Source organism: Gymnogyps californianus, chromosome 1 (genome assembly GCF_018139145.2).
Source record: "Gymnogyps californianus isolate 813 chromosome 1, ASM1813914v2, whole genome shotgun sequence".
In the NCBI taxonomy this organism is placed as follows: Eukaryota; Metazoa; Chordata; class Aves; order Accipitriformes; family Cathartidae; genus Gymnogyps; species Gymnogyps californianus.
The window spans coordinates 12054576-12126664 of NC_059471.1; the positions used below are offsets into that span (position 1 = coordinate 12054576).

The 72089-nt window shown below is 43.6% G+C and overlaps 1 protein-coding gene across 1 annotated transcript; it reads right to left on the reverse strand.

Moving 5' to 3' along the window:
* Positions 1–6203: 6203 nt before the first annotated feature.
* SESN3 (sestrin 3) lies at positions 6204–43711 on the reverse strand. Its single transcript, XM_050897758.1, has 10 exons — positions 43634–43711; positions 19890–19955; positions 16679–16876; positions 15734–15916; positions 15091–15327; positions 13465–13612; positions 11119–11234; positions 8518–8708; positions 7957–8101; positions 6204–7115 (listed from the first exon to the last, which is right to left on the reverse strand). The coding sequence occupies exons 3-10, from the start codon at positions 16871–16873 to the stop codon at positions 7029–7031; spliced, it is 1302 nt and encodes a 433-aa protein (XP_050753715.1). The 5' UTR covers positions 16874–16876; positions 19890–19955; positions 43634–43711; the 3' UTR covers positions 6204–7028.
* Positions 43712–72089: the final 28378 nt, after the last annotated feature.

Genomic DNA, 72089 nt, shown 5'->3' on the forward strand with positions numbered 1-72089 from the left:
GCTTTTCGGCTGCAGAAACACCGTGCCCATGTTTTTGGTCCAGCGGCTGGTCCGTCCATCCCCCCGCGCTCGCAAGGCTCACGTTTCGCCCCCGTGCACCGGGGAGCAGACCGCGGGGGGCAGCCAGCGGCAGGCTTCTGGGCACAGGGGTGCTGAAGCACACGCCAGACCCCAGCCTTCCCGGCGTTTGGGTCCAAACGTGGCCAAATGCAGGGCGGCCGTGCAGCTTGGACCGTGCTTTTTGCAGAGAGGGGCTCGGCTCACCCACGGTCGAGAGAGGTCTGCCGGTGTGCCTCCCTGGATCTACAGTGGTATTTTATCTACAGCAGGGTCTGTTTAGCAAGAGCAGTTTAAAGTGGCTATGTTTATCAAGTTTGCTACTTTATGAATTAAAAAAAAACCAAAACAAAAAACCAAATCCCAACAACTATAAATACAAAGACTCTCACACACCAGACACTTGCAGCCTGCGTGACTCATAAACCGCATCAATATTCTGTCAAAAAGCTTATTCTACTTAAAACTATACATAGTACAAGAGACCGAAAAGTGGCAGTCGTGTACGGGCACGCTGCCTGCCCCAGGGTGGCCCACAGTCAGGTGCTTCCTAAAAAATCAAGGAGTTACAGTAACACGGCACAGGACTGCAAAGCCGATCACAGCTTCTGCTTACACTGCATACGAAGTACCAAGGGGAACACAAAAAAGAACTGGTGTTAATACTGATGGATTAAAGAGTAACTATAAAGATCAAAACAGACGTTCACAGCATGCTACATATATTGCTCACAAACTTTTCTTTTTTTAAAAAAAAAAAGGCTAATACAAAACAAGGAGTTGGCAGTCTGATTTTCAGTTATGTCGGATAGAAAGATAAAGCATATACATTCATCGTGTGGCTTTCCAGCAAAAGGAGAAAAGGGTAAAACCGAGATATTTCAAGTTTACAAAATTCCTGTTTTTTTTAAGCTACAGTTTATATCCAGTTCTGGTCACAGTCGTGAAAAGATTTCTGACTGTGTTGCCTCGCAGAGTCCAAGGGCTGTAGCCTAATTATTATTATTATTTTTCCCCTAAAAGCGGCCGCATCTCCCACCACCCCGAGCGGGCGGCTCCTGCAGCCGCTCGGGCATGTGGCAGCCAGGCTGGAGGGAAGAGGTTTGGGTCCGGTGGCACGACATGAGCGTGAAGTGGGGAATGAGAAACAGTTTTGGACCATGCGTGTTTGGACCTGCTGCTGTCGCTGCCCCCCAGACTCCTCAGCTGGAGACACAACGCTTGGCGATTCACCCATTTTGTCTGAAAACTCCCTTCAAAGGGCTGATGGGGGCAAGAAAATGTAATTCAACAGCCGCACGTTTTTCTTGGGCAGAAGTGAACGGTTCCCTTCCCCTGCTCCATCCGTGGAGTAAGGAAAGGGTCCCAGCTCTTGTCCTACAGAAGCCCTCTGGACACCTCGGAAGGAGGCATGTCCCACTGTCTCCCCTACACACAGACATACACAAGAACCTCTCGGACACATCGGTGAAATTTCTTCAACTGACCAACATGTCACCTCCTCCTGTGCTGGCTGTGTCCCCTTGAGAGCGCCTGTGGTCCGTCCCTTCTGATGCTGACAGCGTGGCTTGCTCCCCACAATTTGTATATTAATTGGCATCTTCAATACCACCTCTAACTACTCTCGGCAACAAGAGCAGAATTCAGATTTCTATTTTCCACAAGCCCTGATGATACTCAGTACCCGTAGGAACACCCAAGCCTGTCTACGTCTCCAGCAGCCACTCCACGGCGTGCATTTGGATTTATCCCGTAGATAAGCAAAAAACCCAAATCCACTTGTTCCAGAGGCTGGCCGCGGTCTGCCCGGCTGCAAGGCACCCGAGGAACTGCCGACCCAGCGGCCCTGTAAGCCTGCCTGGCACAAGAGGACCTCAAATCCCCCATTAGATGTCCCTCAAAGAAACCCGCACGGCTGAACAGCTCAAGCACGGGGAGTTCTGCCAAAGAAAGCATTTCCTTAATGGATCCACTGGATTATTACTGTAACTCCAGAGATGGAATCTGACACGCTACTGGCAAATGCTACCTAAATATTTTAAGCAAGTACTGAGTGTCATCCTTTCGAACCAGACTTAGAATTTTCCTGTCCAGAAATAACCTAATACGGCAATTAAGCGTTTCTGGACATGAGAAAGACGCTCTGAACTCAACAGCAAACGGTGATATAGGAACCTAGCATTGTTTTAGAAGGTTAAGGCTAGGAAGTTGTCCCTGCGTGACCGCGAAGGGTTGTGAGTTGGGAAGACAGGAAGCACTTGATGCAGGGTGGTGGTGGCGGCAGGTTGGAAAATGACAATTTTGCCCCTGGTGAGCAGCAGCAGGATTAAATGTCTCCAAGAGAGACCTGATGTGTGTGGGGGGAGCAGCAGCATGACCACATGCCAGGAAATGTGCTCTAAGGGATAAATTAACACTGATCAAGATGCTCCTAAAGTTTCCTCATACTACTGTGCTCTCTCCATCTCCCTACCTGTGATGAAATGCTAAATTAATTTTGATTTGGAAATAAAAATTTTCATTTACAATTCCCAAATGTGGAAAAGCTGGTGGATGCATCTCTTCAGACAAACATAGTGCTGGGGGACATGAGGGAGAATAGATCTGAAATTCAGGTAGTGAAAACTGACATTTTTGTCCAGCTCTTGGAATGATCGCTAGCAGCAAACCAATTCTTACAGCTTCATATTCAGATCAGCTCTGGGAAAGTTCACTTACAATGAATCCATTCCCCTCTCCCTCCATTTTGTGCAACATCACCCCTTATTTATGGGAGAAGGATCCAAACCTCTAAGGAAAGTAACTGAAATAACATCACTTGAAATCAAGAAGATTTGGAGTATTTCTTTCTGGCCAAAACTTTTTAGTCCGGGCACAAGCTACCCACTTGCTACCGCCAATAAATCTTTTCTGCAAGTAGAAGTTAAATAATCCAGCTCTTCTAAAAGGGAGTCCAAACTCTGGAACATGAGCCTGAAATGCATGCCTATGTTCATGGAAAACACACATGCATGAGAAACATCGAGAACCTGTTCTGCAAGAGCAGCAGCTTACAGTTTAACTGCTTTGGGAAAGATTTCTCTAAGCCTATATTAAGTCCCCAAAACAACCCATTTCATTAACAATTGCTGCAAATCACATGGATCTGCTACACATTATTCCTTTAATCTCTATGGAAACTGATTTTATTCTATTGAACTTAGGTGACTAAGTATCTGTAAAAATCTGACTCAAAAATGCAAGTGGGCACCTTGTAGGATTTTGCTAAGTGCCTAGGTGCTTAAATTCCCATTGAAATTTAGGCAACTAGCTGCTTTTTCCAAATCCCAGGAAAACATCAGCATCACTAGGAACAAAAATACTTTTGAAGAATCTGGTGCTTTGACCTTCTGCACTCAAGTAACAGAGAAGCAAAATGTTTTCCTTTTTGTTCTGTTCTGATCTGTTCTAAATTTAGAGACCTACATTTATAATTGTTTACAATCATTGATTTTCCTGTCCTTAAAGTTTTTTTAATACATAGAAAGAGCTGATAGTGGCAATTCTTTAACTCTTAAAGCTGAAAGTATATCCTTTTCATTTTAATGAAGGCTTTAGGACAAAGAATATGTGTTTCAGTTTAGTCTTGACAAAAATAAATCGATGTATAGCTCACCAAACTTCTCACAGGATACCACAACACTAGCTTTAGTAGCTATCTGCATAAACTGTACCTAGTTTAAAATGGTTTCTGTTCCTGTACGATGGCACTCTTGTGATGTTCGGCTGCAGGCAGAGTGTTCTGGGAAATGCAAATGCTTTCTCCAATCGGCACCTTTTTCACTTCTCTTCACTACCAAAAAAAATGGAGCAATTTCAGCAAGAATGTACTCTATCGCAACACACATTTTGAAGTGATTCTCCAATGATAAGAAGCTGTCCATGCTCAAAAGCTCTGTTTCCTACTTACAGCATTCCCTGTGCTAGCTGGTTAATTTGTACCTACCAAGCTTTCTCTTCAGTAGACAGGAGACTGTACAGTTTGTTTTTATGTTGGTCACGGCTGGGATTTAGTGGACTAACATTAATGCTGGCAAAGATCAATTCCAATAAGGGAACACAGAGGGAGAGTATCTACACTTCCAATGATTACGGTACTCTAAGAATAATATTAATGAACAAAGTGTGAAGATTCACATTCATGAGTGCTTTAAAAATGCAAAAAAATCCAAGAACATTTGCACATTAAAATTTGGCACAGTGTGAGCCTAAAGCGTGCGTAAAGTGTATGGTAGAGTTGTCTGACTTTAAACACCTATTCTGAACAAACATCTATTAAAAATCATAAATTTGAGTATAAAAACTAGGCTACAAATTGTTACACTGTAAATGCAATACTTTGAAAAAAAATGCCACATGGAAAACGTTTCCAGAAGTTTCAAGTTTGCATTTAATATTAAAAAAAAAGAGAAATAGCAAACTAGTTGTACAATGACATTTCCTACGGTGGAATGTCTTGCAGGCCATATGTGACTTGATATGGCACCTTAAAAAAAAAAAAAGAAATCACTGTTTTACTACAAATTTTATGAACCAATCCATTTATGGTTTCTATATTTCAAATCTGCTCATGTACTTTGCTCAGAAGGCATTTGAGCTGGCAAGTATATTTCACAAGGAAAGAAGTAAAGGCACTCATGTTTCCAAACGTAAAACTCAGCCTACTCTAAGAGTCTTTGCATTTCTGAAGGGAAACTAAGCTGTTGTATTAGTTGCCCAAATCTAGTTTCACCTCCTTTCCAGAGCTCAACTGTGCTTCTTGAGAACTACTTGACTTTTCAAAGCAAAGGAATTTCAAGTAGTACTGTATAGTTCCCATCACTTGAAAAAAAGCGAAAGTATTGCATGAAAACTTCTCTCAGCAGAACTGTTTTATGCACAAAAGCCATGAGGTATGGCCACTACAGTCACAAGAGGGAGGAAAAAGGATCATAACAACTTAGAAAGTTAATCTAAGTTCATACATATGAGCATCTCAACACTTCTGAGAAATCTTTGCAGTTAGCTATACAAGATAAATAAATCTGATGTTTTACCCAATGCTCTCTCTAAGAGAGTCCGATGCTGTCTATTGGGTAGTTTTCTAAACAGCCAACATTACATTAAAAAAAAAAAAAATTACTGATTTCTTCCTCAAAAGGTTTTCACATGCAGAGTCTGCAGTCTGAAAGTGCAGAAAAGTGTACAATCATTTAGCTTTCCAATCTGGAACGGATAGATAAAGCGAAAAAACCAACATGCGAAGTCACAGCAAGGTATCAGGAAAAGGGAAGAAAAGAGAAAACTAACTTTAGTAGCGTACTGGTCCATGATTTTGTCAATGAAAAGTGTTAAAATAGGACTGATAGTATTTTTTTAAACTATTCTGCAATCACCAATGGAAAAAAATCCTGTATTAACTTCTACAATCCAATGGAACATTAAAAATAAACCTATCCTGTTAGTTTTGAATGTATGCAACAGAAATAAAGGTCACCCTCCTCAAAGAAATATGAAAAGTCCAAACCAACAGACAAAAGTTGAAGCAGTGACAACTTGCATCCTACTGGGTAAGTTTAAGCATCTCTTTAGGCACTTCACTGGTTCATTAAATGCAATACAAAATAAAGCTATAAATATCAACATTTTGTGCTCTTAAAAATTAGTCAAAAGCAACAGAAACCAGCACAAAAGTGTGACATTTTTGGCAGCTTATTTCTTCCCTTCCCCAATATTACCGGTTGTCCAAGAATGCTTTGTTTTGGGGATGCTTTGGCATCTCAGTATCAGGTTGTCTTAAGCCGTAAAAGCTAAAACAAAACTGCTAGGCCTTAGACAATAAAGAAATTTGGTTTTAAAATTTCTTTATGGCTATGTAAGAAGGACACTTTAGCAGTGGCATGATAGGGAAAAAAGCTTGCTTTCTTTTTAAATATTGCACTTTTCTTTTGTTCACTCACACTAATGCATAGAAACTTTTTAAACTTTGAATATTAAAATTCCATGCTATGAAAAAGTTATGGGAAATAAATTTCTATACATCCAATATGAAAGAACAGATATGCTAGCCTTCCTTTACTTTCCTTAGTTAAAACATTGAGAAAGAAGAGAGTGCAAAAAACCCCACAACTCTATTTTTGGTCAGCCTGTGTATTAAATTTATAGGTGCCAACTAAACAAACTGCAACATGTGATGAGCATGGATATTGTAAGGACAACTGAGGGTGACTGTCAGTAAAACAAGATTATGCATGATTGAAACACAGTAAGTGTGGCTGAAATGGCAAATCATGAGGCCTCTTCTCTTGGGAAGGGGCACGACAAAGCAGATGAATTTTGCACTTCAGTAGCATGCTGTAGGATTTATCATGATTAATTTCACATTAAAGTGTGCTCAATGTTTACATCCACATCTCGCATCACCTTCAATTGCTGTAGTAAGATAGTGACTGGCAAGCAGTCTCCAGGAGACAGAAGAATCCAGTGGGCAATTCAATGCAACGCAGCCCGCGCGCCTCTGTCACGAGTCATGACGTGGTGGTACGTTCTCAGGACAGGCAGAACCGATCTTCTGCTGGACTCCACTAATCTGAAAAATGATTGCTTGGAAAAAGAAGTCTCTAAGCACTTCACTCCGGTGCTTAAAGAACAAAGCGCTAGGATTAGATATAATAAAAACAGTTTCAGGATCCTGACCGCTGCGCAGAAATCCAGCTGGAAACAATGCAGAGTAGTGCTCCTCAGTGTTACTTTTGTTATCATTAGTAATGTTAAGCATCAAGAAAATAAAACACGTCATTGCACATTACAGCCGTCAAGAAGCACGGCTAAACTTTGACACTAGAGAATTGAATAACCTGATGCTACATCACAAACAGCTTCTGGTGTGTATCTATTTTGAAAGGTCTTTACATACTCAGTAAAAACTCCTTTACTCCTGCCCAGTGAATGCTTCAGGTTAAGTGACGAGTTATGGCACGAAGGGCATACAGAAGTTCAGCTTGCATACGAGCTTCCATTAGAAGTAGATTGACATGAACCTGTTAAAAATTATATCAGCCATTTAGTTTACCTCTGAATGCAACATCATTTATTCATTTAGGCTAAAATTTCTAACCTTCAGTAAAGTATCGCTGCAAGAAACTATGTCCTTTCTCCCTGTACCCTGCTGCAGGACTCTAGTTCCTCTTGAGACAGCTGTGTAGTATGCCAATACTAGAGAACATCCTAGGATTGCAAGGAACCAGCCTCAACTGCTGCTTTAAGCAATCTTCCATCTGAGAAGTCCCAATAAAACCATTTTTGTATCCTAATGGTATTAGTTCTTTATGAATTATATTTTGTTTTGTTTACTACCACCTGTGACTGTTATACAGGAGCAGAGAATAAGGAAGAGTTTACATGCCAGACAGGCTAGCAGGCACACAAGCACTGAACTCTTGTCAAGAAGCATTTAACTTGGATATCTGAAGACACGTTGCCATTTTTAATGATGAAAAACACCATGAAGATTTTTTTTTTATATATATATATATATATATATGAATTAAGGTCTTTTTTGATCCCCAAATCCCAAGTATTGGCATAGTTGACCACTTCTGCATTCCCAAGTTTATGCACTTTTCTTTTACAGTTGTCAATTCAATTTTATGGAGAAATCACTCAAAATAATAATAATTAAAAAAAAATCAGTATTTCCAGTACACTAAGAAGTATTTTTGTAAAATTGGTATCTAACGCTCAATGAATTAATCTCACTTGTTTTTCTCTGGTTAAAACCAGTTCATTTGACAGGTACTGCCATTTTTGGGTGCTGCCATATTTTCATTTTTAAACAGCATGGGGGTCTCTGTGAAGTCAGTTTGGCTTTGAAATACGTACCTTCTCCGAGTGCTTGAACTGACGCCAGTAACTATCATACATGCGCTTGGTAGTTCTCTCTGGGTAGCAGGTCACTGTCTTTATGTAAACCTTCAGGCTGCGTTCAAGTAACTGATTAACTTCTCCATAATCATAGTCATCATACCTAAATAACACAGGCAATCACTCTGTTGGATGTAAGTTTTTAAAAGCATGGTCTTTTGCAGCATTATGTTCTTAAGTTTGGGAATCGGAGCATTTATTATACATGCTAGAAAACCACCTGTTAACAGAGGATCTGAAAGACTTAGTACTAGGATGTTGTCTTTTCTGAACAAAGGATACAGGCTGGCTTCAGAGAAGACATTTCTGTAATAATTTCCATCCTGATTCATAATCATTTTCTCCACTGCAAGCAAAAGTTATACTGATATGCCAGCAAAACCACTCTAACTTCCAGACTGAGGTACCATCTCCACTTTAACACCCGGAGTCTAAAATCATGCTTTTCACATGGTTCATTTTTCATTCTGTTTACACGGTTTAAAATGCACTCCTAAGCCAGGGGATTTTCGTCCATACCTGATTCCATACATACAGTGGACATAGTTAAATAAAGCTCTTCTTAGCGTAGTTGTATCAACATCTTCATGTGTTGCCATAGTGTTATACGTGAGGTTATATACCATCCGAAACTTCTCATCGAGGAGATGCCCAATATCAGAATAAAGCCTGTTTACAAGGGAAAAGCCATGATTTTCCCAAGTATAGTCCTGCAGGAAGAGAAGGAAATATATAAATCTACAAATGAAGTGAAGTCCCTATCTGATCCTCCATATAGCTCAATAGTTTTTGTTGTCTGCTAGTTATAACTTTATTCTCTTCAAAAAATTTGCATTTTGAATCCTTCATCCATATCACCTGCTCCATTCCCCCAGGCTTCCTGGCAATGAATATCATGTTGCAACACCCCACCTCCAGCTGGATATCATTAGCCTACAAGAGAAAAAAACCCAAGCTTCTCTTGAAGTGTTGAGGCAATTTTCCACTGTCTGCTGTGCCACACCGACCAGTGTCATTCTATGTGGCGTGAGCCTGTAAGTTTAAAAACTTGTTCCTCTTGGAGGCTTTGATGCTTAGCTCTGAGCAGAGATGGAGTATTTACTTCCAGCCAGGATGTACACTCATTGGGTAAAGTGCTGAACCATCCTTGAACAAACTAATAAAATCCAGGCTGCTTTGGTCTTAGAGAAGCACCTGGATTGCAAGGATAAAAGCTTGCCTGCTCATATCAGGGATGGGAAATCTTTGCAGAGTGGTGGCATGGCATCAGCAGCGGAGAACGACCCTGCTTCAGAGCAGCGTGCAACCACTCTCCACACTGCAGTTACACAGAACATGTTAGTTTGCCCACATCCTTGGCACGTGTTCAATCATTCAATCACTGATGCCATCTTTACAATCGAGGGCATCATCTCCATGTCCTTCCTGTGTCTGTCTTTTTTCAAAAGGTACTGCTGGGCAAGGGTCCTCACCCAGGCGCTTTAGAGCACGTCTACTGGACTGGCCCCCTGATTAGGAGAGTGGGGAAGAGTATGTAGGACAATATTCAGCTGCCTAACAGAGGCATTCAGTGACATCTGAAACGCACATCATATTTGGCCTCCAGCTGCCAGTCCAAAAGACCTTAAGGCTTGTGAGAAATATGCCGTACCTAACAGCCCTGTAAAAGTGTCCAGGACACCTGGGGCATCACAAAAGCCTCTGAAAGCCAGAAGCCCCAGGAGGGGGAAAGTGCTGTTTACTAACAGCAGTTGATCCATACTAACAATGAAAAAGGAAAAAAAAAAAGTTTAAAGACATTCTGCCGTGTATGGAATACCTCTTTCTACTACTAAATTTAAACCCACAGAGATAAAGGCAGTCTTGTTTTATCAGAATAAGGATTAGATTTATTGCAGGGTTTTGGGATGCTACTGCAATTTAAATAGCATTAATAGCAGAGCATTTGGGAGGCTGTGGGTACATACATCTAACTCTTTAAGAGCAGGACATACTAATAAAGTTAAATTATCAAGGTGACTTCTTTGAATGTAGGCCAGAAGCTGTCCTGTTTATTTAAGAATAGAGATGTTTTAGTTCCAATTTCAACTTCTGTAGAGCTTTTTTCCATGGGAGCCTGCTGCTCCTAAAGTAGTTAAGCAGAATGTTTGATTTACAGGCACTGACTCTGCCTTATTCTTTTTGGCAATACCTACCTACTTTAGGCTCATATAAAGACCGCAGAGTAAATTACCCAGATCAGCAGAGACTGCTATATAGCTAAATACATTTCCTGAGAGTGATCATGGATTCTTTATTTTACAGTCTTAGACACATCTTCTGACCATGGAGTTTTCCTGCACCTACTGTTTTTTTAATTGAAGTTCTCTGATTTGGTTTAAGATTTCTTCCATTGCTTACAATTTATTACTAGACTGCTGATTAATCTACTCTATAAGCTGGAACAGAACCACCTAGAATGTCCCTCCTGTTATATATATTATGAAGTTCATGAGTCTGGTCATGGAAAAAGATGCCAATATGTAAGACAATGTACAGGTAAAATGTACATGCTGTTCTTTCAACAGTACTAAAAAAATATATTCAAATATAGCCAAAAACTTCAGTACTCATATTTAGGAATTCCTTTTCTTCCCTGACATTCAAAGTCCAGTGATTTGATGCATATATGAGAACGATACTCACCAAATTGCTCTCATAGACATATATACATCTAAGTATTGATCACCACTGGACAGAGAATACTTGATAAAATGACAGGAATAAAGAGTTGTTCCAGTGGATTTTTTTCTACAACATCTGGAGGGACGGGAAAGAAATTCTTTCTTTTCTACCTTTCACTTTTATTCCAGATTTAGTGATACGCTTTACAGTTTTCAAACATTAACTCTGGTAATAATTGGAATAAGACTGAAAGCTAAGTATTCCCTTGTCTGAGATTTACAAATAGTAAAAGACTCATCTCAGGTAGATTTATGGAAGCTTGTGAGTTATTTAATGGACCAGGACAAGAAAAGGAGCATGCAACAAACACGCCCCACTACAACTGCTTTACACTATTTGCCCTGTAATGAGATATACAAACATTCTTTGAGTGAATGTACTTTAAAGAGATGGTACCTGAGCTCTGAATGTTGGCAGATGGTCTTCTCCTCGCCTTGCAAAGTCTTTGTACCCAAACCCAGGATCTTCAATATAGCGGGAGACATCTGTAGAAACTATTTCATCATCAAATGCTGTGAATAAAACAGCAAAATGTTTTGCTTTAGGCAAGCACATGAGTTAGCGCCGACTTCCAACTACCACTCTACTACAGGACTAGAGAATGATATTAGAAGTTGTGCAAAGGAAGAGAGCAGTACAAAGGAAAGAAACATTTCAATCCCAATCTGCTTGTATGGGATCCATCCCTTTCATTGAGCCAACTAAATGTCAGCCTACACCAGACATCTAATGTACTTCTACAAAATGGGAAAAGATGGGCTAAACTTCTGTCTGCAGGTGTGCTCTTCTCTGTTGATTTCTGAGGGAGGCTAGGTATCTTAAATCTGGAAGATGAATCCCGTTAGTAAAGTCATTGTGCTAGGATAAGAAACAGAAAAATGTACCCTTGACAACAGGATTGCTACGCTGAGCATGTATGTTGTCAGGAACTACACCAGCTCTGTTCTATAACCCAGAGTATAAGCAACCAGACAGCAATGCAACACTCCACTTGTAAATATCAGTTGAAGATTATATGAAACCAAAGAGCTCTACAGTACATCAGGCTGAAATTCTGCCAGAAGCTCTAGTAACCAAGCATCTTCAAAGAGCTCCAAAACGTGTCACTAAGCAAGCGCAGGTTCTCTATCAGGAATCTATCTTTCCCTCCCGAATAAACAGGTGGCTTGATTGTGTAACTACCTCTGCAGAAGTTGACTACTGCATAGCTGACTGCATTTGACCCTGATGTTAAAATCCTGGCTTGCTTCCACATGCATTGACAGAACAGTTGCCATATGTCCCCTGTTAGCACCTTGAAAAGTCAGTTAATCTAAGAATTGCAGAAGTGCTTTATCTCCTCTTTGCCTCATTAAACAATCAAAACACAACTGCGTAGGAAGAAGTTTGCACAGCATCTGCTACAGCAAATCCTCAGCGAAGAATAAAAAACCTGCACACATACACTCCTCTCCCCTGACAAGGACTGAATTTCATGAAAGGGTAAAGGCCCAACACACACAGGGTCCTCAACTCAAACCAGTAAAAGGCAAAGAGGAAGGAAAGTCAACAAAACTATCAGCAACCCCATCAAAAAAACCCTTCTGTCCCAAACACCACCTCTTCCTTATACGCCTGAAGTTGCAGAGACTCATGGAAGTCCTGATTTGATAACGAAACTGCAATGGATGTCAGATTATCTGCACTGTTGATATTGTCTGACAAAAAAAAACACAGCAAGAATGGACAATGTCCATTTCTTAAAATCCAGCCATGATGTTGCTGGATGTATCTTCTTTCAGATATTTTGCAGGTTCCTAGAGAGCCAAAAAACAATCTCTCTGCTGATCCACAATACATTCTTCCTCCCTTTTGGGCTCAGTGCACAAAAACTTAGATACCTTCAAATACGTTTGGTCTGAAGCTACTGAGATCTAAATTCAGTGTCAGTAAAATGTGAAGCATTTTATGGGTCACTTCTTAAAAAGACACAAGCTATCATCTTCAAGTAGCCTCTAATATGAGGAAATGGTTGGAAATTCTGATTGTCTTAATAGTATTCTTTCTTTGAACGCTTTCTTTGGAAAAAAAACCCCACAGTCCTGTCTATAGGAAACAAATTTCATTGTATGGTTTGTTAGAGATGAAGGCCTCCAGAGCGTATGAAGAATACCGGAAAATAAGCTTTCAGCTCAGAATTTTGAACACTATTTAAGAATTAAAAAAATGCTAAGAATCTCTATCACAACACAGGCAGTGCAACAGCACAGCAGTATAATAACTCAGAACAGCAAGTTAGAAATGTTCTTTCCAGGTGGGCAGTAAATGGTAAAGAAGTTGAATCTCATCCCAATCTATTTCCTGAACTAAATGTCATATCTGAAGGCTACTTATGAGTGTCATTGAAGTTCTAAGCCCTGTAGAACCTAAACCTGTGAAATATCACTGAATATTTACATGAATGAATTAATTTGAAGATATAAAGCATATAAAGAAATTTACACCCAACTTTTTAAAGAAGCCTGCAGGCTTTTTTTTTTAATATACAAAAGCTAAATTTCAAGTAGCAAAAAGGATGGTGTTATTTGCCAATCAAGAAATCTTAAGCAGATGAAGCAAGTGACAGGACCACCCTTACTACACTCCTACTAGACCAAGAGCCAGAATAAAGAAATGGACAGAAAAGTTGTAGTCACTGAACTGGCCTCAAGTGTTTAGTTCTTACAAAGCACAAACAAAACGGAACTGGAAAAGCACAAATACCTCCACTAATTACTAGCAGACTCTCCTTCTTCTCCTTTTCAAAGCGAGTTGCCATTTCTTCCTGAGAGGCTTCTTCGTCCTCTTTATCTTCTTGTAGCCTCTTCATCCTTTCCATTAAGGCCTCCAGCTCACTTAAAGAATCTGCAATCTGCAAAAACACCATGACATTCTGCAAAATTAGAAGATAGACAACGTCTGTCATCTTCAGATTTCATGCTTGACAACAAACGTTCTCAAAAACAGATAGCAGCAGCAAACACAAAAACTGAAGCCAGAATGCATTTTGTCACATACAGCGTAGACAAACAGCTTTCAGACAGTCAGAAGAAGGGAGCTGCAAAGCGTTACTCTAACCTATTGCAGTAATCTACTGCAGTGGGATTAACAGCGGAAGAGGTGGTATTTGAATGTGGAAACCATAGTCGCTTATAATATATATTCCACCATGTAGACGGCTCAGGAAAAGTCATCTGTGTGCCCTACGTGTATCAGGAAACAACTTTAATATTAAGGTAACTTTTTTCAGTCTATTAGTAATGCAAAGTATGTTTCTGAAGAGATACAGTGCAACACTGCAATGCAGGAACACAACCTGAGAGAGCAAATCAGTGTTTTTCTTTTCATTATACATGATCAAAATATCCACTGTTGACCCTTTTTCTTGCTTTTGTGAGGAAAACAGGCCTCTTTTCTAGAAATACACCAAAGTTTGGGGTTCTGTGATCTGTACTTACCATTCAGATTTTTCATAAGATAAATTGTTTGGTTTTTCTTTTCCACCTTTTCCTTTTGATTCTGTTCTTCTGCCCATAGCTATAATTGTTTTCCAGCATGCTACTCACTGCTTAACAAGCAGCACAGAGTCAGCAGCAGCCCTTTGCTCACTACAAATGGGGAATAAGACGCTCCGGTGATTTGAGCTAGCATGTCTTGCAGCCCAGAAATTTAAGATACAGCAATTGAACTGACTGATCACATGTTCAGAGATATGACTCTGCTCATAATCCCAATCTTCCATCAAAGGTGATGAGGCTAATTCATCAAATGGCATTAATTCAAGGACATGTCTTCAAAGCATTATAAAGCCACTTTCAGAAAAAAATTTCCACATTTAAGTTAATTAACTAGTAATCAAAGTTCTCTCTCGGTTGATTCTCAGACATTTCCTCCCATCTACATGGAATTGTTTCATAATTGACCTGTTTTGTGATTGTAGGCCTTTAAGTCAAAATTATTATTATTATGACTTCTGGGTTTTTTCCGATTTCTTTTTTCATTCCACACGTTAGGAACATGGATGACATAATGCTCCAGTCAGCGACACTCTATCTGAAGAAACTGGGACTTTAAGCTTTCAGCTGAAAGCAAAGTTTTAGTCTTGCCCAATGGGTTGTGAGATTAACTATCAAAATCACATTGCTCTGACTACCATCCACCGTTACAATGTGGTTTTCAATAGATTACACTGAAAACTGCTAGAGCGAATGTAAGAGTTACCAGACTCAAGCACTCCAGTAAAGTAGACAAAAACTTTCCAACTACCCTGAAATTTAAACAGGAAAGAATGGAAGAAAGTTTTCTAATGCAAAACAGAGGCAAGCAAAAGAATCTTCTTGCAACACTAACCCCAAAGTTGCTACTTGTGAGGGATGCATTTTCTATGTTGTTGTCATTGGCAAGATCACAGACACAGAAGTTGTTGACTGCTATAAGTCTGACTCCATTAGATGTATCCGGATCTCTCTCTGGATTAATGCCACTACCAAATACAAAACTTGCCAAGGCATGATAATGTGCCAACAGGACAACAGCATGCACCAGTTCAGGAAGAGACCAATTATTTTCCCCAGTCTTGACAAGTTTCTGAAATGAGAATAAAAAAAGTGTAAATATAATTCTTATTTAAGTGTGTAAGTATAAAAGGTGTAATTCTTTTAGCCCCCAGCTTTTCTATAAAACACTATGTATTTAAAAAGGGATCAATTCCTTTCTTCCAATAATACCATATTCCTCTTGCACACAGACTCTCACTGGATAAAAAAAGAGACACCTAATATATTACCTCTTTTCTTTTGGGGTTATTTTAGCCAATGCTATTCCTAAAAAGTAAATCTTGTTGGCTTTGTCTCACAGAAGAATTTATTAGCTTATTCGATGATCTACTACTTCCCTGAATTTTTAAACTCAAGGTAATGAAGCCTAAGCAGACACTTAGCAGTTCTTATTGCTGGACATTTACTGCTATTACAGGGCACGACTTAACAAATACCTGAATGTGCTCTTTCGTGATTAGCCAGGGCCGGTGTGCAAGGAGTTTGTTTATTTCATTCAGATTTTTCAGTCTTTGAGGAATGTATTCTAAACCATTCAACCACTCTGCAATCCCACCAGTCTTCAAAAACTCATCAACGTGCATATTTATTAGGTAGGAACACTGATGTCTGGCAGCAGCCTGGAATAATTAAACACAGAGGGAAAAGTGCAGCACATTAGCGTGTAATCTGATTTTGCTGCAGGTGGAAGACAGGTTACTAACACAAAACAAAAATATAATTTCATTCCAAAGGGCCATGTTTTATACTGCAATGCATATCTATACAGTATGGAGGGTTCTCCAATATAAATACTGCAATTTACTCTGAATTGCAGAATCTAATTTAGGTTGGAAGAGATCTCTAGAGATCTCTAGAGGAGATCTAGCCCAACGCCCTGCTCACAGTAGGGCTGACTTAGATCAGGTTGCTCAGAGCCTTGTCCAGACACGATCTCCATCCTTGGAGATCACACAACCTCTCCTGGCCCCTGTTCCAATGTCTCAACATCCTCATGGTAAAAATTGTTTTCCTAGTGTCCACCTCGAATTTGTTGTGACTTGAGTCCACTGCACCTCATTCTACTGCAGTGCACTGATGGTTAAATATCCAGAAATAAGGTCACACAGTTTTAACTGTTCTCTGTAACACCTCACTCTTGTGGGCATGTGAGAAGTGTATTGCTGTGGGAAACAGGGAAACATGTATGTTGCCAATTCTCTCTTCTTATTGAAAACCTTCCGGCTAGGCATGCTTTATTCTGATGAAAATCAGCTACAAAAATTCACCCCCCCATCAAAATATCACACTAGTCTCTCCTTTCTAAAGTCTTCCCTTTTTCTTCTTTTTTAAATACACAAGTCAAGGTTGCAGGAGAAAACATATAGCCTGTTGATACATACCATTATAGCAATGTAGTGCCTATACGGCAAAGGAAGGGGCCCATCCATGCGCAGCATATAGAACTGGCTGCGGAGGAAAGACTCCAGGTACTGAGTATGGATACTCATGACCTGCGTGATGTTGTCCAGGCGACCAGACGTAGAGTATTCTTCCACAAGAAGATTAGTACGTTCATCCAAACCATTTGCTTGCATAACCTTAAAAATAAGATGGACAAACTTAACAGAGAAAGATTTTCTCTAGCTTTAGCCCTGAAGAGAAACATAAGGTGGTATGAAAGGTTTGCTTGTGTACAAACTTAAAGGCAATGCTGCAAATACACATGTACAGATGCTACTTGTATACTGAGAACTGAAGAGCACTTTACACTGTCCCTCTGTTATTTTAATATGTTTCTACGAAAATCAAAAACATTTTTCTGTAGATCTTTCCAAAACAGCTAAACTCACAGATGCTTAAAGTCAAACCTGTACAGAGAGCTGGAAGTAAGCAAGAGCTAAATGGAAAGTAAAGTCTTTATGGAAGCCAGCCTGTATAGACACACACCACCTGAGCATTCAGCCCTAAAACCAATTTCAAAATTAATGGAGAGGAACTGGGTTATGTAACCAAATTATAGAAACAGCCTGGCAATCTATCCCTTCTGTGCTTGTATAATTGAAGAGGAGATCAAATGCTAATTTGTCCATAACATCCAAGTATTATTTAGAATAGGAATTTAATGCTTTCTTTAAACAAAAGCTGTTCTTTAATTATTCCAACCAATCCAAACCTTGGGCACAAGATGAAATGAAACAGCAAAAGAGTAACTAGCTCTTGCATTGCAAGCCCTGACACAGTATTAGTGCTATTACTCAGTGTTTATCACCAAGAACAGCCATTCTCAGCACGTTCACCACTGAAGTTACAAGCACAAGGCTAGAATACCCAGTATTTATTCTGAAACTGCACAGTACTAAACCAGCCAACTTATTATTGCAAACACCATGAAATGAGAAAACATTTTAGCTGATTTACTGCACATGAAGACAGAAAGTGCCTAAAACCAAGACGACACAATGGTTTTGCTGAAATATTCTATTTAAAATACGTTTTCCTTCTTTATGATGGGCTGATGAATGGACTGTGTCTCAAATATTTTTCCATCAAATCTTATACAGAAGTTACATACAAAGAAACACAAACAACATACTACATTTTCACTTCTCACCACTGTACTTCCCTGTTTTAATTTGTGGGCCCAGAAAGAAAGGGAAGAAGCAGCGACGCATTTAGGCAGCTCCATCATTTTTACATGTGTAGCTCTTCACTATGGCAGCTTTTCTGTGTTTTGTACCCAAAATGATGCCTCCTCAGTTTTCCTTAAGAATGTTTTTACCATTGGAAATTTATTCATACATTAGAGATCATTTTATCTCACTTATTACTGTAAATCTCTCACTCCATTGCAAAGAGTCTCCCTTATTCTTCAGCAAGTGTATCTCCCATGTATTTAAGAGAATTTTGTCTCATTTAGTAGTTTCTTGGGGAAATCATACTTTTCTTGTCTCTGGTAAGGTTTCTAATCTTCTCCAGCCTCTCAGGAGTTTTCCTTGTAACAGTACAAGTTATGGAGAAGAAATTCTGCTGACAAAATTGAAATATAATCCTGTAGGACTGCACTGTTGCTATGTTAGACATAGCAATATGCCGCATTATTGCTTCTGAGATTTATCTCCACCTATATTACTATCCTCTTCATACTGTGTATGTACTTCCTCCTGATTTATTACCATCCATGGATCCACAAACATGTTTTTTATTCTGCTTGTAAAGCCTTACAGCACTTTAACAGGAACCGTTACAACTAAGTTGTCATTGCTCTGTCCATATTCTTTCCATTACAACAATAAAGCAGGCTTTGACACGAGCAGTGTTATTATCAAGATTTGTGAGACATTTAGTGTGTTACTAATCTCTAACTACATCCTTCCTATCCACTGTATTATTTCATGCCAACGAACAGGGGAAAAAGGTAGTTGTTTGCTTAACAAACAGTATTTAACATTTGTTCATGATACTGAATAGCTGTTTTATCCATACAGGTGGAGGCTCCCTGCTTGTACTGGGTAACCACTGGGGTTACTCCTTTCTGAGAGCTACTCAGTGATTCCTCCTGCACCATTAGCTAGCGCCTTTACCAAGTGTATCAGCTGTGAAATAAATTCATTAACAATTCTCTCAAAATACGTTATCATTTTAACTATATTTTTCTACTTTTTATACAATTATTGACTTTATGAGAAAAATTAAGTCATTACAAAGTTTGTCATCTCAATTTCATCTTGTATTTCATATGAAAGGGAAGTCCTCTTCACAAATTTGGCTGGCTGGAACTCATTCTGCTCCCCTCTTCCCAAATCTAAAACACTCGTTTTGAGCTCTCTTCCTTTTTGCTTCATTATGTTTGTTTTTAAATTCAAACCTTGCCAGTGTATAAATGGAGACAGACTCAGAGAACAGCAGCTACCTTGTCTTTCAAAATGTCTTTTGGCCCTTCTAGCATGTGAATTATCTGCCTTTAGCAACTACTTAAAAAAAAACAAAACAAAAGGTCCTGGTTTTATAGTCAGCCATCCCAAATAACTAATTGATCAACAAATAATACTCTGTGAAGACTGAGATCACAGAAGAGCACCACCACAGCAAAGTTTCTACTTACTGCAGCAAGCTGCAAATCAAGGCTTAAGTTGAACACTAAATCATGGGCAGAAATCTTGAGTTTGAAGTCAAACCATACTTTTCAACCATAAATTCTCTCAAGAGCCACAGTTACGGTGTAAGCAGTTAGTCATATTTTCAGGTTCTCTCGAACTGAAGGTCAGACCGTACTCTGAGAGCTATATAATCATACTGCTGCAATACTGGATAGGCCTCCCCTTAGGCCTGGCATTGAAGACTAGTAAGTGATCATCCCCTACGAGAAGAGCAGAGCCGGCACTCACGGCTGTCTCTGGGAGTGCTGGCAACCGAAAAGATGTCAAACGGCACCACTTGTGTGAAAGGGCAGGGTGGTTCTTAACCACTGGAGCCTGCTCCAGAGAAACCATCGCTTTTGCTTGCCAAGGAGCTCATCTGGGTACCACGGGACAAGCAGGATCGTAAAACTGTTCTTCAGTATTTCCATTTCAAAAGCTACCACCCACCTGGCCCAGCTAACCACAAACTTACTTCGTTCTCTGGTATAAAGGCACTTGGTCCTCTTGTCAATGGCGGGGAGACTTGTACTCTTTTTTCCTGCAAAACAGTCACATAATTTGGTCAGCGTCAGGAATAACATATTAACTCCCTTTATCTTGCAAGATGAGATCTTGAAGGCCTGGACTCGGTTCTCTTCCTGCGGCCACCTGGGTGTTTTACAGTCTACTGAGGAGGTAAGCCACCACACCACGTTGGTTAGATCAGCTTTGCATCCCCTGTACTTTGTGCGAATGAACGGCACCAATTTTGGCAAGGGATAAGACAGAAAAAAACCAAAAATCTGATCCCAATTGGTTTATAGACCAGCTTGAAGATACATAGACAACAGCAATAGAAAGTTTGGCACAATGCTAAAATTAGCCATTTACTGGATCGAATGGAAGTTTGGAAAGCTGAGGGGGAAAAAAGCCACACTCGGGAAATTATAAGCAAGACGCTGTTTTCTTCAATATCAGCATCTAATGAGATCCTCAGTGTTGAGAAGAGCGTAAGCACTTTGTGTGCCAAATATTGGCATGAAAAGCACAGTCCACGCAAACCAGCAAGACCCAATTAAAGACTTGTTTGAGAAGCCCAATGAAACGGCCGCCCTGCTCAGCTGCCGAGCCCGGAGGAAAACACTACACGTAGTACAAGCCTTGGTGTGCAAACCCCATCTAGAAGTCATGAAACGCCCTTTGAGCCTGATATATTTAGTACAGAACAGGCTGATAGCATAACAAGAGCCAGAGGACTTTTTTGATTTATTAGGGATAAGAAATTGAACTAAGATAAATGGCAGAGGCTTTCACAGCATGGTCGCTGACAGCCAGAGGGGTGAAGGGGACCTGGGGAGGCTTCCTGCTTCTCTAGTTCACCAGGGGCAGGACGAGCACTGTCCACGTCATTCCTGACCAACGTTGGTCCAACCTCCTCTTAAAGACCCTCCTGGAAGTTCCTCCGTCTCCCTGGGTCATTTATTTCAGTGACTAACTCCTCCGATTGTTAGAAATTTTTCCTAATGTCTAACCTGAATTTCCCTTACAGTAATTTAAAGCGGTTGCTTCTTGTTTTTTCTTCTTCTCCTCTGTATGGTTATATTCCACCTATCTGGAAACTATGGCTGCACACCTTCTCAAGTCCCTAACCGCACCGCAGCGTTGGTGACTCTTAATAAGTTATCCATCAACAGCAGTATCGGCTTTGCATACTAAATATTTTGTGCCCCTAACATAAAAGTCCAAGATTTTCCGTAACAAATGACCCTTAAATACCTCTACCAGGGGGGCTTAAGCTTAACCGCCATGTGCACAAACAGCAGCGCCGGTCCCAGAAGGAGCGTGCCACCGATTTTCACACAGCAAAATGAAGCCACTGGAGCTGCATAACTATTGTCCTGCTCCTTAAAAACATCCTGTCCTTTCGAAATTAGATCATGAAAAAACATGCAAAAATCAGCAGTAATTATTCAGGAAAGATGTTCCAAAGCAAACTCTTGCAGGACAATTAAATTTGTGACTTTGGAATAATTAGCTGCTAAAAGATGCAGAAATAAGCTGTGTGAAGCCCAGCAGGCAGGAGACAACTTACTGCAACCGCTGCCTGCTGTCACAGCCCCAAAATCCCATAAAATACTTCTTATGAATCAAATGTACTCAGTCTAAAGTAAGAAGAAAGGGTGTAGAGAGACCAGGTATCTGCACATGCAACCCCTTCCTCGCACAGCTACACAAGGCACAGGAAGACATCTTCTAGCTTTAAATACACAATCTTGCTAGCAGCCAGTCATTTCTGCTAACATTAAAAAACAGAAATGCTTTCCAAGATTACTATTAAGGTTGCATTTTACTTGTTTTATTAAGGTTATCTGGATATTAGAGTTTAAAACTTTCATTTCATACTGAATAATGTGGAGGAAGCAGCTTGCATGAGCAAGACAACTTGGATAGCTGCAAACTGTCAGCTCTTGCTGGAGCACAGGTCTAAACCACAGCTGAACCACTGCCTTCTCCATCTTGCGCTCTGACCTATACCCTGCTTCTTCAGGCTCTGCAAAGCTGGTCCTTGAGGCCAGACCAGGGCAAAAAAATGCATACGCTTCTTCTAGCGGGATCTGGGCTCTGTTCCCCCATTTCCCCATTCAATGTGACTGCTATTACCCCTCTGACCCTGCAGGTAAGCTACTGCTGAGAAGGAAAGGAGGAAACAGTACTTGGGTGGATGAATGTAGGCAAGTATCTCCAATTAATTCCTGTGAATGATGACAGAAAGCCAAGGAGATAGTCAGACATGAAAAATGAGATGTGTTAAATATACTACAAAAAGGACAAAACCCAGCTCCTTTTGGGTGGTGGCAGTTCTAAAAAACACAAGCCTGGGAAAAAAGCGACAACCAACCAAAACAAGAACAAAAAACCAAAACCCCAAACATGGTAATTCAAGTTGGTGAGTCTAATCACAGCACACTTCCAGGGAGTTGTGTTTTTTCTATATTAGAAGTGTATACGCTTCCCTTCCATCAACATGAAAGATTATTTTGCCTTCACGACAAAGATTTTATTTTATTAAAACTGGTTAAAACAAGCTTGTCAGAAGAAAAGGAGCAAACATCATCTGGTTGCACAAGTTCTCAGGATGCTATTAATAAAAACATGGGAAGTTTACAAGCATTAAGAAAGATAATGTCGGCTTTGTTGAGCTGCAGATAAGAACCACTGCTTCTGGGCATGCTTTATCTAGAGCAGTGATTTAAGGTCTACCCAAGAATCCAAACATGAAAAACTATGTATGGGAATTAGAAAGCAAAATTGCAGATATATGCTCCTTTACGGTGAAAGTTCTTGCAAAGCTTCTTGTTTCCCAAGAAAGTGGGTTCGTTTTCCTGTCCACCTAGTCTTTGCAGGTTACACCAGCTACTGCTGAGTCAGGCAGGGTCCCAAATATCTTATTTGAAATTGGATTCTTATGCTAAGTGGCTGAAGCAAGAAACAGGTTGCTCAGCAACTAAAATGCTGTACACACATATCCCAGCCATTTTCTGCTTCACGTTCCACCAGAAACACATTGCCGGAGTATGAATAAGTTATCTTAAAAGGTTTGCAACCATTTCCATTTACATTAAGACTAGCACCTTTTTGGGGGGTGCTTCTTCGGAAGGAAAAAGATGATGAAGAGCTTCAAAGACAAGCAGAGAAAACTGAGTACAGGCAGGTTACTGGGAGGGAGCCACTGCAAGCCAGAGCCTAGAAGCAGGTTTTGCAGCAGCACACTGCGACGTCAGACAGCAGAACGAGACCTCTGCAGACCACGGGAGAGCTGCTGTAGGAACTCATGAAAAATCAGGTCTGAGCAAGCTTTTTCTGTGACTTGCTTTCTGTCCTTAAGCTGCACTTGCAATGGTGTCAGGAGCTGAACATCAGGAATTTTAACGGTGACAAAGTGGAACCATTTCCCATTTGCATGTCTGTAATTTGCAAGAAACACCTTCATCCTTGGGCAAGCTCTGCCCAAACCCCCCAGAGCCAAAAGCTGCGACTTGCCATCCCACGGGTTTATTTTTAGTTGTGGCAGTGGCCGCGCACCTACCCTCCAGAGCCAAGAGGCTGCAGGCACTGGAACATGGCACCTGCATCTCAAATAGCTGCCGGGCCGCCGCGGCAAAGGAAGGGATGCCAGAGCCACTCGGCTGGCGATGCGGCCGTGAAGCCCAAGCGGGAGCAAGCATGAGCCCAGCTGGTGCTCGGACAGCACAGCAGCTTTCCTCCCAAAGCCTAAAGCAAAAGAAATAACTCTTCTTCCTCTTCGCCATCACATGAGTCACCGCGTCCTCAGGCTTTAAAGAAATGGCTATTTTTAGCAAGCTGTAAAAGGAGGCTGTTTTATTTCAGAATGGAGCCGCTAGCTGGTGGGGCTGATCGAACAGCTGCTTTAGGAAGTACTTTTGCATACCCATGAATGCAGAAAGCACAGGAAAGAAGCAAGTGGTTGCACTGATGTAGGTGTACGGGGGCTTCTCACACACGTGCTGCTTAAAAGCTAATTCATCCTGAACTCAACATCAACGTGGTCATGCTGTGACTGGGGGGGTGAGGGGGGGTGGGAATCACTGGGGAGAAACATTTTGCACCTCAAGAGGGAATTTTGCAAGCTGTGGCAAAGCTGCCACTGCTGTCCCTGAGAACTCCCAGAGCAGTGCAAGCGGGCAGGAAGCACCCACGAAGGGCCTCAGAGCCTCCACTCCGACAAAAATGGCCACCACTATAAAGATATGAGGATAATAAACAGCACTAGATCAAATATAAATCCTAAGCGCATCCCAAAATTAGCTTCTCCTGAGGAACAAACTGTTTTTCCTAAACAAGCAGGATTTTTTTGGCAGGGGGAAGGTGATGAGTATGTATTTCTTCTTTATTACACTTTTTCTTATATTATAATCTACAAGCAATTTTGCTACCATCTAGCATTTCTAAGGATCTTTGTTATTTAAATTCAGTGGTCTATGTCTTTATAATACACATTATCATCTGCGGCAATAATCTGAGTCGAGTCTGTCACTGGGACACCTGGGTGGGAGTGGAGAACTGGGTTTAGGACTCCCTATCTCGGGCTGAATCTCCCCAAAGGGATTGATTTTGTCCCAGTCTCAGATTTATCTTGCAGTTCTTCAAAATACACCAGTTCAGTCTCACGGACTTGATGCTGCAGAGCCCACTTTTGGTTTTCAGTCTGACAGACACAAATGTCTTGCATTTTAGTTCACATGGTACAGGCAGTATTATTTGCTGCTGCTGGTTAAAACCCTACCTACAAACTGGTTTCTCCTACCCCCACTATCACTCACTGAACACATTTCCACTTTCGGTTCTTGGATCCTGGAGCAGGGTCTACCTCCACTTGCTCTGATCACAGTCAAATGCTCTGGGTTTCAGTAAAGTCTAACACAATTTTACAGTCATACTGGACCATCTGTTCATTCTATCCTTGCTGAAGACAGAAGAAAGCATGAAAACAAAATAAAAAATAAAAGTTATCTGAACACTGATTGTGTCTTAGCTTCTATTATTCAAACCCTTCCTTAGGATGCGGGAAGGATTTTGTTTATTTCTACATATGCCAAGTTGCATTTTAATTTATCCATCTAACTTTGTCAGAGGAAGAGCACTTCAGAAATGTGGCAGAAGTTTAGGACGCATCCAATTCATTTTAGGTAGAAACCTTAATACTTTTCATAAATTTATAGAGGATTAATATAATATTTAAAGCTACACATAGTCTTGCTGACTAAAAGGAAAACTAAATAGTCACAGTTTACTTGCCTTCACATGTCAGTACTCCTGGGAGGTTCTGAGTGACAAGAACAAAAAAGCATATTCATCAAAGCTGTGTAATTTTGAAATTTATTGACAAACATTTATTGATGAATCATTTTTTAAAGAAAAAAATCTGTTTATAGCATCTAATGTAATAAAATCGGGAGCTTTATAGCTTCAGAATATATCTGCAATTCATCTCAAATTAAGTTTGCGTTGCAAGTTCAAAAATTTGGATACACATTAGAAGGGTAAACCTTGGTGTCCTGTTTTTCAAAACAATTTCCATAGAGAAAGAAAAGCCAGATGACAAAAAAGAAAATGTGAAGAGGAATACTTTGAATGATGCACAACACTTTATTCGCTGACAGTGCAGAACTCCTCTTTACGACTGACCCATTCCTATAATTAAACCCAGGACATATCTCTAGAAGCAGTAAAAGAGATGTTCAGAACAAACAATGCCAAAATGTTAAGAGTTCACAAAGTAAAAGTCCTAGCCTACAGTAATTTGTTAAGGGTATTTCAAGTGATTTTGCAATGGTTTCTTCCTCTTAACAGACTGCACAACTCCAAAAATGCAAACTAAGCGATAAAGATGAAAATTAGCAGAGGAAGTTCAACAGTAGGAAATCTTTTTTATGGAACAGCATTTCAAAATACTTAAAACAGTCACTTTTAACATTAAGAATCTGGCATCTTTGTGCCTAACAGCTGATGAAGTGGTGCAAGAAGCTGGGAAGAGAGCCAGTGCAGTACAATTGATGGGGAGCTTTTGCTTTGGTAACAGGTTACAGCCCTTTTGGATTTCACACAATAAAAGGAAGCCTATCCCAAGTTCCCATCCCTCTACCAGCTACTAAGAACATAATCCACACTAATTAGAAACCAAAGGGCAGCAATTTCTACCCAACCCAAGATGGATGGCCAGGCAGCAGAAGTCCAACAGTGGTTCCTCGATCTTTGAAAGATATCCGGTACACTCAGCCTACAGGAGAAAAACTCAGAAGTGAACACATAGTTACTGGCAGAAAAGCCTATCTCCTTTTTCATAAAGCAAGCCTACATCTACAGGCTTTTTAGTCCTACTTCTGTCTTATCACTCTCCCTGTCCTGGAGATAATTTCTATTAACCAAAACCAACCTTCAACTGCAACTGGGAGCAGACAGGCAAGGAGTGCAAGTCAAACGTCAGAGTAACAGGTATGCTGCAAAACAATTCTTTATTTAAGAAGCCCGAACTGTGTTTTGCGTTTTTGTCAGAATAGACCTGAATATATCAAGTAAAAGACACATCTGTAACTTAATCTTGATGTAACTGAAGTACAGAGTACGTCTAACTGAGAAAGTAAGGCTGAGGCTCCTGACTGGAAAAATGGAAAGATCTTCACGAGAAGATTTGCTCAACTAAAGGTGCTAACTCAAACCTAAACATCGATTATTAACACATGAAAAGGATGAGAGACAAACAAGTTACTTACTCTACTTCCTTGCTGCTAGAGAATCACTTCCATCTAATTTAAAACAAACCTCAAAATCTGGGTTCTTATCCATGCCCCAATCCTTATCGGATACCAAGGGTGAAACTCAACTGACCAAACACAGGCACCCAAATCAGAGTTAGCCAGCTGGATACTGGTTACAACTGAAAAAGAAAGGTAATTTCTAACTCAGGAGGGGATCAATTGTGCCGTGGAAAGGCCTGGTTTTCTTCCATAGACTAGCAGGTATCCATGGCTAACCAGGTCAAACATAGTGGTCTGAAGCTAGGCAAGACACATACCACTAGCAGACAACAAATGGTCTTCTGGCCTACTTCAGCCTTCAAAAAAAAAAGAAGGAAAAAAAAAAGCAAAACAAAGCTGCTCTCATCAGTCCATGAGTCCATGGAGAACTTCACCTCCTTCCCTCCCTGCACACCCAATGGTAACACTGGAGTTTCTGTACTCCCCAAGAAATGCCCTCAGGACAGAAGATCTCGTGATCATCAAGATGACTCAAAATCCTACGAGCATGGCAGAAGAGCATTTTCTATGTTTCAACAGCATCAGATATCAAGAGCAAAAGTTACAGTGGAAAACTTCAGTGGTTTAAGCTGGGACTTGTTTTATCTGTACCTTGGCCCATGTCCACCTTCAGATTTAGTCCAAGTCTAACGTACTGAGACAGACCAATATTACCTAGTTTGGGGAACACAGCCTTTAGCCACTAAATTGGCAAAACTGCATCGAGTTAATCTGCCTCATCATCAGCCAGGACAGCAATGCTGCTTTCTAATGAAGAGTCTCTGAAGCAGCACGGCATATCCTTTAATCCATCGCCTCCCATGCAGAGGGCTGCCTCGTCCTGCCTGAGCACAGCCCATCTAACCAAGCCTGGTTTTGCTCTGCCAGCGGGGTCCCACGTGCTTGGGAGGCTGCACGCTCAGTGTGGGTAAGGGCAGCAACCGTGGCCACGCATGTGGTCTCCGTCCTCCTACAGAGAGACCGTATCGACTTCCCCATTCGATCCACGCAGCAAACCACTGCCAACAGGTAGAATAAATGTTTGATAGAAAGTACAGATAAAACAGCAGCTGCTTTGACAGGCCTGAATTAATACCTAAATTAACTACTGATAGCAGAGCCTCTTTACAATACAGTAATTGAATGGTTAAATACTTCAATTCATAAATGCACACACATTTGATTTATTGGGCATACTGCCAATCAGAGAGGCACAACTGGTGGATATTAAAAAAAAAAGAGAGAAAGACCCCTAAGGTTATGTAAATCCGTCATGTATCTCTGGCAGAACTGCCTCCCAAGAATGCTCTACCGAATTTTTAATAGAAGTACTGTCTGAAAATACATGCCTTGTAAGCAAGCAAAATTGAATGGTATTCATCCATACCATAAATGCATAATGGCATCCTTCTACTGTGAAGAAAGTGGCTTAGGTTTTTTTTTTTAAAAAAAGGTATTTCAAAGATGCTAAATGTTCAAAATATTAGATTAATATAAGAGCAGTACACAGCAAAATACTCCAACAACATATTTTAAAGAAAACCTTTAACGGACTCCATTGCAATTCATGCTGGAACATCCTCAAGTGCTACAGTACTGCAGCAGAGATCATCATCACCAAGGATTTATAGGAAGGAAGATGCATTTAACTGCAGGTTGCTATAAAAGCAGACTGGGAGAACTGTTTAACCAGGGACTGGCATCGAGGCTGCACTCTCTCACCTCTCCTCTTTGGCACTGCCGTCGCATTCATTATGACAAGGAGCAGAGAGAGACACAATTCAGTGTGCCTTAAAACATTAAGATTTAGATTTTTACCAAGGGTAAGACTCTTAAGGTTATGTCTGCACTGCAGTCGCTAGCACAACTGCTGCTCTTCTAGAAATATTTAAAGCTAGCTTTAAAGAAGTCCTTGGCTAACACTAGTTTTAAAGAAGTGCTTGGTTAACAGTTCCTAAGTCAGGTGGGCGCATGGAGCTCAGCTGCACAACCTGCTTGAGAAACCAGACAAACATTCATTCAGCTGCTGCTTTCAGTTGAAATGATGAAGCTAGACAGTTCAGACTGAACAGTATCATAAAGAGATCTGCTCATAGCAAGTATAGAGTCCTACCTTTGCACTTTAATGGAAAAAATAATACCAATATCCTCCTCTGATTAGCATCTCAATCCCCCCCACAGTTGCAGGGGAGGAAGCTGGGCTCTGACTTCTGCACCAGCTCACTAAAATTGTTTCCTTCCCAGCTTCAACTACTTGCATGATAGGCTATCAGAAGCAACAAGGCTGCACTGGTGATCTGGTCACACAAGGTATTTTGCTGGCTGAGGTGTTAGTCAAGCAATGTTCATGACTATTGTCAAACACTACATGTTTACTAACTACCAAACACTGAAAAATCTTTACTAGCAAAGTGTGGAAATCCACTGTAGAGCTTAACTCAAGAAGGCAAAGGTTGAGGATCTATCCAATGTGAAAAGCTGTTTGACCTATAGCTACGAGATCTCAGATCATACAGTCCTGCTTCCCAGGCACTTCCACTACTTTTCACCAAATACTTCACGATGCAATGTCACTGCCTGGTTACAGCTATCGCTTCTTGTAGCTGTTCTCTTAAAATGCAGGAGGTGATGTGCTCTGCCTGCTCCCCTGAACAGCCAACTGGTGAAAACCATTGAACCAGGATGTTCCAAGTGGAAAATCTGAATTTTAGCAGAACAGCAGCACACCCGCTGCACAGGAGCATTCTGTTACCTGGAGCGTATCGCAGGTGCTTCTTTGCTGCGTCTCAAGGAAAAGGTAAAATTGCAGAAGCCCCACACTCCAGAAGTAAACTCACCACATGTCCCTGCCAACTTGATAAGTCTGTGTCCTTGTAGTGTTTTCAGCTCGATAAAAACTACTACTGAGCAAATAAACAGTGTCCCAGAATACACTGCTACAGAAACATGCTCCCAAGCACCTTTCACTTACCAGGTACTATATAAAATCAAATTCTATTCTGAGACATAGGAAAGTCAAGCAGATGGCAGAAGCATGGGTTTTGAAACTGCTTTTCCCACACATTTTATGTACAAAATGATCATAGCAGTTATTTTAAATCTGTGTGCAGGAACTATCTTAAGAGTCATGGAAGTAACCTGCCAAAATTCAGAAAAACAAATCCTCTCACCCAGATAAGAGAGGGAAATGTGCTCAGCTCAGTACTGGAGCCCCCTCAGCTAGCTTTCTGCCATATTTTTCACATAGGATTGTGAAACACAGTAGTTTGAGTCTTGGAAAGCAACTCTGAACTGCTGAGCTTGCTGTCACGAGCATGTCAAGATATTTTAATTGATTGCCTCCTGGCTGTCACAGTCCATGCATAGTGTGCTTTTACCACCTCCAATAAAAGGATTAGGAAGCAATCAGCAGGTGACAAGCTCAAGCAGAGATACTTAACCTTTTCCACAATGTGCAACCAAGCTGTGGAAATCCTTGCCATAAGACGCTGCGGACACCTGAAGTCAGTGTGTGTTTAAAAGTAAATTGTTCGAGCTCAAGGAAGAGAAATGCAAGAACGGTTATTAAATATGGAGAAACCACCTCCAGCTCAGGAAGTTTTCGAGTTGCAAATACCTGGAGACTGGGAGACAGTGCCGAAGGAGTTTCACGATGAACTTGCTCCATTTTGTGTCCTCTTCCTTAGATACCTTCCCTTGGCCACTGTCAGAGACAGGACCCTGGGTTTTGATCCGACCCACTATACCTGCTCTAATGCTGTTACATAATATATCTGCAGCAGATTGGTTCAAGAATACTACTTATTCTATGAATGCTATTAAAAAAATGAAACTTATTTTCTAATAGAGATAGGAATTGGCATTACCCAAACAAGGAGACACTTTAGCTAAACTGGACCGTTGTAGAAACAAGCATTGTGCTAATCCAGTCTAAGAGATGCAGCCCACATCAAGGAGCTCCTTAGTGCCTAGGTGAGCACATTCCTACCCTGTCTGTTCAACACAGGTGGTATCATATCATTTACTTCATAATCTTGAGTACATTACACTTCAATTATTTACTAACACTGTTTTTAGGAAGCAAATGTTATTTTTTCCCCTTTTCTGAATGCGCCTCATCAGAAGTTACATCAATTTAGATCTGAAAAAGGTGAAGAAAAAAACCCCTGAAGAGTTAAAACATGAAGACAATATAAATATGTACCCTCCCTACTCACTTGATGGGCAGATGATGTTTGTTTAGATTGATGGTATCTACCTGGAAGAATATAAGCAGACGTTGGCTATGCTACCTCACCATGAAGAACTTGAGCTAAGCTGTTCACATTAGAATTCAAGCTGACATAAAAATATTAAAACTTGAGGCTGACATTAGGTTTCTAGCTTGCAGCAAACAGAACTTGTGGCCAATGTTCCTTAAAATTTTAAAAGTTAATCCATTGAAAAGCTTTTAAAAAAATGAGAAGCTCCCTTGGTACAATTTTCTCAGACAAATGCTCATGTACAATTGACGACCACTGAGCAACTCTGTTACAGTTCAAATAACATAAGGAACACTGATGCTATTCCCACAGCTCTGCCTGGAAAGGGATAGCCCCTCTGGATGTCCAAAAGCATCAATGTCCTCCTGCTTTAAGAGAAGCACCTTTTTTTGCCATCTTTCTTTGGTCGATGACTCAATCAGAAAGAACGTGCCAGACGAAAAATAAAATCTCCCTGACTAACACGCTTTACCTCTAGCCTAAAGGTACAATTTCCAACAGCAAGCGCCTTGCTGTCTAAGCCAGGAGTTTAAGCCTTTTTTGATTAGTTGACTCATAAGCATTTTTCAGAAGGAGGTGGCATCTACACCATGCCTCTCAGTTTATGGAAATAAGTTTTCTTACACAGTATCCTTGAAAGAAGTCCAGAGAAATCTTATAGGTGCTAGGGTCACAGATGGAAAACCAAGGGTGCACCCTTTTGATTCTTCACCTGATAGGAAATCCTAAAATAGTCACCAATTAGAGTAAATTATTTCTCCAAGGAGTCTTGTTTGCAAAGGCTGGAGACTGTTTTACAATGAACAAGGAGCTGACACGCTAACTGTTTTACACCTGATTAGTCTGGGAGAGGCTTGGGCAAGAGACCGACAGAGGAAAGGCTTCATCTCGGAAGCACATTCGAAAGCCACTGACTTGGTGGAACAACCATAACAATACTTGCAGTCAGGCAGTTTCTTCCTCTTTCTTCTTTTTTTTTTAAAGAACATTTTGCATGTTAAGCTATGTCTTACCAAAGTGAGTCATTACTGAGATACAATCTCCAAAACATACTGAATTAATGTGGCTGAGCTGGTGGCAGCGAAGACCTAAGGTACAAATGTATTTTCCTGACAGAGCCTAAAAGAGATGCTGATTTTCAAAAATGAAGACTCGTAACTGTTACAGAAGATTTATTCCATGTAAATACAGAGACGTGTCCAGAGACAGATCAGCTGTTCCTGCTCTCTTCAGCCGTCCAGGCCAGCAGATTGGCAGAACTTCAGATTTGCCTCCAACCTCAGAGCTGACAGGCGCTACTGTCTCCTCAGATTACTGCGTACATTTTTACTAAGAGGACTTTCAGCTACATTTTAGTGACTTAATGACTCTACAAAAAAATCACCAGCAAGTACTACAGAAATAATAAACCCACTTATTTTATACTCTGCCTGAATAAAGACTTCTGTAGCTACGGAAGAGTGATTAACATGCATTGCCTAATGAGACCCTCCATTGCGTTCCAGTCTACTTGCCCTTTTTCTGAATGAAGTCACCAAACCCAAACTGAGACCTTTGCATCAGAGTAAGCCCAGCTCCTAAGAGACACATTCACAGCCTTTATTTGCACCCAGCTTAGCTCTGTACAGACAGAAGTTAGACCATGCAATGGGTATTCCAACTTTTCTGGGAAACAAGAACCAACACTATAGCCCTAGCTTCTCAAACAAGAAAAATTACTCATGTTGGATGGCCGGATGCTGCCTGTACGTATTCATGAGGCACAGCTTAACCCAAAGGAGTGTCCCATACAAAACAGCAACAGTACTGGATAGTCAAACTGCTTTTGCTTGTACTGCAAGTTTCTGTTGGATAAATAGGTCAAGTAACTACAGCTTTATCTAGTACCTTTTGCGTAAGTGACCTAAAGAGCAGGGGCATGGAGGGAGACCTTCCTTCCGCCTCCATTCCCATTTTGCTTTTCTAAGCCATGTGTGAAAGACGGCTCCAGCATACCCTCCCTCGGTGCAGACTGCTCTCTTTCCACTCGTCCTCTGCTCAGGTGTAACAAGCACCAAGCTCCATCTCCCCTGAAGAACTACAACGCCGGCTGCAGGCTCCTTCAGCCTTTAATTACGTTACAGTTGACCTTTTCAACCAACACACCTTTTCTTCTAACCACTTGTGAAGCACCAGCGTTGAAGCAAGACAACAAGTTTTAAACTGCTGGAATAAAAGTCACTTATCTCAAAGCAGGTTTTACCTGCATGATCCCTGATGTTACTACCTCGTCCAATCTTTTCCCAGTAATGCAAAACTTAAACTACTAATGTAATTGAACAGTTTGTTTGGGTTTTCTGGAAGGAACAGAAGATGAAAAAAATTTCTGAAGTCTCCTGAAGCGTTAATACAGCATAAACTAGTTGGAGTTCTGGTTCAACACTTCCACTGTATTTGTTTAAATGTGGAGACTGCAAGATGTAAAAATATTAAATATGGTGGAGAAACAAAATTAAAAAAACTACAAGGAAGAAGACAAAAGGCTGTATCTGATTGTAGTTCAGATGCATTAGAGCTTATCTTCTGTATTTCAGAGGAAGAAGCTAACCAGTCAAAATGAACTGCTGACTAACGAACATCATGCACCTGAAGTGTTGTTTTAATGCGTTTCCTACCACTAGGGACTGGAAGTTTCCACTGCAGCGTGTTTCCACAGCAGGATGCGAACGAAGAGTCCCGATTCAGAGTTTTCTAGCAGTAACGCTGTTGAGCAAAAACTGCTGCAACTGAGTTAAAGAGGACTTAAAACATGGGTGCTAGAACAGCTGCCACAGCACCCAATGGGTGTTTCAATCAGCCTTTGGAGGGAACAGAACAAGCCAGCTCATAATGGGGAGCAAAATGTGATGCTTTAACTTTTAATTTTCATTTATAGTGTGTTGTTATCAACTTATTACCACACAAGAACAGTGACAACTTGTGAACTTTAACAACATGCTTCTACCTCACATATACTTCATACTATGTATAATGTATGTGTGCAGCTGTTTATGGAGTTAGTAGTATGGGTGCTTCCACATAAACAGTTGCCTTAATTTTCTAACTCTAAGCTAGTTACTGCAGTAAAGCAATGAGTGCTCAGCGGAATAATCAAATCCTGATGCCGATTTCCAGGGAGGGTCAAGGTTCACACTGTCTGCTGAACAGCCAGTGGGTATTTGCACGCAGGCAGCACAGTTGATTTCAAGACACAAAACATATTGTAGTAAAGCAACATTTCAAGTGTTCTTCCACGCTGGATGAGATCCAACTGGTGTCAGGTAGAATATTTAGACAGCGTGTAGGCGCTCCATTTCATTAGAGGTCTAATCAAATTTCTAAATGCTAGAACAAATTACTATTTCCACACCTCTAATCAGCAATGAGGGTTCTTTACTGAGAAGAACGTCAATCAACTTGGAGGGAATATTTTTTATTTTTTTAGTTAATAGGGATAATTACATTAAAACAGATTTAGAACCATATGGCCAAAACCCCTCCAGATACATTTAGCCAATAATGTAACTATATTCCCTTCACCACACGCTAAAGCAGGAGATATTAAACATATTTACAAGCACATACTATTAAATTAGGTTCAACGCTGTTAAGATACTGTCTTATTAAATAGTTTTTAACTGTACAACTCATACAGAGGAGAGAACATATACTGGCTTTCAATTGTTTTGTTGGTATCAGCCAGAACAAATCCAACGCAGTAATAAATAGCCCAGAGACAGATAAAAGATGATTTTGAGTAAGCAGCTCTGTACTGCTCTAAGAATGGCTTACACCAAGACAGCTAGTACTTCTTCGCTATCATCAACATAACTCTGTTTTACTTAGGTTATGTGGAATTGCTCAGAAGCACAAATTCTTAATTCCCAAGTAACCTCCAAGTCACATTTAACGTTCATTTTTGTGTGAAAATGTTAAGCGAGGAGTCATCCTTGCAAGCATTCCTCCCTTCTAAGGAAGAATTTAACTGATCCTTTAAAGTATCAATTGACTCTAAAAGAATTTACAATTCTCTCTAGTTCCATGTCAAAACTAAGTTCAAATTTAATACACTTTAAAACAGATACACAATTACGCATTTTGATTCTGAAGTGCAGCAATTGAGACATACTGGTTGTATTTACGAGTTTATTGCTCATTCTGCATAGACGAAAACCTGATTTTAAAGTCACCTTTTACTTTTCTTCCAAATGTCTTCTGCACTTGAAGAGATAATAGAGACCTATGGTTCCACATAATTGTCAACAATGCGATTCCTCCTGGCTTTCATACATGTTAACCTAACATTTGTGTACGTTGGAAGACTTAAACCACAACCCAAAGGGTGGTCCACACACTGACCACACAATATGGAGCAAGTCCATGAGGAACTTACTTCTTGTGTGATGCAGGCTTACCACTTCAGTTCCAGCCTGCTCACAACACATGAAGCCAGGAATACTTCATATTCCTCTCCATTATTATTTTTTCCCACCTGATCCCCTGAGGAAGGGGACTGCAGGTAGCCTCACACTGTTACCAAGTTCGCTAGGTTGGGTGCTGAGCTCAGAATCCATTAGAAATCCATTGTCGGTCTAAGAAAACAAGATGCTTAGCTTGAGAGAAATATGACAGAGTCATTAACAAGAAAAAAAACAAGTGTTTAATCAGGAGGTTGTATCTGTTTATTTATCTTACTCTAATTCAGGTAACCAGGGACTTCAGGAAAGATTTAAGGTGTCTTTCTAGATTAAGAGCACTGACTTCTGTCTCTTACCCTGAGCACCATCACTTACACCCTGTTCAGCCCCCCCCAACTTCAGTCCCTGATTGCCCCAAACACTATGCCCTACAAGAAAAAAGCTCGTGCTTCAAAACACCTTGCTTTCAGTTTAAATAAGATGTGAGAATGAAGATATTTGAATAAATCAATCACTGAAACGGTCTATACCAAGAACAAAATAGTTTCTCAGCGTCCTAAACACGTAATATTAACTATCATCTACACCGATATTTTGCCCCAACTGATAGTTATCCAATGTCCGATATGCAAGAAGTATCCTATAATAAAAGTTTGAAACTAGTGGTTAAGAGAGACATTTAAAATTAATACCCCTTGATCATGACCTCCTTTATTATCAGTAACACTAGTTTGCCCAGGGTGGCATACTGAGAACCCTGTAAAATTTCTTGAACTATCCCTAATGCATTCAATGGACTGACTGATAGATAAACAGTCAGAAAAAAATTGTTTGTGGAGAATATCCCTACCTCCCTGTAATGGAATTTCACAAGATATTTGAGTCATCTGCATTACGCTCCCTACAGCTTCTACTTAAAGTGCACAGACTACCAGGCTGGGTTGCAGAGACAACAATGGGAAGGACCTCTGCATGCAAACAGGAACACCTGCAAAGAACAGAGAAATTAAACAGCATAAATTATTTCCATACAGGTTTTTCCAAAGCTGATGATGTGCAGTTTCTCATTAACTGAGGTCTCCCTCCTGACAATTCAAATTTCTTCTCTACTGAAAACGCCCCTTTTCCCCCCAGTCTATCCTGACCCACTTAGACAAAAGCCAATATTCAGCCTGGCCAAGCAAACTATGCTTGCGATCCCTTCTTACTCTCCAGCCCTGGAAATGGAAATCTGATAATAAAATCTCCAGGCCAACTCTCCCAGCTACGCAAAGCCAGGGGAGAATTATACCACTATCTTCTCTCGCTCAAATCTCCCTAGCCAGGAAAAAAGGTTCAAATAAAGAACCAAACGAGTATTAACAGCTCCTTCGCCAATGTGGGACAGAGGAAAAACCAAGGATGCTTAACGAACCATATTATTTTTTTTCAGATTTCAAAACACCACCATTTAAAGAGATGTGAAATCTGAAGCACTAATTAAGTAATATGCATAAATTTAAAGCAAATGCTCACAGAGTCCACATCTCCAAACCACAGCCTGCGATTTGGCTAATGCAACGCACCACTCCTACCAGCAGCAGTAAGCCTTAACAGAGGACAACCTCCACGCTTGGCTAACCCACTCCCAACACTAAACCTCAAAGTTTCTTTTGAAGAAAATCCTCCTCCCCACTTTCTTTCCTTTCTTGCCTCCACTCCCTCCCTGTAATTCAGGGAACATTGTGTTTTTGCTATTTTTTTTTTTAAATAAAAGTGAGTATTCTAAATGAGCATGGTTCCTACGAGGCCACCTCTTACAGCTTTTCATTGCAAAACAGCGTCCTTCACCAGAAGTTCATTTCACTCATACCACTCTCGTTACAGGTCTAATGAAAATTTAATAGTTCTGCCTTCTCATTTTCAGCACATAAGACTAGAAAGGTACAAGGAAAATTTTTTACACCAGTTTTTAAGTCAAAAGTGGAAGAACCCAGGAACCCTCAAAACCAGCATACATGTGCAAAGAGCAATAGTGCCCTCCGATTCCAGGCAACCAAGCCAAAAAATAATTACGCAGGGGGGTGGGCAAACAATTATTTAAAAGGGTCAGACTCTGAAAAGATACAAATTACTGCAAGACTCGTGAGGATGGGGAAGGAGAGAAACCACAGTCATCTCTGAATTTTCCCTGCATTTATTTCACAGGAAAGAATCCTGTTCTTTAAGTTGTTTTTTTTTAACCAAATCTTTTTAGAAAAAGTAAGAACAAATGATGAGGGTGAGGGGCCTGTTGCTGACAACCTTAACTGCCCTAAAAGGCTGGGTTTGTTGCTCTTGGTTTATAGCTTTACATTTTGGACCCTCAAACACCCATCTTCTCCCCCTAGCTGTGCACGCAGGATTAGTAGTGGAGTGACCTGAGCTGGTTTCACCATGGCAGTGCTCCAGGGGACTGGAAGACACAAACACCGAAGGCAGACACCATGTTTTACACAACAGAAAGTTGCTAAAATTAGAACCAATACAAACAGAGTTGGGTTTTCATGACAGACTTCGCAAATCACTTTGAGAACTCCTTTAGGAAGAGGCACATCAGAGATTTAAAGCCACCTAGGCAACCGTAAATGAAGACAACTACAGTGCGACGAGACTATTATTAAGAGTGGTCAAACTATGGAAGACATCATTTGATTTTACAAAATAAGATTCTCTGTGACAGCCAAGTTTGTTGATCAGATTTCCAAAGCTAACTACACTATGCAACTCAACAAAAAAAAAGATGCTGCATTGTGGAAAACCCAGGGTGTTTTCCAAGCAAAGGCACAGCAACCTTCATTTGCCTATGTTCAGAATAGATTGAACCAGGTTGACTTTTCTCAAAATAGTTGAGACGTCCTCAAAGTCCTCTTGAGTTCTACAGAACAGGTAACAGCATCTCCATGCACCTTCATGACTCATGGTAACACGTATTTTAGCTTACATGGGCTTATGAGACCTGACATTAGACTATTTTTGGTTCACTTTTGGGCTACTTTCTTGCTCACCCACACAGAACAATAAAGTGAATGAAAGTATGTCTTTTTTTTTTGGATATGACCTCAACTCCCTGAGCCTAGGCTAGTGCTATTGTAAGCACCACATCATTTAATGACGTTCACACATTTTTCTGTCTTAAAAGTAGGTGCTTTTTTTAACAGCACCAGACCTCGAACAAACTCTTCCAGAACCTCACACCTCTGGACACTTTAATTTTCCAGCCTAAATGTATTTATGACCATTTTACATCCATCTACTCTTGAGCTAATTTCTCCTCACTGGCTCTTACCATCGGATGTATTTATAGACACGGATCATATCCCCTCTCAGCCTTTGTTTCTGCTGGATTAAAAAAGCAAACTCTTTTAGTCTCCTTCTGCAAAATCAGTACTCTCTTTCTCCCAGCACCCAGACAGCTCACCTCTGCGCCTGCTTAATTAGGGTCCATCCTTCCCGGCTTCCCTCCTCCCCAACAACACTGCCCTGCAGGGTGACAGTAGGCTGCTGGTCCTCCTGCACACCAACATCCTTCTCCTTGCTCCTTCCAAGGAGCTGCTCTTACTAAAAGTTATGAGTAACAAATAGCCAAACCTATAACTCTTACATTTCATACCACTGGATTTCACCTCACTTCTAACTACACCAGCGCTCAAGGTCTTGCAGCTTTCTGTGAAATGTTCCACTCTTTCCCTGGACCTACAACATTTACCACTTCTGCTGCGTGTACATCTTTTAGAAACAGTCACGGTCTCATCGCGATTCGGTACAGTGTTAAACCAGATTAGTTTCAAGTGATCCTTTGAAAACCCACTGGTAGTCTCCTCTCAGCACAGTGACTTCTCCTTTCAGCATGGCCCACCACCATCCCCACTCCCATCAGTTCCAAATCACTCCTCTGTAATTAACAGGAACAGAAAAATAGACAAAATGTGTCAGATCAAAGGTCCCTATTGCCCAGTAACTTGTCACTGCCAGGGGGCAATAGCAGACATGTAACAGCCAGGAAAGCATACAGAAACTATACTGGACAGTGTTGCCATTTCCTATTTACAGGTCTCATTTAATTTTTCTGTTATGAATTTGCCCAAATACTTTTGAAACCCACTTAAACTTTTCGGTATTTAGAACATTTTGTGTTAGTAAATCCCAAAGTTTAATTTGAGCTGACTTGCTAGTGCAGCAAGGAGTTCAACCTTCGATGTTACTTCAGATGTTTAATGAATGAAGTCTAGGTTTAGTCCATCCAAAGCTTTCGGAAGAGGACACTCTAGCAGATGTCTTATCAACAGAAGACTACTACATTAGTTTAGCGTGACCTACTTTTGGTGGTATCATGTCATACTTTTTTTTTCATATATCTGTATGCTTTTCCATCAAAATTTGCTTTAGTAACTTGCATAGTATTGAGACTTGTGCTAAAGGAGGAGACTGGCATGGGGGGATGAGGAGCACTGAAAATTATGTCCATAATATTGATGGCTATTTCCCTCTCACAGGATCACCTTGATTGGGCAGGTCTACAAAAAACAGGAACAGATCCTGGATTTCATACACCTTTATCCAGGACTCCAGCACAGAGACTGGCTCAAGCCAGGACGGTCAGCTAAGCCGGGTTCACTTCCCCCTTGCCAACAGTGATGGATGCTTATAAACCGCACTCCCTTATCACCCGTTTTGCTGTTGCCCTTGTATCTCCCTCACTGAAATCTAACACAAAACAAATATTTAATCCTGGAACCACATTTATACTGATTTTCTTTTCTATCCTACCAACTTGTATGTACATGTAAAAGAACCTTTTACTTCACATGCTTTGCAACTTGCAACTAAGCTTGAACAGTTGGCAAACTCTCACTGTTCCTACATTTCCTGACATATCAGGATTTTTCCATCCCCTGAAGACTTTTTGCTTATTCCTAAAAGCCTTCCTGAAGCAGTTATTTGTCCAAAGAAATACTGAGCCCTTCCTATATATTCTCTTCTTGCTTGCTTGGGCTATTGATTTTCTTTAGGCAGGAGAACCTTGGGTTTCCATCAAGCTCCAGACCCCCTCCAGATTTACACCCCACAGCTCCCCTGCCCAGGGACTCCCTGACACGTTGGATTTTCAAATGTGAGAGCTGGAGGCTGTCCTGGTTACTGCAATGGCAGCAACTCTCAGCCACCTCTAGGAAAGACTTGGCTACAGCACTCGTATGCCATTTTAAGCACTCTTCCCTACTGATATGTCACAGTTTTGTTACAAAGCCTGCCCATCAATCCCACGAACCGGAGCTACTCACCTCATTTTGCTCATTCTTCCATTTTTTTTAAGCTGAGTCAAAGCATTAGCCTCAGTTGTCTGTTCAACAAGCTCACTCGCCAAATCCAAACCAGCATCACCTATTATTGCTTGTCATTTTTTTTTCCTAAATCAAATAATGACATAGCTGTCATATCTATGACTGTCTAAACCCTTATGATTAGCAGCAATTGTTCTGCAAGTAGATCTGGCTATTTAAAGTGTCCTGTAACAATAAACCCAACCAGAAATTATATCTTGTTAATATGAAAAACCTTCCTCATAGGCAAATTTAACCTATGGATCCTTAGCAAGTTTCTAGCGTTACCCTAACAGAACTTTCCGTAATAAAACATAACTTTGATTAATTTGAAATTAGCTGAAACCTAAAGCACTGCATCTAGCTTTTCCTGTTTCCCTGTTGAAAGATAAACTTACCTTCACCCATGAGAATCCAAAACCTGCTGGACTATTTCAAATTTCATTATATGCCACTGAGTAGAAAGCTTGCTTTGCCCCTTGTAATTTTGATAACAGCACTACCTAACCTGCGAGTGTTCAAGTGGCTTCAAATAAAGACTTAAGACTGAGGAGGGCAGAAGAGATTCAATATCTTTTAAGGCCAATCATTTTTCCAGTATATTATCACATGAGCATTAAAACAAAAACCAACACCGTCAAAAGAACAGATGAGGCAGCACTTATCTGAAGATTATTACTCTGAGACTCAGGTCAAATTTGCATCTCACTTCCACCAACCCTTTCCCCCTCCCCCCCACCCCCGTTTTCTACTTGCATGCTTGCCAATGAAGTACAAAAGGTTAAAATTTACAGTGATTGTCATTATACCAATTTTTTACATAATTACAGATGTAGTCAGAAGCTCTGTACTTCTATGTTTACTGTCCAGCCTAAAACACAGATGCAACGATGTCCTAGTACAACCACTGCAAGCACAAAACACCTCTATCTCAAGTGGGTTTCATGGGCTGTCGCTCAGTTTCTTTTTTCTTTCCCCAATTTTGCAACGAAGTAGTTGAAATGGCCACAGACAAAGCAGGACAGCACTAAGCTGCCTTCCCCAACAGACCCAAGTGGGTACCTATGCTTTACCATCACCCTCTCAAAATTACCTAAAAAAAAAAAAAAAAAAAAAAAAAATTCTAATCTGGCAAGTTTCCTGTGACCAGAAAAGTAACATCTAGCCCTGTCCCACCCCCCACTGATATTAAAGAGGTGTACAAAAAAAGTCCTACCCAGCAGGATGAGACTATGGCTTCAAAAAAATTCAATAATTTAAATTTAATTTTAGATCTACAAGTGCTGCCAAGCACCACTTTATTTGTCAACAAAACATTTTGATTATTTGGCAGAACAAAGCAAGCTCCCTCCCTGCTTTCTCCACAGACATATTTGGCACCGGTTAATTTGAATGTCTTTAGACATATGTCAAGTCTGAAGCTGTTTCAGGCTTTAACCCCGCAGAACTTCTCTCTTTTAAGTACTTGTTTTTCCTAAAGCAGTAACAGTAGCAAGTTAAAGCCAAGAAGGGATTCGATCCTGCAACGAAATGGTTAAAAATCAGACTCTGCTGATGTGTGCTTCTCTGATCCATTACATTTCTCGCAAGCTGAGCTAAGAGCTGAGCACCAAGTATCAACTGTAATATGATCCAAGAGTTTATGGAAAAAATAACTGCACATACCAAGCATGCACATTTAATAAGATTTTGTTTCCATTAAAATATTCGAGAAACATGATTTTTAAGATCTGCTTCTCTCTCTGACCGATTTTTAACGTTTCTCCTCCCCCCTCCCCTAAATACACACCTCCTTTCCAAAAACCAAACCCTTAAAAAAAAAAAAAAAAAAGGAAAGAAAAAAGCAGTCCTACTGCAGGGAAGAGAGGCTTGAAAAACAACTTTGATTGGCACTTGGCCTGACCCACAGAGGAAGAAAAACAGTTTTTGGACAAAGAGCGCAAATATTTGAGCTCATTGACTTACAGGCTTTCTTAGCAATTGCAAGAACCTACCTGGTGCAAAACGTATTTGGAGACATTGAATTAAAATAAAACCAAAACCAGCATCGCGTTCATCTTGGGCGCTCGGACTTGGCGCATTTGCACAGCTCAGCAATTTTAATTCATTTGCACTGGACAAACACCTCAACTAATGCTCCCCGTTACACAGATGTCGAGAGGAGGTGGTAAAGCGATTACACTCCTCCTGAAGCACAGAGGGTCCGCGCAAGGGAGCGGCTGATAACAGTAGGGATGGGGCTTAGCGGATTGGGGGGGGCAGGGGCTTTTTTGGTGCTTTTTTTATATTTTAAAGCTCTGGTTTTGGATGCCCCTGCACAAAGACTTGACGGAGATCGCAGCGATGAATTTTGCCGGTGAAATATTTGGATAAACTTTCCAAGCACGGCTGGGCCCCAAGTCAATCCCCCCATACCATCGGGGAGGCCAGGCACCCCCCAAACCCTCGGGGTGGGGTGGCAGCCTAGAGCAGGGGCAAGTGACAATCGTCCCAAGGGGAGGGAGGCCATAGGGGCACAGGACCTGGCACCCCTCTGCACCCCCCGGCACACCTGGGGCCGTGTCCCTCCCACCCTGCACCCCTCCACTGCCCCCCACCCCCCAGGCACTCACCTCCTGGCAGGCCCCATACACCTCCCCACACCGTCCCAGGTGCCCCACAGCCCCCACCCCACTGCCCCAGAGCCCCCCACTCCCCCCCTCCAACCTCCCGCCCCACTGCTGCCCTATGGCCCATTTCTCCTCACGCCACTGCCCCCCCCCCCCCCCAAGTCTCTGCCCCATCGCCCCGCTCCCCCAATCCCTCCTACAAGCCTCTATCTCTCCGCCTCCCGCAGGCCCCTCAGCTCCCCCCGCCTCACAGTGGGGCCCCCCCCGCTCGGTACCTGTCTGGGCACCTTCCGGCAATTGCCGCACACCCGGTACTGGCCGGCGGCGGAGGCGGCGGTGGCGCTGCCCACGGGGCCGGAGCCGAGCCGGTTCATGCTGGCGGAGAGCGCGGCGCTGGCCGGGCGGGGAAGGGGGGGAGGCGGCAGGGTGGCTCCGCGCCGCTCAGCAGCCCGCGCCGCCGGCCGCCCCCATCCTCCAGCCGCGGCCCCAGCACCCCGCTCCGGGCCGCTGCCCCCTGCGCACACCCCTGCGCGCTCCGCCAATCCGCGCGGGCCGCCCCGCCCGCCGCCGCCGCGCCCGGCCAATCCTGGAGGCCGCCCGCCGCCGACCAATGGGAAGAGCTTTCTCCGGCTCCCATCTCCAGGCAGCCTCCGAGCGGGGGCGGGGGTAGGGGCGTGGTCACCGCCGCGGAGGGGCGGGGCCGGCCGCGTCTCTGGGCAGCGTTGGGGAGAGGGGCGGGGCCGGCGCTGCGGCGCGTGCCTTCTTCTGGCCAATAGGGTAGGTCAACGGGCGGAATGCAAACGAGGCGCGGGAGGCCCCGCCCCAGGAGCGGGGGACCGCCGGCCGGCGGGGGCTGTGGGGCAGCGGCGGGCAGGGGCGGGGGGCGGCCGGGCCGCGGGGGCCTCGGCTTCCCGCCCCCCAGCCGCCCCGGCCGGTCCCCCGGCTCTGCTCGGGGGTGCTGCTCTCCAGGGTGGTCCCCGAGGGGCCCACGTTTGGGAGCGCGGAGCAGGGCAGGGCGAGGGGTCACCGGTGTGATGAGGTGCGGGCCTCAGTCTCCCGCCCCACCTGGCTGCCGGGGCCAGGCCTCGGCCCAGGCCCAGGCCCAAGCCATCCTCCCGGGGTATCCCCTCCCCAAAGCCGCGGATCCGTTAATCGTGGTGGGGGTGCTCGCTGCTGCCGGCCGAAGGCGGGGGGGCTGCCTGCGTGGAGGACGAACCGCTTTCTGCAGAAGCGCCCGCTCTCAGGCGGCAGCTTGCACATGTAGGGACAAGACTGCTCTGCTGCCAGGCAGAATAGGATTAGGTATTTGCTTTAGGGGAAGTTGGGAACATTTGGAGCGCGCATGCGAGCGTGTGTGTGTTTGCCTCAGGTCGCCGGGATTGTTAGAAATGATGAGTCAGGTTTTCTAGGCTCCATGCTGATGCACAGAGACGGAGTGTATAATTAGGACAGAGACAAATCTCTAATCTGCAGCCTAGGGTAGCTGGGGTATAAACCTCCTTTTTACATCATAGCATCACTGCATTTTTCCTTGTTTGTGTGCTCTTTAGCTTTTAAATATGCATATATGAGCTTTAACACGAGTAGTCCCACCGACATCAATAAAAGTTTGTTTATTAAATGTCGAGCATTATATAATTCCTGTCTTGAAGGATGATGGTATAGAAAGATTTGATTTTTTTACGGAAACAGAATGCTATAACCCCATGAAATTTCTAAGAAGATATGGGGTGTTACATACGTTATTTTCTAGGTTTTTCCTGGGAAAACAATTGTAAATCAGCTGCTTGAGAACTGTGATCTGCTTTGCCTGGGAATACTTGCTATTTCTGCAAAATGAAGCGTTGTGTAATTTAGTCAACTGGCTGGCTAAAAAGGGCACAATACAATTAGTAATTTACATCTCTTAAAGGAGACTAATTGAACCTAGATCTGACTGTCTTTGAGAACTACTGAAAAGTATCTGAGATCAAACTTTGTCAAGTCCCATAAGTAAAACCCCATCCACAGCAACCTCTTCCTCCATCCTTCGCCTTCCATCTGCTTCCAAAGGGATCTTTCTTTTCCTCGGGCAGAGCTGCCTTCAGCAGACGGGCGCTCCATGGACTCCACTATTGCCAGTCAGTTCAGTGTGGAATGCGTCCAAATGTTACAGTCACAGGCAGCCATACAAAATGCTTGGAGAGGAATAAATGGAAGAGGGTTTTTTCCCAAGCGGTGTAGTAGAAATGGCGTCCCAACATGAGAAAACAGTTTGCTTGAGTGCAGGCTGTGTCTGAATCCCACGTGCTGCAGCACGGTGCTATTAAAACAAGTGACAAAGGGGAGCCAAACAGGTTAGTTTCCATCATCTAATCTGAATGTAATGCTAAAATGTAAGTAAACATGAATGATGTAAATGGCTTTTTATTTCTTGCTGAATTCCATGATAATGTTATCTGAAATGAGAAGTTTTAAAAGAAGCAGAAGAGGATCAGAGTTGTTACAGCCACAATCAACGGAGAGTTGACTCTCTGGCTCAAGTAGTATCACTTTGAGTCATTTGCTGTCAAAGTTCCTGGTTCAAAACTCAAACCCATTGGCAAGGATGGTAGCAGGCAAGTTTGAAACACAGATAAGAGAATGATTTCAGCTGAGTTACTCTTAATATTTAACATTGGAACATTGGCAAATGCTGAGATTTCAATAATAGCATCCATTCATTTATTTTATTTCCACAGTGGCAAGTACACATGACTGGACATCCTCAGAAGTGTGGTTGGGTCCCGTTCCTCCGCACTGAAATTATTTCCACCTTGAGTGACAACTTCAGACCTTTAGCAAAGCCCATTAAAACCAGGAAAATTTTCCATTAGCCAAGTGTGAAAGTTAGGCTGACTTGTAAGGCGGTTTAAAATCTGAGAAATTTGATATCTAGTCTCTGTTCTGCCACAAACTTCTTGTGAAGGGGGCGGGACACGTATGCCCAGATGCTTGAAGTATTTGGTTGACTAACCCTCGCTTAAACCATAAGCACTTAAGTACCTTTGGCTCCAGGTCTTGCCTTTCAGTACTTCAGTATCTGAGAAATGTCAAGAGAAGCATAAACGTTGAAAGTGTTTCATTGTTTTTGGAAACAATACAGCAGACGGAAGTTGGCTAAAATCCTTTCCTGCACCCCACAAAAATTCTCTTGGATATCTTTTCTGAAGTTCATTTTTTTTCCTCTGCATTTTCTTTTTATAAAGAGTTTAATGCCTAATAGAGATCAGAAGCGTACCTAACAGGGCCAGATGCAGTGCTTATCCAGTATCAGTACTAGATAATTAGTATATAGACTAGAGACAATATCAGAATTTTCAAAACACCTGAACTCTGTCTAGATGGAAATGAACAGTTGGGATCCCTGTGGCACTGATCCTGTAAAACACCATGTATGTGCTCAGCTTACGCCATCTGCGGAGTCCTGCTGCCTGCAAAGACTTGTGCGTGTGTGCCTGGTTTTAAGCTCTGGGCTTGTTCCATTTTGAGTTAAACGTGCATAAGTTCTTCAGAGTAAAAGCCTCTCTATGTACAAGCTGGCTTCTTGGTGAACATATCCACATTCTTGAAAGTTCTCCCTGTAAACTTATTTCTCAAAAGAAGTATTGCAAAAAATATTCAGTGCTCCCTTCACAATTGTCTGGCAGTTTTTATGATCCACTTGCCATCCGCTGCTGTGGATTTCCTTCAGTTTTTGCCCAGTTACTGAGTCGTAAAGGAAAGCAGAATCCTGAAATTGAGAGGTAATTGAGTTACAAGCAGCCTGGCATCTTGACCTGCCTGGAAATTTTAAGAAGGTCATCAGTTCTATAAACCCAGCCAGTCCTCTCTGCTGAGGTCACCTAGAGAGGCTGCGAGTTATTGCCGTGTATGGGAAAGGTGGAGATTTTTTTTTCTTGATGATACAGAGCATACTGGCTTGAGACCATCGCATCCTTTCAGAGAGATTACTGACCTGCTGAGAGAGAGTTGCATAAGTGGTTACTGGTTTAAACAGATTTTTATCATCAATGATCGTAACTTTTGCAAAGTTTAAAAAACAAACACTATGATGAAACAACAAGGCAGGAACAAACTTCCAAAGGAAGTAGGGATTTCTCTGCCTCCTGAAATCATCAGATGCATTTTTGGCAGACACATTGCAGCCAGGCGTGGACTGCTGCCCCCGTTGTAGCAGTGGATGAGATGTGATGGCCTTTGCTAGAAGGTCAAAGTTCTCCTAATGCCTTATGCAGCCTTCAAGCTAGCATGGTTCAAATGGAACGGCAAAGAGACATAGCTCATCCAAACATCGAGCTGCTTTCATCCCCCAGAATGAGCTCTTATACTGCGGTTTAACAGCATGATACCAGCTTTGAACTGCTGCTGGGGCTGCAGTATTTCTGCCTGGAATTTCCTGAAGAGAAGGTTGAGAGCTGGACACAATGCATCTCCACTGCCTTCCAGAAAGCATCACACCCAACAAGCATCTGCTGTACAACCAATCTCTCTGAGAGAGCACGGAGCAATAAGCATCTTCTTATTGCAAGAGCAATAAGCAGATGCTCTGTAGATTGACGGTACTGTATTGATCATGCTGTGTGTCCCGGAAAAGTCAACCTAGCTGCAGTGTGCTGTGCAGGTGCTACGGGAGTGCTAAGTAAGTCCACATGATGCTTCCCCAAGACGTGCACCTACTGTACAAGCATGCAGTGCTTTTGTTGTTCATACATTAATGCAACAGCTTGATGCTTCCTGAAAAGGCTGGATTGACAAGATCAAGTGCTGTAAAATCGAACTCATTATGCAGTGAATATGTTTGTGATTCATAGACCTCCAGTAGTGTGTGGAGAGAGGAAGGGAGGGGGCAGCTGCCATGCAATAGCTCTAACTGGATTGCTGCAAGACTAGAAATCCCGCATGAAATTAAAAGATCCTCAAGTTTTGCCCAGGAGCAGGAAAAGAGGGCATGCCTGAGCACCCAGCTCTGGAGCCTTACCCACTCTCCCCGTCTGACGGCCACAATAAAGTGCTATGCGTGTGGTTAGACAAGGTGATTGACACATGTCACATGCCTTACATTTCATAAGTCCATGAATCATTCAGTAAAGCCATACTGAACATGGATACATAGGAAAATAGATGTGGTTTCTCCAGGCCAAAAATCCAGCCCATTGCCATTATGCCAAACAAGTGATAGTCCTGCTTTCATTATCATAATTTTTGTTGCACCGTTTTAATATCATTTGCACTGGATTTATATTACGTTGTTAGGGGAAGGAAGGGCAACAGATAAAGTTTGTGCCCTGAGTGATGTTACGCACACTTTGACACTACAAAATGACTTCCCATCCTTACGATTACACATCCTAATTTGCAAAATGAGTGTTCAGATAATTGCGCGAGACAGGGAGATGTGATAGTTTGTGGAATTCTTCCTCGAGGGTGGGGGTACACGCCTTTTCATTTGCAGCGTTTAAACCCTGACTAGATAAAGCACTTGAAATTATGTTTATCCTAAGAAACAATTATGGCCTGGCCCAGGAGAGCTGAGCTTGTTGACCTAATGGGCCTTTTTAATATCTAATTTCTTTGACAGTTAAATAACTCTAAAAAGCATTCAATCACTACCAAACCAAGAAACCTCTTTTCCTTTCTCCCTTTATGTTCTTCTGTGGTTTGCATGATAATTCACTAAATATATTTCAACATGTTGTTTACTTCAGTTCAGCCTTCTGAGACCATACTGGCCAATGCTGCGAGCCTGTAAATAGGGATCATCTGGAAAAAAATAGGTTATGCTTCCAGTTAACTTTGGAAGTATTTTGGCCTGTACAATTTTTGGGAGTGATACAGCAGGGAAATGCGTTAATTGAAAAAAAATCTGAAAGGCAGGACAAAGGTAGCCTGGTCTTACTCCCTGCAAAAGGAGAATTACAAGTAATCCCTTGCAATGTATTCATATTAATATTGAAGATAGTCCTACCGAGCAGATTTAACGACAGCAGCAGGACTATCTTTGGTGGTAGAAATGCCTCTTCTCTCCAGGACTGGAGGTGGAGTTCATGGAGCAGACACGGATGCCTGGGGTCGTACACGCAGAGCAGGGACAAGCCTGAGTCTCAGCACCGGCTGCGCAACCGCGACGTGAGGCAGCAGCCGCAGCACTGGGAAGGATGCGCCCGAAGTTTCATCCCTCTCCTAAGCACGGGGGCCTGCGTCAAAGCTGTGGTTATGACATCTCTGTGAGATGTAGGTGTCCCCCAGTGCCGTGGGCTTGGGTCCAGGTGGCAAGATTGCCTCGAGAAGACAGAGAAATGCTGCTGGCCTTTGGCTGGGAAGTGGGAGGTCCTGCCTTGGCTCCCAGCTACATCGCACATCACTGGAGAGTACAACCTAACCACTACACTTTAGGTCAGGCTGGGTAAAAACACCTCGAGTCCTCCTTTTGCAGCCAGGGTACCATGAGGCCAAGAGTTCAAAAGCCGAGGAGCCAAAAGAGAGCAAGCAGGAGGCAGCTGGCTCACATAACCTGCTGGTTGAGGAGGTGAACTGGAACCTGGGGTTTTGCTGCCTGTTTCCTTCTGCTGCTTTGGCTCAGTTCTGTCCCCGGCCAGTGCGAAGCACACAAATGTCTTTGTCTGGCTGAAAAAACCTAAAATTTCTCAAGCAGCAGAACTTGTCTGTTCGTATTTTGCAAACGAAACACATGGTACGGCATGATGCCACATTAAGGAGGGAGCTGATCAGTGAAATTAGCTTCCTGTATTCACTGGCAATGTTATGACTTTCATTATTTTCAAATACAAAATACAAATACAAAAAACAAATACAAAACTCAGCAGCTTTTGGGATAAGACACATAATTTAGGTCCATTTCTCATTGAAGCCCCCGAGATATGAACATAAGTATGTTGGAAGATGAGGCTGAATTATGGCAGAGTTTTTATTCTTTGTTTCTAGACAAAGAAGAGCTGAAGTGCTGAAAGATTTGCATCTGTTATGAACTTGGCTGATTTTGATTTAAAAATGTTTTTACCCTGTTTCATTATTTTTCTGACAGTTGCACCCTGAAAAAACAGAGTGTCAGTGCAAGCGGGATTTTCTCAAAAGGTACCACATTTAGAAGCAATTAGGCGTGTGAGTGAAGGCAGTTAGCACATGGGATCTTCCTCAGCAAAATCGGCTAAGCGCTGAAGGCTTGTTTGCATGGCGTGTTTCTTCTTTCATCGATCGCCATCTGGATGCCGGGGACATCCTTGGACGGGAGAGGTCCCAAATTTTGAGATTCAGCCTTAAAGAAAGACCCTTGCAGGGGAGCTGGCTGACTATATCAGCAGCACAGCGTGCCCGTGCAGAGCCATGCAACCCGCTAACCTCGGCCCTTCTGCCTCCCTCCCTCCTGTGCGGCCAGGCGGTGCCCGCTGTGATGTACCAAAATACAGCAAGCAGGATGGGCCCAGCCATCTGGCACTGCAGAGCAAGAAAAAAGGAGCAGCAGCCTCCCTGGACCAACATCAGCCAACTCCTTTCTGCTCCCGTCTCCTCTAGCCTGCCTGTTTTTCTGCCGCCGGATGGAAATGCATGACTCCTGCATATAGATTTTCCTTTGAAGACTCTCTGACCTATTTCAGCCCGGCTTTGCAGTAGGCACGAGCTCTACTTATAATATTGGGAGAGGTGAAAGGGAGAGTCAGTCTGGAAGGGAAAAAAAAGGGTGTAAGCAATGCACCTTGCTCTGCTGGTGAAGCCCTGGCAGTCACAGCTTCAGTGCTGGAGCCCCCGAGCTGGAAATGGCAGAACCCAACTCCTGTTTGAGCAAATAAACGAATAATAACAGGGGTTATTGCGCCTTGCTCTGCTAACTGCCAGATCCGTCTGGTATAACTGAACCTCGGGCACACAGACCTGACTATTTACTATTGCCACTGAAGCGTTTATATTGATGAAGATTCAGGAGAATACTGGACAGCAAAAGCAGAGAAACTACTATTTTATAGGCAGAGCAATGCCTTTGTACAGCACAGGAGCGTGACCTGAGATGGAAGACATAAAAGGATTGTATTTCCACAGCAAGGTCATGTCTTAAGAATTTTATTCGTCCTCATTTCTATTAAAATGTCCTTTTACAGGGAGAAATAGCTTCTTTTAGTCATGTTGTATTGCTCTTGAAACTTAACCTTCCTCTAGCTGGGCTCTATAAATCACTGGAAATCATGGATTTTCTTATAAACAGACTACAGATCAGCTTACTTTTTTGTATTATTTGGCTCCCTCATTTCAGAAACAGTATAGGCCAAATTCTTCCCTAGCATAACTGCAGTCCTAGTACTCCTATTCTGAGAATGCTGGGCCAAATTCCTGCTGCCTGTTTTGTCGATATATGTTCAGAGCCACTCTGCTGTAATCACTGGAGTCACATATCATTAACACTAATGTACTGCTGAGCAGAATGTAGCCCTCTCTATAAATATCACTTTGGTCAAGGGAAGTAAGGAAAATAATGCTGAATGTGGCCTTAAGCATATTATTTATTCTGTTGAAAGATCATTCACTCTTGGCTTAACTTATTTCAAGCATGACAGTCCGGGAAAAAAGTATATCTGTGAGTGAAATGAGACTCAATAAGAGTCAATAAGACCCGATGTATTGCAGTATTAATAAATGTATATTTGTGCTGAAGCATGCCAAACCTCAAAGGCTGGATATAAATATCAATGTCTATTGAATTTCAGGAAGAGATGGCTGGCGGTAACCACGCTCGATGTCATTCTGCAATATGTAATCTGTGTTTACACAGGGGCTATTCATAGGCACGTTCCTGTTGGTAGGCAGAGAATTTGTCTCTTCCTAGTCAGTTTATGAGAAGTGAATTTCTCCCCTTACTTCCCTGGCAGGATCATTAGATTCCCTTTGAGTAAAGTAGCAGTGATGTGCTACCGTGCAAGTAACGTGTGAGCCGAAAGCGCTGGAGAAAGAGTGCCAAGAAGTCCACCATGGGATGAGGGTAGCGCTTGGTTAAAGGCAAAGGGTGTCCTGGTGCCTCGAGCAAGCTCCTGCAGGTGGTGGGCAAAGCATCCTCCATGCAGACTGGGGATCCTCCGAACGTCCCCAGCAACTTCTCCCCACGATAAAACATGGCATGCATGCATTTAATCAGAAAACATGTCATAAGCGGTGGGGACAAGTCATACTGCAACAGAAGGATGTGGTTTATAAGCGGTGCCTGTAATATGACTAAGCTAGGGGAGGCAGAAGAAAGTGACTGGTAACTGTTTGTCAGTGTGGTGAACAACTTGCAACCGTGCCAGGTAATTTTGTTGGTTGTGTTCTGAGCCGCCACGTGCAGCTGTTGTTAAAGCATCGCCAACTTGTTTGGCTATGGGTGGGAGAGAGGGGCACAAGTGAATAAATCACGTCTTCGGGTTTGCAGACCTGTAGCTATCTGCCCCAAAGCAGAGAAAAAGACATTTAATCTGAAAAATACTGGACAAAATAGTTGGTGTCTGGTAAAAAAAAAAAATCAAGGCATGTCCTTTCTGCAGCATGTTTTCCTTTTGTCCACTGGGATGATGGACGTGAGAGATTATTCAGAAACAAGAAGGGGTGCCGGTCGGCTGCTGTGGAGGCACCTGTCCTGGGTGGGCATCGTGGCAGCAATGAAAATCCTCAGTGCTAAAAATACTGTCATCTTCCCAAGCTGCCTGGTACCCAAGCCCTGGTCTCCACTGCCTCTGTGTGCTGAGGCTCACTCTTAAAACAAGGTGCTGGGGGCTGGGACAGCTGAGTGCTGTCTTCTGGGGCTGCCACAGACTTCTTGTGTCTTCTTTTGTGCGAGAGCTACTCTCTAGAGACACAATGCTCACTGACATCCAGCTTCATCATGAAAAGCAGCCAGGATTTGCAATTCTGTGAAACTGGATTCTCCTTTCCCACACCTGGAGTTGCTTTGGAGGTCTTTAAGCTTTATGTAGTTATAAAGGACAGCATGAGGCACTGGAGAATCAGACCCCATCTGCCTCCTGATACTCCCTTTCAAGGCTTCCTGAAGTATGTGGAGATCCACTCATGCAAGGTGCTGAATGGTGAAAATAAAAGTCCAGAAAGAGCAGTTATCTGTGGGGTTATCAAAGAACAGTGTCTACACTTGATAAGCTGCAGAGAAAGTAAAACAGGAAAATACTCAAACTGAAGACAAAGCTGATGTGGCTGCTAAGCTCTTGATAATAGCATCAATGGGAAGAGCTCCACAGATCATGCACAGCATATCTGAAGTTATCTGAGTGATGGACGGAAATAAATGTTATTCTTCTCACCAAGAAAGGCAGCGTGATAGTTGTAGCGTTTTCTTCTGCTATTAGCACTTTGTGGAGTTCATGCTAAAGTGATTAGCCAAGGCAGGGTTTCCTAGGAGAGCTACAAGGCCTGGTGGGACATTAGCCATCTAATTAGCTGCCACTGGTTAGTGCAGAGGAAAAGCTGAGCGGCAGATTCCGCCCCCCCCCCCCCCCAGTACCATGGTTGCATCCATCCCTGAAAGCTGGTGTGCCATCAAAAGAGGAGAATACTTCTTGTCTTGGGTAAACCAAGGCATGGCCATAGCCTGTGCTGGAGCATGGTGCTGAGACCTTCAAGCTTGGGTTTCCTAGAGCTTGTACTGACCCACAGGATGGTCGTGTGCTGGAGTGGTCCATGAGCAGAGCCAGTTAGCTTCCCCGACGCTGGGCTGCAAGTCTATCCCTCTTCCAGCCCCCAAGCAGAGCCGGTGAGCAGCACCATGGGCCTCCAGCCCGTTGCATGGTGCTGCTATTTCATCAGGCAGCCTTTTCTGGGAGGACAAAGAGCTTCCTGAGAAGAGCCCGTAGGAAGGCAGGCAGGTCCTGGGTCTCCAAGTTATCTTAAATGCCTTGCCTAATTGCTGCAAAATTTCCAGGGGGCTTGGAGTTAAGGTAATCTATTCTGATGCCATGCTTCCCATGGGCACTGCACCCGGACACCAGCTTTTGGGTGCTTTGCCGGTCTGCAAAGTTCACATTTGGACCTGAACACACCTATGGTGCGGCAATGGTGTGATGGGGGTTTCCAGCCCGTAATCTCATGCGCTGCATCTGAAATGTGATAGCTGAAATCAAAAACGGACCTACTCAGTGTAACAGCATTACAGGCATGTGGCGGGCTTGCCATTTTTCCGCTCAATCTGTTGCGGAAGTATTAACACGCTTTGCTCTTCATCTTTTAAGATGATGGTAGAAATGCATGCTGCGGGCTCCTTACACCACTGAAGGCATTGGCAAACGCGTGGGGTTTGCTGAAGAGCTATTAAAAGCTGCTGGCTGAAGTTAGACGGATGTTCACGGTATAATGAAAACCAATGGTGGCATGCATCTAGCAGAATATCCTGAGCAGCACCAAGAGACTTGCATAAGCTCTTGCATAAATATGCACTGGAGGTGAGAAATCCCCGAATAGTTGTGTTTAACGCTTTCCTTTGCACTTCTGTTATGCCTTTTGCCCATGAAGACTGCACTCTGGAGTGGCTAGTGTCTTTTCTCTTAGATTAGGAAGCAAAAAAGTAGAAAACAAGTAGACCCTCCAGAGGTGAGGACAGGCTCTCTGCCATCACAGGCGGTATTCAAATGACTGCAGTCAAAACTGTGCTTCACAGCAAGTGAGGTTGCAGCAGTGAATTTGAATGAAACTGCAGGAAGAGCCGGACATTTTAAACAAACTCTGCACCATTTCTAGGTCTCTCGTGGCTTATCGATATGGCCCCTGCTCCAAAGTTTCCCCATGGCCAGAGGCTGCAGTACCGTGGAGCAAGAGTCCCACCGGTAATTGCAGAGGTCAGGCAAGTGCGAGGGTTTTGGCCTCTGGCTGGCGAAAATGGGACTCTCAAGCCACAGATGAGAAACAGCGATACTGAAACTTCATCTGAGACAATCGCTACCAGGAAGATGAAACCAGCAGTTAAGGGTGTCGGCGTGAAACGAAGCAGCCAGTCAGAGAGGCACGTTGACTTCAGGCACCTATGAACAAAAGGCCATTTCATGAAGACGGTGCCCTGGGAACAGTGCTGGTGGGGGGAGGAGGGCAGAAATCAAAGAGCGGGCAAAAAATAAGGTGGCTGGATATCAGTGGACAGGGTGACTCCAAAGGTTGCCAGTCCTCCCAGCTGAGATGAATGGTTTCTTTCTATTTACGTAGATCCGTATGCAGAAAAACTTTACAAGTATGATCTAAGCAGAGTCACAGACATTTTGGCGCCTGGGCTGTTCTCTCCTCCCACTCCAACAAGCAGGGCTTGACCCGGGTGGTGAAATGCATCCCGCAAGCCCTGCACGTTGCACCCCACGCCATGCCGAGCCCTGTGCGCAGCACGGACTGCCCTTCGCCCGCCATTTTGCACCCGGGCTCTTCCTGAGGAGCTGCCTGCAGCAGGGTGACCCCATCACTCAGAGGGAGGGTGTATGGGCAACATATCCCCCCTGCTCTACTAGTGCTACAGACCTCGACTGTATCCCACACCCTTTACCATGCATCTCCGCACGCATTTCACTTTGAATTCAACAAAGCCAGCAGAGCCTCAGCTGCCGTCCCAAGTTGAGCATGTGCTGAAGTGCTCTGCGAGCAGCCAGCTGAGTCATAAGCCGATCTAGCAATTCCTATTGAAAGGCTGCTGTCTCTGCCCTTGTGGAAAATGCATTTATTGTTTTGGTTTTTTGCTTCTTTGTGCTAAGGTTCAAGCAGCGCTTTACTTGTTATTGCATGTAATGGTTTGTATGCGGCACACCAGCCCAGCGAGATCTGATGCCAAGATACAGGCAGCACTGGACCGAGCAGGTACCCTTGGTGGAGCACAGCACAGCGACGGCTGACATGGGAGAGCTGCACTGTGCATCTCCCCAGCATCAGATAAACTGGGAAACTCGTAAACGACCAAGGTAGGATGGATCTGAGCGTAAAGCTGCCAAAGTGAGCAATTTGACTTGTTTACCTCAAGACTGAATTTATCAAATTATTTGTAAGGTTTTCTCCCTGCAGTCTCAGGGCGCCCTATGCAGATGGGTGAGATCCGAGGAGGGTCTCGTCTCCTCTCTCTCCCTTCACAAACCTGGCTGCAGGCTGGACTTTGCCAGAGGCTCCTGGGGCAAGCCATTTTGCCTCCCACCTTGGGAGGGGCAATGCGGTAAACCTGCTTTTGTATTCTATTCATGCAAGTGAATACAATGGGAGGCATCTGGCTGCCGACTGGAGCCCTGCCCCTGGGCTTTCCACTTCTCCCCAGCGCACCACACTGTGTCCAGCTCCCTGGGGTGGTGATCCCCTCCCCAGCACCTCCCCAAAAGTCCCATGGGTGAGGTGGCTTTTGGGCGCTGTCACCTAGCCAGCATGGCATACGTACACCCTCCCCGGGCACCAGGCGCTCACCCCAACTGCTTGGCCGTCGCTCCCTGTCACCCAACCTGGGCCATCTGCATCACCTGCTGTCAACCAGCGTGCCAGGAGGAGAATTAAATAAAGATACACATTGTTATTGGCAGGATAATGACTCATTATCCGCATTTTAGAGGCAGGCTAGCAGGCCATCACACGCCGTAACAAGCCAGCCATGGAATCAACAACAAAAAAATAGAAAGTCCAGGTTTCCTCCTTGCCAGCCGCTTTTCTTACTCCCTGGAGGGCTGCCCTGCGCAGTGCATAGGGAACAGGCAGATTTTGGCTCGGCAGTGCTGTTTGGAGGAGGGGAGGAGTGCCGGGCCGCCGGCATCGTGTGCAGCAGAGTGCAGAGGAGCGTGGGGCTGGCCTGATAAACAGGGTAAAAAACCCCCACCGACAACCCCACAGCCTTTGAATGGCAGCATCTTCCTTTGTAAACAGAATATGCAGACATATTATGCAACCTCTGGTAAATTAACTGGGTTTCCATACTGTTAAAACACGGTAATTAAATGTTTGCTTGTCTAGTGCCTTTGCAACTGGAGCATTTTGACTCTCTACTAATTTTACTGTTGTGGGTATGTCATTTGTGCTCTTTCTGTGTTGCTGCCATGCTGCTAACACCAAGTGTTAAAAATAATGATTAGCACACCCAAAATAACACCACCTCATCTCTGCATTATTTCCATTCTCAAGTATGAACTTCTAGTGCTTGCCTTTTCAAGCTTGCCTGAAAATGTACTTTCCTTTTAAATGAAAAATTAATTCAAGACATCATCCCAGCAAAGGAGACTTCATGAGAGCCACCAAACATGCAGACTTGCAGTAGATCCCCAAGAACTGGTAACACTGGCAGCACCAAGAGGCGCAAATCAGGCTGGCAGCTCTGGTTTAGTATGTATTGTACAAACACAATGAAACTCATCTGCCCAGCTCACAAGTCGTGGAGATAAATGTGAAAGGGTTGGAGCGGAAATGGAGGCATGGGAAGATGAAGTGACTTGGTGCAGGTCATGGCGCAGGTGATGGGCACAGCTGAGAACTAAACTTTTGAATCTGTCTTTCTACAGTGGCACACTCCAGAAACCATTTGATTCGACTGTACTCTTACTTAGGTTGTACTGCGAGCTCTCCCCCACCAGCAGAAAAATCAATTGCCAGCAGAGATGCTCTTTAGCTAAGGGCATCACACAGGACATCCCAGTGATACTGCAAAATCATCATTTAAAAGGATAGTATCCAACAAGTGAGATGGAGCTTTTGACTAATAGTACTTTTATAACAACCACTGTTATGAGAAGTTCTTCTTATTTATGTTTCTGCCTAGTTGTTGCAAATAAAGCAGGTCTTTGGATGTAAACCTTATTTGAAAAATCCGCAAAGGAATAGGATGTTCAAATGGCTGCTTTTATTGTATATGTGCAACAGGCAGCACTTTGCTATGAGCTGCTCTGGTAGGCATCTAGTCACTTCTGCTGTAGTTGCTGAAGCATAGAGGGTGGTGAGGGACACAAATGGGCTCACAAAGTATTTAGAGGGTGCTGCAGTTCCCCTGCTTACCCCCTACATTTGTCCATCACGTAAGAATGAGGTAGAAAAAAAGAAAAGACCCTTAGGCAACTTCAAAACTGAATTTATATTAAAAAAAAAAGGCTCAGGCTTTCTTTCAAAAGGAAACTGCATCTTCCTTTGTGGTTCATACCCTCCTTTTGCCACCTGTTTCAAAATGCCACTGCATCAAGAGCCCCTGTTTGGCACACAAAGCTAGTCTCCGTTCCTAGTCCATCGCTATTCTTGAGCCAAATTCCTTGGCCTGTTTTAGCGTTTGCAGTGCACCAGATAAGGGATCAAGGAATGAACAAACATTTTCCTCCCAAGGAGCTGAGTGTGTGTTTGTGTGGTTTCATGAACAACTCTTGGGCATTATTCAGCTCACCTAAGTTATGTGCAGAGCAGAGGTGTTTAAGTTAGGACCACAGATATGCTGGACTCCCTTTGCAGTGAGCTGGGAGGGATGGACCTTTCCAAAGGGTAAATCAGCCCATTTGGCATCTGAAGCATCACTGGAAATTCCTATAATTGTGGGTGATATAGGATGAGTCTAAGCCTGACAGTATGTCAGTATTTCAGGGTTTACTTGTGTCTGATCCTGACCTTTGGGTTTCCCTGTTAGCCTAGGTGCGAGTATCCCTGCTAATACTGTAGATGTGTCCTGTGCACATAGCCATGCCCTCCCTAGTACTGCAGTCAGCATGGTCTGGGTATTTCCCACGGTTCCTGGCTTGTTCCATGGCCATGTCCCAATGCCCAACTCTGTACACCATGAGAGAAATGGTTGAGTCTCCCCAGGGCTCTGGGCAGATCAGCCCCTAAGGCTTTAGCTCAATAAACATAGAAACTTGAGGCCACCATTGGTAGCCACTCTCCAGCCGTGGGTCCAGGGCAGAAAGACGACCCAAGTCTTCGTGTTGGTGAGAGTCTTGTCTTGGTATAGGCAGGGGAAATCAGGAGCCACAGCGCAGTGGAGACTGTTTCGGTAGCCACTTACTACCCTGAGCCTTGGTGGCCCTGCTTCAGTAAGGAGATTACGCAAGCTGGTAGAGTGGAGGTAATTGGTATGGGTTTTAACAGACATAAATAGCACGGTAACAGGACGAGTAGCAATGTGTCCCGAACCCCTGTCTACCAAAAGGAGGCTGCACAGCTGAAATCCTCCATCCATGTAATGAGTGGAAGATTGTCAGCTGACCCTCCGTGCCTGGCCTGACTGCCCCAGCCCTGCAGGAGGTGATGAGGATGCAGGGTGCTGCAGAGGCTTAAAGTATGCCTCAGACAGATTGCCTGGAAAAACCACTGTTGTGTCAAGTCTGTCCTCCCGTTTCCAGCCCTGAGTACTAGTTCCCATCCCTTTCGTGATCCCGGAACAGCCCTTTGTCAACTGCAGTAGTTATTTATACAGACAAATGAAGTTAGGAAAGAGCTTGATATCTTTTAAATTGCATCTGATGAAATCTGCCTGCAAGGGACACATTGGCAAGAAAGCCCCAGGGAACCCTTTGGCTCTCAGTGCTGGGCTCATCCATCACAGCCACATCAGCCCTAGCTCAGGGCCCTCATAACTTCGTGTGGAAAAGTTCCTGCCCTCTCAGCACTCGTGAACCCTTTCTCCAGCTCGTCCCACGTTCACCACGAAGCTGGTGCTTCGGCCACTGCAACATGCAGTGACTAACCGATGGGCCAGGGCCAAAGCTGGAAGGCTCAAAATTTGCTTCTCTTCCTTTTGTTGTTTTTTTTTCTTATGTGCACAAAGTATCTAGCATTCTTCTGAAGTCAGTAAAAGACTTTCAGGTGACCTTCACTTGCCTTGGTTCAGACCCTAGATGTGGAATTAATTTTTGAGTCAGTTCCAGCAGCATCCAGTGAATTATGTACTTCCTACAAGCTGACCATCCTCAGCACAAATACGCATGTGCAGACGTGAGGGGAGAGAGGGGGGAAAAAAAGAGCAAAGTGAATATAACAGAAGTAGGAGCAATATGGAAAAATAAGGGTTTTATCTTAACTTCAAACATTATTAGAAATGACCTAACATGGAGAGGTGAACTATTTTCCTTGCAGGCAGCCTACAGATAACCTGAAGATGACCAGGTTGTGCTCTTGTCATATGTAATAGCCTGTTAAACTGTGTTTATATACTATTAATACCAAAGAAGCTCAAATGAAAATGGAGCCCCATTTTCTTATGTGCTTTTCAAACCCTGAGCTTGCCCTGCACTGTCTCCTTGCAGCGTGTTTCCAGGGTGATGTGCTGTAACCCAAGGTGCCCATGCCGCTGGGTGGATGTTCCTGCCCTCCCTTGGTGCCAGAATGGGCACGTGGCTGTGCCCACAATGACCTGAGCCCGCAGGAGACAAAACTCTTTCCTATATCTCTACCTTGCTGCATCTTGGCTAATTTGAGTGAAATTCATGTGTATTATTGTACCTAATCCCCTAGTTGCTCCAACCTGCAAAAATTCCTGTGAAGATTGAGGCATGGCTGAGACCTGACTTTCTGAAGTGACAGGTACGAGCAAGTTTCGTTGCTGCTTGGTGGATTTGGGAATGCAGGATGTTTGGGAAATTACGGGTGCAGATGCTATGTATAGGTAGAGGGTAGGATTCACGGCACCTAGCTTTGATCATCTAAAAGCAAGTGCCACGTTTCAGTGGCTTGTCTTCTCCGGTCACCTGCAGAGGCAGGAGCCCTCAGCAGATGGTTTGTCTCTTCTGTTTAAGACGCTCAGGACCACGTGAGTCACCGTTTCTCTCTGTTGACTTGGGGGGCTCACGGCAGATTACTCCTCCTGCAGCACCGTCACTGTCCCCAGTCATAGACGGACATTACGTGACTCTCGGGACAGCTGCTTAACTTTGGGCCAGGCCACACCAGGGGAGAGACTAACGATGTGGAACTGTGCCGGCCACGGCTCCCAGTGGTCTTGCAGACCTGGGACGCCAGGCTGGTTTTGTGCTGACGTGAAAACAAAATCTGCTCTGTTGTTCCTATCCAGGACTGGGAGCGACGGCACAGGCTGTGCTCTGCCTGCCTTCGCCGAGCAGATGCAAGGTCTCCATTTTCTGCTCACCTTATGGGAGTGCTAAAGACAAACATCGGCTGTTTTCTGGGCTAGAGAGTGCTAAAAGCAAATGCCACCCCTTCTCAGCTTTTCAGACGGTTGATGAAGCATTTTAAAGGTCCAAGTTTTATTTGGAAATGAAAAGATCTTTGTACCAAACAGAATATAGCTTGTGCGCTGTTGAGACCGACAGTCACTAAAAGCAAGCACATCTGCTGATGCAACCTAATTGCTGTTTTGATTGCCCAGCCATGACGGGGCATAAAAATATTGTCTGCCTACAAAAAAAGAATGAAACCTCACTTGACCGTTTTGTGCCCAAATACCTTGGCACCCAGCCCTGCCGAGCTAGAGTTGGGCAATCTGAATTCAAAAATTCCCCAGTGGAACCAGCTCCTAACAATACAAAGCTGTGCCTGTCTGACTGGGTGGACTATTTTCATGACTCTGAATAAAAATCATGTCTAGAGCACTGCACGTTTCTGTGGGGGCTGTGTGAGCAGGCGGGCACACTGGCCTGTGCCCAGAAGCTTTCCAAATTCAGTAGGCGGAGGATGGGCCACTGGTGAAGGCCAGTCTCTTGAGACGCACAGGCTTTCTGCCTGCCCGTGGACAAGTATAGGATCCTTGCAAAATGCTGATAGGAACATTTCTGAAGCAACACAGCGGGGTTGAAGCTAATCTCCAATTAGGAGAGACCACATCTGCTTACTGAAGAGGTTCTGGACCCATCTGTGAAGCTTCCAGCATTGCTCACTGTGGGAAATACAAGAGTGACCTCCTCAGCCACAGGTATAGATCATAAGGACGTCTCTCTTTCACTTGATTCTGATCAAAACCAGGTGTTGTACCTGACCCTGTTGTTTAACATTATGACTTTTTAACAAGTTATACCAGTACGACTATCACTAACTTCCTACCTCCCTGCCCTGAGCAATGTGGCCATTGCACAGCCCCAAGTCCAGTGCCAGGGGCAGGTGAGTACCAACTGGCTGGACTGGGATGGAGTGGGGACCCCTGCCGCAGCCAGCACAGCCCAGCAGGATCCTGCTCCAGTGCGAGTTTTCTGGGCCAAATCCAGCCTCCCACAGTCCAGCTCTTCCGCATTTGCCTGGCTATAAGAAGTGAATACAAGGGAGCAGGAGTAGCAGTAAGCCATGCAGGGAAAGAGAAAAGATTGATCTTTCCCTCCCATTAAAAGGGCTATTGATTGATCTGTCCATTTAATAGGCTTCAGCTGCTAAACCCCAGCTTGAAGCCTGTCTCTGTCTCTTCAGCCAGCTCCTCATAGCACTGCTCTTGTGTTTTTCTTCCCCCATGGTGGAGCCTTTCAAGTCTTTCTTTAAAGAATGAACCAAGTGCTTTCGATCAGCTGCCAGCCCAGCCCTGTACCAGTGAGGGGCTCCTGGCTGCTCCCTGGCCGTGCTTGGCACTGCAGCGTATGAAATCCCCCAGATGCACCTCTTTCTCAACACAAAAAACCCAGACTGGCCTAAAAAAAACACTAGATTTTTTTTTTTTTTTAATTTGGGTTTTCTTAAGTTCCCCTTGGGAACCAGCGGGTTTCATGTACTTGGTTAGCGAGACACTGCTGTGAGGCAGAGCCAGGCTCTTGCAGGGCTCTGACTGCAGCATCCATCAAATGCACTGGAGCATTGCAGCCACCTGATCGCCAGGTGAGAAAAGGATGGAAAAGATCGGCTGCCCCTTTTCACAACCTGCTGGGCAGACCCAGGCTCTGCAAAGCTGGCTGTGTCACTGCTATAATCAAACCACCAAGGAACAAGCAGGGAGTCTAAAATCAATTCTGAAGTACAGATTTTCCCTGGATTACAGGAATGTCTAATCCTGTAGTCAAAAGAGCTGTCATGGCTTCCACCATGTCTCCAGGCTGCCATAATCACCCTCATCTCACCTGTGTGGGGTTCCCTTTGGGTTGTCCTTGGCGATGCACCAGTCCCATGTAGAGGCTGACCTGTGTTCTCCAGCCCAGAGGAAACAGTGACATGCCTTTGACCATTGTAGACCTGATAAAAAGAAAAGAGAGCTGCATCTTGCTGAATAGCCTTCCCTCATGGCCACGAGGAACAAGAGAGGTTGACGGGATTAACACCTTGTGGTGCCCCACAGTTGAGAGCCCTTTGGGAGCATGTGTGGGGAGTAGGACTATTTGAGGAGATCTCCCAGGGAGAAGGAATGAAGCTGCTGAGGAGAGGTCACATCTACTCCTAGAAGCGTTTGCAGGCAGTGCTGCAACACCTCCCTGTTGATGGAGTCAGAGGTAATTGATAGTTTGAACAGATGGATCTACATTTTATTCCATGCTCAGTTCCACAGATAGGGCCAAAAAAAAAAAGTTTACTCCAAAAGCAAATAAAACTTTGAAATGGCAAAGTTCCAAAAGTCATCTGAGAAAACTTTAAGATGGTATTTTGTGTGTCATCCATTTACAAGCATTCCCAAGACTCCCAGAGAGAAGACTCAGGGAGGATGGCTTTCTTAGCACTGCAGCCCTGAGATCGGTCACCTTTGCTGGGCTCTTTCAATGCACAGAGGGAAGCTCTGGGAACTTGCTGTACCCACGAGCCTTGTGCCTGGGATTCAGCAGGGCAGCCTGCCAGGGATACTGTGCATGAGCCGACAAGAAACGAGGAGGGTTTGGAAACCCACCTGGCAAGTGAGGCTGCACTGGAAACTTGCCTGGTTTCTGTCAGAGTATTGTCAAAATCATCCCATTCCCAAAGTATGTTTCCTTTGTGTCAGATCAGCATTTTCAGGGGGAAAAAAAAGAGCAAAAAACGAAGCTCATTTGGAAAGTTTGTAACCAGCAGTCAGCCCAATGGCAGTATGTCCCTGGTGATCACAAGTCTCCAAAAGGAGATTTCTAAGCCAGCTCTGCATTTTACACAGGGCTATAGTGAGACTGAGGAGGGTGAAGGAGAGCAAAGGCACTTGGCTCCTCTGAGAGCTGCCTCTCCACAACCTGATCCCAAAACAAAATGCTGTAGCTGAGAGTGACGAGGATTACCAATATTCAGCAATGGCTTCTTGAGCAAAAAACACTATTGGCTCCTTCAAAGCAAAATCAGCCTGTCTTCTTCAAAAGTAGTGCTGACCATCTCTAAGTCAAGGACCTGATAGTTCACCAGCTTTCATCCACCATGGACAACACAGATGCAAGATAAATTCTGTTCTTCCAACATCTACAATATCTTAGGAGTACCTGTAGTCCACACTCCACAAGGGAAGATGAGGACTGTGTTACCTTGTGAGTCTGTTTCACCACCAGATCAGTCCTATCCACAAAAAAGCAATTCCTTCCTGATTATAGGCACCTGGCTTTGCTGTGAGATCAAGACCATCCAGACTTACCAGTCCATCTAAAACCAGAAGAAACCTCTGCTGGGATTCTGGATAGCGAAAAGGACACAGCCTTAGCATGAATGGAAAACAGGTGGTTTCTGCCTCCACTCTGAAATGCTGAGGTAGTGGTTGATGCATGATGTAAGATCTAGTTTCCTATACTCCACTCCCAACTCAAAAATAAGATGCGAACACTCAGCTGCTGGTAGTCGCTGAGACATAGCTGCTTTGATGACCAGAAAATTCCCGCTGCCTTCTCAGTTCCATCATTTCCAGACAGGTGGACACTGCCAGGAGTGACCGTGTCCAATGTCACTGCACTGAAGAATTCATTTGAGTTGTGAAGTGACATGAACTAATCTGATGGTGCACCTGGGGAAATAACACACTAACCCCAGTGTCATTTCATCCTGAAGTAGACATTTTCATCTCCAAAGAGAATCTCCTCTCAGTGATCAGTACAGCCTCCTCTTCTCCCTAATGGCCTTAAGTCATGGTGTACTGCTAAATGATAGCTGTGTTAAATACTATTCTTGTGCATAGATAACACACTACATTTATTTTTTGGATTGCAGGTGGCTGATTTTCCTACCAACAGAACATTTCTTGTAGTTAACTGGGATCTTTGGGTGATGTTTATCTCACCCAGCTTAAATGTCTACAGAGTAATAATCTATATCTGAGCTGATTTCTCTGGGCTCTTTATTTAGTTGTTGGAAGAAACAGGCATCTTCAGAATGCAATGCACCTGATTTATTTTAGACCTCTTATTTAGGATGACATGAATTGAAACATCCAAAGTGATCTAGGTCTGCAGGTGAATCTCACCTTTGTGTCCCAAGAATTTGAAATCCTGAGAGGATGAACTGGAAAGGACCAAAATTAAGCTCTTTGTCCAGGTTCTGTATTGTCTCTCTGGTTTGCCATTACCTAATTTCAAGATGCCACAAGGACTGAGGACACAAGACTCCCCTGCTGATGTTCATATTGGGTCCCTGTTACTGCACTGATGACGGCAGCCACTGAGGAGATGCAGCTATCAAGCAGAGAAGTGGGTAACGAGTGACCTCCTAGCACCATACCAGAAAAGCACTCGTATTTCCTGCCCAGCTCCTGCTCCTTGTCGCACACTGAAGGGCTTTCCTGATATTATCCTACAGCCCCTCTTATGTCCTTCTTAAGTCCCCTTTTGTCACTATGGCCGAGTGGAGGGAAACGTTAACACAGTCACTCCCCAAGCTGATCTCTGGCTAACCCCTAAGTCCTGCTTCCAGAGTTCCAGCAGTGGGGAGAAACCCAAAACTGTTTCTCCTCACATTGCCAGTGGTTTCACCCATTTGTAGTACAAAGCCCTTCATCTATCCTCTCCCCATGATAAGACCACCTTTAAAGAAAGAGAGGACTCCTTATGTAGCTAGAAGGCTCCCTAGGTCCTACCAGTACAGGTTGCTCCCATTTCTGATTTTGCTCTTTCTCTCCCAGAAGCCAGACTATATGGATCACATTAAGAGATTCAGCACTTAATGAAGTCTTATTCTTTCTGCTCGCTCACACAGCAGAACCATCACACTCTATCCCACACCTAAATCTCTCAACATAACTAATACATAATGAAAGGGAGAAAGGAAATTTTACAGCCAGGGAGGTATGAAGGTAAGTCCTCACCCTAGATCTGGGTTCCCACTGAGTGAGAAACACCCCTACCCACAAGAGCGGTGGTAGGTGGGGAGCAGACAACAGCAAGAGCAGGTCCTGAGCTGGGTGATGAGTCCCCATCATCTGGGAACGGTCCCTTCTGCAGGCCAGGTCCCTTTCCTAGTAATCCTCTCTATTAGCAACAGAGCGGGTCTGCTGTGTAAGGTGAAATGAATTTAAAAATCCAGACTGGTATTGATGCAAATGAAAAGCAGGGCATTTTTTTCTTCACAGCTGTCACCTATTTGAATTCTTGCAAAAGTCTTACTGAGTATCAGAGCCGAGTCACTCCTATGGTGCATGGCCAAACTAACATTTTGTGGGGATACGGCTGGGGAGGGGAGTGGGTGTAGAGGGGAGGGGGCTAATCATACTTCATAATTTCTCATCTTCCAAAAGAATCTGTTTTCTAAATGCATTGCTAAATCCTTGTGCTAGCAATCTACCATCTGCTCCTTCTTTCAACACACCCACTATGTAGTCTGCTGTCTTGTTATACTGCCAAAACTCTATATACTGCGGGCAGAAGAAAGTCTGTACTTTCAGATGCTTAGGTGACAGGGGAAAAAAAGCCTTTGCAATTAGCACCAAATATAAGTGAGTGCATTGCCATGCAGCTTGCTCTTATCCTGCAATCTGTGATGTAATCTCAGCAGCAAACAGGCAACTAAATTTTATCCCTCTAATTCCAGGCAGGGGCTCTGGTAACACCCTCCAGCATTGACTGGAGCTGGAATGTTTTGGGTAATCTCCGGAATGCCTCAATAGAATTATAAATCCATAAATCAAAGCAGTCATTACGTATTTGAATAATATGTGGATCAAAGTCTCAGATTGAGGGCCCTTTTGTTCCCATGCTCTTTTTATATCTTACTCAGTGAGCATCTATTCAATGAGAAACAATTACAGTGAATTTAGAGCAAAAACATACAGAGCTAATGGAGCTCTGAAGACCTCATCTAGCAAAGTATTTAAGCATATGCTTAATTTTAAGCACATGAGTGGTAAGAGTGGAATTGCACACAAAAGAGCAGCATTTGGTTCAGCAATATGTTGAATCAGTATCTAAATTTAAGTTACCGACCTCTCCAAATGGAGCCTTTTTGAAAGTAAGTCGTATTTACTCTCCCACCCAAACACTTTCCTAGCAGCATTTCATACCGCAGGTCTGTGCAAATACTGCATTAAATCCTGCTTGTCCTACTCTGGAGACGGGTCTGTCTTCAGTAGGAGCAATTAAAGAAAGAAGAGCAAGACAAAGGCCGCTATCTCATTAAACAGTGCAATTATCCTGGGATATATGACTGCTGATTTTTTGCCAAAAGGAAGCTGAGGCAGAACAACCAAGTGAGTTATGGTGTGCCGCAAATCAGTCAGTGCCATGGCAGACACAGGACTAGACTGCTGCATCACCAAATGCCACTACCAGAGATGTCAGCCAAAAGCCTCCTGCCTCCAGTCTAGGATAATCCCAGCAAGTCCAGGGCTCCCTTCTCATCTGGAAGGACATTTCTTGGGATGAAAGGTAGTGTTTACAACACTGTGCTGGTAAGCCTCTGAAAAGCAGTACAAACACATACAGGTATGACTGCACCTCCAATAAAGGAAAGAGGAGCACTGATGGATCTGGAGGGGTTCTTCACACGGCTGTGCTAATGCTTGCTAGGCAGTAACGAGGCCAATGGGAGAAGGACTAGAGGTGCATTTTGTTTACATGCTGGGAAGTTGGAAAATCCTCTGGCTTTAAACTACCTGTGCCAAACTCCTGGCAAGACAAATCTGACATCTGTTCTCTGCCGTGGTCCAGGGAGGCCCTGTTGGATGCCCTCCGATGTTGGGATGTAGCGAGGCCTCAAGCTGGCTTGCACAGATGTACGGGAAAGATGCAGGTTGTCCTCCAGCATGGCCCCTGCTCCAGCGCCTGAGCTGCTGCCTGGGGAGACTTCTAGCTGTTCAGGGGCCATCTTCATGCTCGTGTGGCTCGTCCGGCTCGTGTGGGTGGCCAGGCTCAGTCCCTAGCTGGAAGCCTTCCCCCCTGTGACTCGCCCTTTCGCATTGGCAAAAGCAGGAATTGTGAAACACGTGTAAAGGAGACTGGGAGCACAAAGGAGGTCTGCTCACAAGGTGAAAATAAAACATTATTTTAAAAGATAAATGTTGCAAGAGACTGCAAAAGACCACCAGACTGCGTAAAGAGCAGTGAGAGGAGCTCACGTTGCTGAGAAAATGAGCCAGATTTTTGCCCCATGACCCGCTGGGTAGAGTGGGGAGGGCTGGCTGGAGCAGAAACCTTTCCAAGGGGAGGGAGGGAGAGATGGAGAATCTTCTCTAAAGAGCAGGACAGTTTTGCTCCTGCTTCAGCACACACCGACTCACACACTTAACTTTAGGCATATTCTTAACCCTTAAGGACTTTCAAAGCTGCCAAATCCTAGATTTTCTGATTCTATTTAAAAAAAATAAATCAAACCAATTGCTTATGTATCAGCTCCAAAATCTCTTACCACACTTCTCACAGAAAGGCCAGACCAAATATGAGCCCCAAACTGGGCAGCAAAGAAGAAATGCTTTCGAGGCTTGTGGTTAATGAACATACTAGGGACTGCCATGTTTTGTCTTAGAAACTCCATGTGCGGATGCTGCTATGCACCTTTCCTGGTGGACACGATTAAACTCGGATGAAAATAATGGCAAAGACTTATTCAGGTCAGCTACTGTAATTTGAGAAAATGTTGTTTATGTCCAAGCTGTTTTTCCCTTGTACGTGTTTCCCCCTCTTTAAATGCTCTTCAGTTTGGCCCCAACTGAGTCACAGATCAAAGCATTTCAGCTTTTGAGGCCAAATTGCAATTTATAATGTCTGTGGTTTTAGCTAATCTGTCTCTGTGTCATCTCATTTTAAATCAACAGAAAGCAGCACAAAATAACTCATTTTGGTATGCCCTGCTGAACTAGGGATTTTAGCTCAGGCATCCTGTTACCAGTTCTCCCCACAGGTAAATGGGGTTTTCTTGCTTTATCTGAGGGCGCTTTTTTCCTATTGTAAGCATCAATTTTGTAAACAACTTGTGCTCCACTGAGGTGAAACAACTACATCTCCAAACCCGAGCTAAGATTCTGGTTTGTCTCCCTTCTTACAGTTTTAACTGTATCAAAGGGTACCTTAATGCTGTAAAGAGCCTTTAATTTTTAGTTAAGTAAAGAAGGTCCTAATTTCAAACCCACTTGAACAGCCTGGGTTTAAAAGTTCAATTCATGCCATAGCCTTATTTGTTCTTCACAGCAAAGACCATGGCAGACAGAGGCTGATTCTAGTGGAAACGCTGCTCCGCGGCTCCCGAAATCACTGCTGTGCAAGTCCTTGTTTTGTGCTGATGCTGCTGCCCTGACAACAAAGGGGATCCACCAAAGTAGCATGAGGATGAGTCAGCCCCAGGATGCATCACACATCAACGTGCCACAGGAATAGCTGAGCACATCTCCACTGGCTCCATGGGCTCTCTACTGGGCTATCACCGTCCGCTCTACGTCCCTGCAAGTCTTGCTGTGTACCACTGTATGCGAAGAGAAAATCCAACCTGATGTATCCTATTTCCTATTCAGATTTCAGTCGTCCATCTCACCTTCCTCTCCTTTTTCTTGCAACCTGGCACAGGCTTTCATGCCGTGCATGGGTTAGCTGCCTCACTACTCCTACATCCCCGCTTTGAGCCCACGGGCGAGGTGGGTGCACGCTGGATGGTGGCTGCAGCAGCTGCGAGTGACTCCCATGTCGTCATACCCTGGGAAAGTCGGAGACGGAGATGGAGACATGGACTCCTCGTGTTGAGGCTACCAATTAGCGCTGTTGGAGCAGATCTCCTTGAGGAACAAGTAACACATGAAACTCCCACTAATGCCAACCTGGCTTTTGTTTGGAATTGCCTAACTCTGATGAATAATGCAAGAGTCCAGCCTGCACCTCTTTTTATTTGACCGCATCACTCTTCAAAACAAAACCAACCAAAACCCAAGCAAACAAATACCCCTCCAGAACAAGCAAATGTCTGACCTTAAAGTGTGGCGCTACAGCATAAGGTGCACTGGAGAAAAAGAGCTTTGTGTTCAAAGCAGAGAGGCCATGCACGGAGGGAAGAACTGCCTTTTGCAGCCAGAGCAAAAGTCCACCCAGCTCAGTCTGGGCTCAATCTGGTCAGTAACAGGAGTTCAAGGAAAGAGATAAATCTTCTCACAGTTGGCAATCTGAGATCTTCCTGGCCTGGCAGTTACATTCAGAACATTACTTTCAGCAGCGCTTGGTAGATCTGTCCTCTATGAACTTGTCTAAACTATTGGCCTCCACAACATTTCATGCCACCGAGTCCCACAATTTAATTATGTGTTGGGTGAAAAAGTACATCTACTTGTTTGTTTTAAAGGTCAGTCTGGGTGTTGGACTATCACAGATCAAATATAGCGAAAGCTAAAAAAATAAATGGAATTTTGAGAGCTGTTATTTACACACACATCCTATTCTCCTCAAAATATGACCCAATTTCTTTTCACTTCAGTTGAGTAAGTTAGTACTGAGGCTTTGTGACCAAAAATTGCTCTTGTATATTTGAGTGTCCAGAGACCAAATCCCGTGCAGGGCCTTATAAATCCAGGTGCTACAGTCCTGTCCTTGGGGAGGTTTGGGTGCAGGGGACAAGGGTCTCCAAGGACAAGGGCAAAGCAGGGCTCTCACCAGTTCCCGGTGGGAGGAGAGGCAGATGCTGTGAAGCAGCTCGTCTCTGCTCCCCACGATCTCCCTATTTAAGTTTGAGTCAGTTGGTTCCTACATCAATGGAAACCAACCATCTTCTCCCAGTGAAGGGCACCAAGCCCATACTGAAAGTATGTGGGCCACCCTTGCTGCTACAGTAATTTCCAGACCCCATCTTCCTCTGACAACATGTCCTAAACCACTCATGATCCTGGTGGAAAGTGTGAGTATAGAAGAGGAACATGGTTGATAGACTGAATGGGCTTCCTGCGGGGACCGCACGAGCCCGCAGCCAGCGCAGCGCTGCCTCCAGCTCTGCTGCCAGCTCATCCTCTGGAGAGAAACATCTGCCCGGGTCTGCCCGGCTGCTCCCGGTGGCACACAGCCTGCCTTCCCGGGTTGTGCGGCACCTCAGGCCAGCGCGTGATGCCCGTCCCCCTGGGAGTCAACAAGACTTTGTGTCATTGTACGCGGAGGAGCTGAAGGGAGACGTGAATTAGACCATGTCAGCAGTACGGCACTTTAAAAGTTGGGGTGTATCTTGGGAAGGTATCCAGTTCATCCAGTTTGGCAGGGGTGAGGGGGGAGCGTGGGGGAGGAAGGCAAGTGTGCTGTCAAGAAAGGCTAGCTTACCTCTGAGCGTCTTTTACTGAAAAAGTGGCACTGTCCCTGTCAGACAGAAACTGAAATAAACTCTGCAAGATGGAAGGATTCCTGGCATCACTATGCTCTGCCGGAGCACGTACCCTGGTCATCTCTCCAGATCTGTTGCCATAGGTTTACAGCCAGAATATAGAATTGACTGAAAAGCAACATTCCAAGAAAACAGAGTTAAACCAGCTCAAATTTGTGCCTAACCCTGCCCTGCAGAAGG

Coding starts and splice junctions, on each gene's coding strand:
- SESN3 (XM_050897758.1), bottom strand. CDS start 16,873: ATGCAAGCAAATGGTTTGGATGAACGTACTAATCTTCTTGTGGAAGAA. Junction 8,709..11,118: donor TGCCAACATTCAGAGCTCAG/GTACCATCTCTT, acceptor CTCTTCCTGCAG/GACTATACTTGGGAAAATCA. Junction 7,116..7,956: donor AGTTCAAGCACTCGGAGAAG/GTACGTATTTCA, acceptor AATTTTTAACAG/GTTCATGTCAATCTACTTCT.